Raw genomic sequence first — 67,332 nt, forward strand, 5'->3', positions numbered from 1 at the left:
AAAGGGTAAGGGTCAGAATATGCTCTCTCGGAAAATTAGGATTTCTAGGGTTCCGGAAATTGAGTTTCCAGCATTTTTTAGAAAGTGCAAATCATATTTTTCTCTAGGCATCGTTTGTGAAAAAAAATAATATTTTTAATGCATTTATACATGATATGGTGAACAATACTTACTTACTTGCCTGTTTTGCCCAATGTTAGTGCTCGTCAACAAGTCTAGAAAGCATATTTTGCAAGCAACGTTGTTATTCCTGACATAGACAGTTTTTAGTAAAAGCATGGCAATCTCACATTAACAGTGGTTCACAGCACTGTCGGCTATTGCTATGGAATTTGCATTATCCTTAAAGAGATTAAAGTCTGTTCATTATAAGTTTCACCCCAAATTGAAACTGAAGGTGTTTTTAATGTTATTTGCCCAAAGATTATCTGAAATAACATATTAAAAGTCCTAATAAAGTCCTAATTTTTGGAAAAGCTCCAAAATTGTCTTTCTGTACGCAGAAAATTCAAACAATGTTTTCATCGAAATGTCTCTTTATTGCTAATATTGCCACGTCTCACCAATAAATTTGGATAAATTTGTTTATAAAAAGGGTTTGGATTCAATCTAATATCATTTCCAACAACGTTTAGTTAAATTTTTAAAGAAATAATCTAGTCAGACATCTTTAAAAAAAAAGAAACTTGAGGAAGATACGCGTAATCTACCTGAATAATTTTATTAAGTATTTGGTTTCGAAATTTAGTTTTATTCTTATCCAAAACTACATTTCAATTAATTCATTAACAGTTGTAAATATATAAAGTACAAAGATAATAAGCCGCATGTCAAAGTTCAAAGCTCATTGTCACTGTTGGGCATCTTGCTGATTACGTGTAAGTGCAGATGCTTCTTGCCGTAGCATTCTGCTGTGATAAATGTCCAAAGAATACAATCTATTCACGTATAGTTTAGCCATAATGCTGAGGTACGACTGTGTTCTTTGAATATTGTTTTAGTTCTGATTACCTCTTTTGCATTATCTATCCTCAGTTCAATAGATTCCATTTCTTCCCATGAAATATTTCTGTCCAGTATTTGCTGAAAGAGAAAACGTTCTGATAGAATATTTCTGCCAATTTGAAAAGTAAAATTTAATGAAGATAAAACATGGCATGTAACGTTTGATGCTTCATACAAAATTAACCGAAAATTTCTGTTTCAGATCGATTCTCATCCCCCGATCAGAAAATTTCTGAATCAAATTTAAGTTGCCAAGAAACGTCGTTATTTAAGAAGCCAAGGAACCTTTTCAATAAAAGTTTTAGAAGCGAACCAGTGTTGCTTAATTTAAAACGACATTGGCGACAATATCTACCGTCTCTTTATATGGTATGTTGCCCACCTCCTTGCTGAAGCTTCCTAAGACTTGCTAATTACTGTCATCAGGGGCGGATCCAGCTTCGTATATGAACTTAGGCACAATGCCGCAACGTTAGCGCGACTTTTCTAGGGGGGTCCAGGAACATGTCCCCCCGGGAAAATTTTAAAATTGGATTGCGAAAAACGCTATTTCCTGCGTTTTTGTAGTTGGTCTTCTAAAATATCTATTACTGGAATGAGCTAACATTCTTGCTCATAAATTATCGATTTTTGACTGTTTTGCTCAATATCAGAGCTCATCAGCATGCCTAGGAAACTCGCAGAAAAATATGCTTTGAGGGCTTCCGACATGGACGGCCTGGTTCATTACAAACCTAGCCTAAAAAAATTCTTTACGCTTCATTAATATGGAATTTCATTTTATAATGGTCTAGTCATACCTATTTGGCTGATTATTATGCAAACGATTCTATGTCAATTGATCAAATGAAGTTGTCAATAAAAAAAAGCAAAAAAATGTTTGTAGATTTGGTCGTCCAGGTAAGTAAAGTCCTGAGAACGATTGTTTGTGTTTATATTGACTGAGGTTAGCGGCAGTCATCTTTACAGTCAAGAGTTTAAAAAAGGCATGAAGAACTTTCACTCCGAACTAGAAAGCTAGTTCAGTTGTTCTTTTGTCTTTTGCAAAAAGATCTATAATCTTTTCTATATCTACATTAATGTCCTGATGAATATACAATAAAGCAAGACCATTTAACCTGTCAGCAACCATAGTACTTCTTGTATAGTTCTTTAATCTTCGCAAAGCAGAGAACGACCTCTCACACTCACAAGAAGTGACTGGAATAGTACCTAAGATCTTTAACAATACTTTTATGTGCTCAAAACCTGGAAAATTTACCGACTTTAAAGTAGAAGAGACAATTTCGGGAAAACAAGTTGTAGAAAACGATTCCCAGTATTTCTGCCAGAGATCAAGTTCACCATCTAAAGCCTTTGGATTTGGAAGATCATCCGAGAACAAAGAAGAAAATGAGTAAAATTTTTCCTTCCAAGAAACGCCACAAGAAAAACACAAAAGTAACTTGGATGGAATTAAAAACAAGCTATAGTATATGCTAGTTGCTGATGAATCAAACCTTTTTTCTAACTCAGAACACAAGTAATCAGCTAAAGGAATGGTTATTGTTTTCTTAAAGTAATCAGATTCAGATTCAGACGGAACATTACTTCTAATTGCCTAACGACCACAAGTTCTAGGTTTTTTCTGTTCAACACCCACTTTTTCTGCCATCGTCAATGCAATACTGTACCAGTTAGCATGATAAACATCGAATTCATTTCTTACAGTTCTCGACAATTTTTTTAATGCCTCAATCAAGTTCAAACCGTCAGCAATATCATTACTAAAAGACTGAAGTAACTGAGTAACTGGAAGAGTAAGATCAAAAATACACCTAGTTATTACGAGTGCTGCAATAAAATCAAAAGATGTCAAAAGATGTAACAGAGGGGAAGCTTTACTAGAGGTCTCACGATTACACTTGCCTTCGACGTTAAAACTCATTTCTTCCAAGGAAAAAACAATAGCAACATACAGTTCTTCAAAAGTAACTAAGCTAGTAATACGCTCGACCCATCTTGTCTTACAAGCACTTTTCAATCTCTTTTTTGCAGAATCTGGACAGTTTTCTCCAATGCATTTCTCCAAAATTAGTTGTCTGCATTAAGAAGAGTTGAAAAAGTTAGCAACTTCCTTTACATGTTCCAAAACATTTCTTACATACTGAACAGCATAAGTCCCACAAATACTAAGATTTAATCTGTGACTGAAACAATGTGTTTAAATGGCTTTATCATTCAAATTCTTAATCCTTGTAGCAAGACCATTAATGCATCCAGCAACAGCATCTGCGCCATCATACCCCTGCCCACGACAGTCCTGAATGTTGAAATTCAACTCTTCGTTTAAACATTTCAAAATCACAGATGCAAGGTCCTTCCCAGACATACCCTCACTACAATGAATGAAACGAAAAAATTCTTCTCTTATGTTGAACTCCTCGTCAACAAAACACAAAACCAAAGACATCTGTTCTTTATTAGAAATATCACATGTTTCGTCTGCAATCAATGCATAAAACTTGCTCTTTTGCACTTCAACTAGAAGCTGTTCAGTGATGAATTGACCACAACACCTAATTAACTCATTCTGAGTAGTTTTAGAGATGTAGGAGGCATTTTTATCATGATGCTTAAGATGGGCTTCCAAAATGGTGTCCCCTGCGCGAACACGGAAGTTTAATAATTCAATAAAATTACCAACATGCTTTTCAGAATATTCACCAACTTCAGGACGATACTGAGAATCATCCCGATGACCTCTAAGTGGTAATTGAAGGTGACCTGCAAGAATGATGGTATCAACTACTTGAACTAATTTTTTCCTATTCTCTGAAATCCTTTTCTTTAAGTTACTATCAATCATGACATTTATTGGCTGGCTTTTACCGGAACTGTGATCCAAGATATCCTTAAGAAGAGCCAAAGTGTGAACATGAAGACCTCATGATGTACTTATATACCTTTTTATTGCACTTTTAGCATCAGGCCAATGTGTTAATGGCTCTGAAAAAAATATTTTAATTCGACTGTTTTTGGAGGGAAACCTATCACCAAACAAAACACATGGTAAGCAAAAAGCACCATTAAGACTTGGAGAATACGAAAGCCAAAGATAATCCTTCAGCCAATCATGTCGAAAGGACCTACTGCGACCATTTGCATCAACAGTTTTAGGAAATTCATAGCATTCATCAGGTACGAATACATTCTTCACAAGTTTTTCAATTTCATGAATTTCCATACCTCTCACCTTTTCTCTATAAAAACCAACATCATATGAATTTCTAGGTAAATCAGCATTTGCAGTTTTATTATCTGGTAATTGCAAGGTAGAAGATGAAATAAAAGAAGAATCATCACAAGAACCCAAAGCGCTACTGTGAGATATACCATACGGATGATCCTTAGTTGTCATGGTTGTCTCAGTGGGACCAGAAGGTGTAAACCTCAACTTTGTTTGTATACTGGGCCTTTTAGCTTGTGACAAGTGACAACTCCCCTTTCTTTTAGTTCCCTTCCCACCAAGTATCAAAGGCACATAATGATTGTGTTTGAATGCAGTTGCTTGAGGAGCTGAACCTTCAAAGCAAAACAAAACTCGCAAATAATTACTAGTGGAAGCACAAGCTCTAGATCGAATACGAGGTTCAATTCTTTGGTTAAATAATAAATTCCACCTCTAAGCACTAGAGCAGGGGTCTCCAAACTACGGCCTGCGGGCCAGATGCGGCCCGTTGGGCCTCTCAATCCGGCCCGCAGAGACACTTAAGAAAAATAATATTATTAAACAAAATAAACTTTGTGCAGAAAGCTCACGTTATGACTCAAGTCAACTTGCAAGAGTGGATTTTTTGTCCCAACGTCAATTTTTGTCCCAACTTCAACAAACAAATGACTTGCTGGGGGAAGAATTTAAAGAAAGAGAACCGAAAGAGAACTATCAAAATTTGAGGCATTTCACTGCAGGACTGCTATCTATGTTTGGCACCACATACCTGTGTAAAGAAACTTTTTCTAGAATAAAGTATATGAAAAACAGTTATAGAACAAACATGTCAGATGAAAATCTGAGGGCTCTTCTAATGCTTGGGACCTCAAACTTAAAGCTAGACTTTTTTACAATTTTGTCATGAAAAAGCCAATTTCACCACTCACATTGAGAAAACTGAACAGAATAATTGTGATTTTGTTATGATATTACTCTTGGTTGAAATTAAACCTTTAAAGTTTAAATTTTGAATAAATATTTCTTAACTAATGAAGCTTGTGTCATGTACTTCGTTATATTAAAATATTCACTCTTTGACCAGTGGTATACTGTTCGTCGGCCCTCAACATGCTGGATGAAAGTTAATGTGGCCCTCTGGCTGTAAAGTTTGGAGACCCCTGCACTAGAGTATATGTCAGGATAATAAGAATAAATGCTACAGGATGTAATTGAAGAGAGTGCCAACAAACAAACAAACCCAGTCCATGCCATATCTTTTGCATTTAACACAGCTTCTGCCCTGACCAGTTCAGCAACAGAAAAACCACTTCCAGCACTATCAATAGCTTCAAAAGAGACTGATATGGCCACCATGCTTGAGATAGAATCAAAATGTTTGTTATGCTGAGTTTCAAAAAGATTTGAAAAACAGGGATGTTTCGCATAATAATCAGCATATAAAAATAATTCTATAGAGGTCATCAGCCTCAAAATAGTCACCACAGAGTTGTCACCAACAAGCAAAATTGACAATGAACTATAGAGGCAGTTGCCATTTGTAGCAGATCTGAAATAATGTTATGTAAATTTCAAATATCATGCTTCAGTTCATTTTTGTATATCTTATCTTAAGTATACTATTGAACACATCAAGAAATAAATCAATAGAAACGTTTTAAATATGATCGAAATTTGAAAATTTGTTTTGTTTTGAATCACATAAATAAAACACAAATGACAAATCCATCGGGCATCACATCAAGTCAATTTATATTTGCTTATATATTCTTGTGTAAGCGTGCATGCATAACATGTCATAAGTTTTCTAACCTTAAAGTTCTACTGAAGTGAAATTTTCATATTTCGTTTTTCGATACAAACGTTTTCTCTGTATTTTACTGATCATTTTGAGCTATCGCCCACTGAATTTAGTCGATGGGAACGCATCGAACTTTGCGTTCAAACATGGCATATTTGCTTGTTTTGATGCGAATTTGACTTTGAGTGCGTGACGTCATTTAAAGGACGGAAGTTCAATTTTAAAGGTCTTAGTATATAAAAATTATATACGAACAAGCATATTTCCACCTGGAATTTTACATATTTTATAACTTCTCTTCGCAAAAATTGCGTATATTTAGTGACAATTTAGCAACACGCATAGGTAAGCAACATTTACAATCGATTAGAGTTTTATAAACTTCTTGAATTAACTTATATTTCTCAATAAACTGGGTGCCGCATCCTTGACGAAGTCTGCGGTTTTAACAAACACGCAATGTTATCCGAAACTAACTGTAACGCACTTATTTCCAATCATCCAATGTATACTACTTTTATAAACTTCTGGATTAGACTTATCATTCTTATCATATGGGTGTCGCATCCTTGACGTAGTCTGTGGTTTTAAAACCCATGCAATATTATCACAACGCACATAATATAAGGAGAATAATTTTTTATTAAGTTAGTCAAACGTAACGATACACGGCAAGTTAAAATATGGCGAGTAGGCAAAATTCTGCAAAAAATCGTCGAGGAGGACAATATTGTGTTGCTGGTTGGCCCAATGGAAAAAGTTGTACAAACAGTCAACACACAGAGGGTGTCTCAGTACATCGTTTCCCCATGAAGGACAAGGAGAGGCTGAATAAATGGACGAAATTTGTTAAGAGACATAGGCCAAAATTCGTTCCTCAGCAGTACTCTGTGCTATGTTCAATGCATTTCGCAGATTCTGCATTCACCGTGAACGCAACAGTTGCAAAATCGCTAAACATGAGACGACAATTGCGCTCTGATGCTGTTCCAACCATAGACTCTGTAAAAGGCATTTCAATCCAAGGTGATAAGAGCAATCGCGACCGCAGAGTTGTAAGTACAAAATTATACAAGTTAAATTACACAAGTTTGTATGCACAACCTGGAAATGCATGTAAATGTGTCTTATTATCTTCAACAGGTGTTGCGTGAAGTAACACGAAGTGTAAAAGTTGTTGAACCCGCTGTTAAACGTACTGATGATGAAGGGAATTCTGACGAGTGTAACACGACAGAAAGCGTTGATAGTGAACCAGTTAGAGAGGATTCACCAGAACTGCTGCCAAAACAAGAGCAAGTTGAAATGTGCAGTAGATGCGACATACTTGCCAAAAAATTACAAAACTACAAAAGAAAATCAGTTGGTTAAAAAAATCAAAAAAAAGGCTGAGCGACAGTTTAATCATGGTACGTATTTACTTCTTGAAATAGGTGGTAAATAAATGTATTGAGAATAAGGTGCTTTGTATAAATTTTTTTTTTTTTTAAATAACAGGTTCTTTACGAAATAGTCAGAACTTGACCCGTTGGTGTAAATACATTTTATACGTTTGTCATCGACCATTGGAAATTTACGCACGGTTACCTATTCTACGTTTTAGGAAAGTGATGATTCCGATACTGAAAGTGACGGTTCTCAATCCAGTAACGAGCCAAATGAATTTTTTAATATCGGCGATATCCAGGATATTATTGGTGATCCTGACATTACAGATATGGATTGGCAATATGAAGATGAACCGTTTTCATCACAAGATGAAGCTGAAGATTCCCAGTCGAAAAACACTGTTAGGTGAGTTACAGCATAAATGTCGTAGAAAACGAAGTTCAACTTGTATGAATATGTGCTTAATTCTGTTTAGCATGGAACCTGGTACCCTGCCATGTGACGAACCCAAATTCATTGTCTTTTATGGCATGCTCATATCACTGTTCAGCATGTTTTGCTTCAATTGCAAAAGTCCAAATCCTCAGGTGGAAATCAAAAAAGAAAGGTTCAATGGCTGTTGTAACTCAATGTTGTTCTATTTGTGGACCAACTAGAAATTTTCAATGGAACAGTCAGCCATATGTATTGGGAAGGCACGCGGCTGGAAATCTCATGACAAGTTTTGCCATTCTGATGTCAGGTGTCAGCATAATAAAGTGTTTTACTATTCAAGCATTTGGGCCTTTGTTCAATCACCAGCAGAGCATATTATTTACATCAAAACAAGTTCCTGGTCCCCTCAGTGTTATTGCACTGGGAGAAGTATCAAAAAGCCCTGATTGAAAATGTGAAAAATATAGAAAATGCTACTTGGTCTGGTGATGGCAGATTTGATTCGATGGGCCACAGTGCTAAGTACTGTTCTTACTCCATGTTTTGTAACAGTATTTCCAAAATAGTTCATTTTGACATCAGACAGGTAGTCATAATATTTTTTCAACTAATAAACATTTTCATGTACATTTAAGATAATCAGTTCATTTTACTTGAACAAGACCTCAAAATAATATTATAGTTTTACATAAACTTCATTACCTTTCGTATAGTCAAATCAGTCTGGTAGTAGCAATGCCATGGAGTTGGATGGAGCTCAAAGATGCTTCAAGTTTCTTCAAGATAGTGGACTACAAATTCCATATTTATTAGCGATCGTCACAAAGGGATTGCAAAGTGGATTCGAACATCTGAGAAGGAAACCCAGCACTTCAATGATTTGTGGCATGTTTGCAAAGGACTTTCCAAAACAATATTAAAGGCTAGTAAAGAAAAAGGCTGTGAGTTGCTGGTGTTTGGGATTAAAGGTATCCACAACCACTTATATTGGTCGGCTATGTCTACTAAAATGGGATATGGAGATATGATTGTGGCAAAATGGAAATCCATTGCTAGGCACATTACAAACAAGCATGAAAACCATCCAGATGAGTTGTTTCCTAAATGTGCTCATGGAGAGCTAGATGAACGTCTATGGCTTCAAGTTGGTATGAGCATGCACACATTTAGGCAGCAAGACAGAATTGAGATTGTTAAAATGTTTAAAATGTTATTTACCACTTTTCAGATGGGATTGTATTCTTTTTAAGGAACTAAATCATATCAGCGACTTTCCTCCATTCTGTTGAAAAAATCTGCTCTCAAAGATGTTAAAAAACTATCTTTAGAAGCACAAACTAGTTGTCTCGAAGGCTTTCATTCAACATTAAATGGTTGGCATCCAAAGATGACCCACTTTTCTTGGCTTGGTACATATTGCAGGTAACTTGTAATCACTGTTCTCTATCTGCCAAGCCTTTTTTACTTGTTCCTAGTCAAGAAAAAAATTACATAGTAAATGGTTTGTTCTGTTTAGGCACGTACTGGCAGTACTTCATTTCAATGAAAACCTTCACAGACAGCCAAAAACAAAAATGGAACACCATATTATTCTGTGACATACCCAAAATTTAAATCAGGGGATGAAGTAGTAAGAACTGTTTCTTCAGCACCATCATATTGTAAGTTTAGCATGTATGCATTGGTACTCTTGACTTACACATCTAACCACTTGTCATTTTTCCAGACTATGTTAATGAAATCAAAATGTCATGGTTCTTAGTTGTGAGGAATCCATGGACAACATATTTAAGAAGTATAAGGAAAAGTCCCAGAAGCCTTAAACAAAACGTTCTCGGATCGAATTTCCAAAACTGAGGCAATCCAACGGCATTTGGATAGGAAACAACTATCTTCAACACCATTGTTTCCCACATGTAAGTTGTTCATGCTACCATGTATAATAGGTATGGCCAGTGCATTCTAAAAGTAAACACAATAAATTGTTATTTAAAGATCAACAGCAACATGTACTGCAAGCAAAAGGTTTAGACAAAGAAAAAAAAGCTGCTTCAACAGGTCCTTCAGATCCAAAAAAAATGCGCTTATGCAAAAATTGTGGACAGCCAATGAAAAGACATCCAAAAAGTCATTGTCTACAAGAATTACTTGACAAATATTCTTAGCAAGCCAACTTTAAAGTTAGTTATAAAATAATATACTATGCTACAAAAAATGTTTCCTACTTCTATCAGTTTCTTTCCTGTGCTGACTTGTAGCCAGCATGTTCTTGGCCTAGGGGATTTCGTAATGGAAATCGTTTTCGGATGTCTGTGTAGACAAATGCAGGTAATGGTCTAGAATTTTCCCAACCAAGGCATCCACACAGCCATCGAATGACCCAACGGTATGCAACTGCTATCAAGTATATATGAGAAATTCAAAATAGTAATTTCTATTTGATTATTTATTTTGACTTCACACAACAAAATTGTGAAGCATCACAGCACAATAATGAACCACATAAAGGTAAAAAGTAGAGATACATGGCAAGATATTAATCATTCGTTACAAAACAAAATTAGAAATCAAAAATGTACTAACTCATTTTCATGTATTCTACGACGCTTGTATGACCTTTCATCTTGGTCTCTTAGAAGTGAGCCAACATTCTTCAAACATTCTTCAAGACTGTAGCATGTGTCATAATCGTGTACTCTTCGTGAAGAGTAACACAGCTAATTTTTTCAATGCTACCATCAAATACCAGTTTATGTAAAGTAGGCCCAACCTATTGACAACAACGGTATTCAATGGCATCTGTCAGCAGTTGAGTACGACACAAGCTACATGCACACCTATAAAAAAGTGGTTTGTTATCATATTTATGCACCACGACATAGGGACAAAATAACATGTTTAATTCATGGTTTAATTTCTTCTAGAGTTCTAGTAACATTTATCGACTTACCACTTATCTAACTGAACGGTTCCTTCGAACCTCGCTTCCAATGTTTGAGGTTCTAAGCCATCTGCGTCTTCTTCGACCGACACAAACTTCTCTCCGACTGCGTTCGCAAGAGGTTCATTTTCGTAAGGATTTACCACTGAATTAGCCACAATTGTATCCTCATCGCCGGAATTTGAAAGTAAATTTTCATTTGCCATATCTGAGTTTTCAGTATCCGAACTGCGTTCGCTTTCACTGCTTGAAGAACTCATATTTTATTGTGTATTTGTGTTAAAAATCTAACTAAATACTAGTAAATCAATGCTCATACTTCGACTTCCGTCCTTTTCATTACGACACATCCGTATAATATTTCAATGATAAAAATTCGCACGCGTAACCCAAATTTGAGCAAAAATTTATTGATGATCCCGTGCTTCAATATGCATAAAAATTATACCAAAGTGATCAGGAAAGATAGAACTATTTGATTATAGAAAAAAATCGATACCCAAAATTTCACTTCAGTAGCACTTTAAGGCAACCAAATTTGTGTTCTTTGTCTTGGCACTCTGCGTTATGTAAAATTCGGCATTGATATTTCGGAAAATATCAACACCGAGACGATCCAACAAATTATCGTTGGTAACAATGCTGTTGACTTTCAGGCAATCCAACATCTCTCCGTAGAGTTGAGCCATAAAAGTTTCATCTTTCCTCGTAAAAGCATCTTCGACTCGATCAGTGAAAGATGCCATGCTTCTCATTAATATTGTTGGTTTTGAAGCTCAAAGATAAAACCTCGCTATCAACAATCTCAATTTGTGCTGAATTTCGCACAACACCACTTGAACATTTCAGCAAAAACGGCGGCTCGTTAGCCAGCACAACGGCAATAAACCAATCAAGAGACAGATTTTAGTCTCCAAATTCAGCACAATTTAAGGCGTGCTGACTCTGTGCGGGTTAGCTATGGGTATTTCTCCCGCAAGTGAATTACAAGTATTTTTAGCCACTTGATCCTTTAATCCAATGCTTAATCCAGGTCCTGGACACAATAACATTGCTCAGTGAATGCACGTTGTTGCACAATTTTCTCATAATACTATCCCTAACCCTGACAATATGTTTATTTTTCTAATGCTTTCGTTGTGAGGACATATAAAATTTAATTAATTTTCGGATAAAGAGTCATGATTATTATTCACACAACGAAACAAAGTACACCATACCGAGACGAGATTCGAACCTGCAAAAGACGAATAGAAAAATGCTCTTGGTTCTTTCGACAAAACGGACTTCACTCCACACGAGCAAATTGTTTTTATTTTTAACTAGGTACATTTAAAATTTGATTAAATTTTTCCGCTGCTGTGAAGAATTTAACTACGTCGCGTGCTGAATGTGACGTAGTTTCAATCCACCCTGACTGTCATTGTCTTTGAGAGAAACATTGTGTTCTAAAACATCGCATGATTACAATAATGCTATCTATACTATGGCAAATTAAAAGCAATGATATTGCAAACATTTTATTATCGTGCTACCTGTACTTGCCAACTGCAGAACAGAGAGAACAAGTGCTAAAGCAAAGGGAAGGGTGTTCAAAGCAGCATTAACAACGAGTTGACCAAGGAATGCATGCGATATTCGATGCGTATGCAAGCTCCAAAATCTCTTTTAACACGGTCTCTGTCATTGAATGACAAATAGAACCAAGGAAGCACCGCTGTGTGTGAAATGCGCCATCGCAAAGTATGACATTACTTATAGGATCTCCGATGGCTTAGTTTGAACAAGAATGAATGCTTTCCTCGAAATAGGTCCCATATTTCCTAGCATGTTCAGCAATGAATTTATTACATGCATGTTTCAATATTTGGGTCCATATCTATCATTAGCAGAAAAACACGGAGGAATTCTTAGGATGATCTTCAACAACAATTTTCGTCTTCTTCATACCTGACCAATTTGTACTGGCATTTGTGTCGAATAATAAAGACATTTTCTAGAGAAGAGTGGTATTCAAGCACATGGCTAAAATCTCTTTAATGTCACTGTTCTTATATTGCAAGTTAAAGGGACATCAAGGCTACAGTGGTGAGACTATCTGAAGATTCCCGGCTGCAGAAATCTCAACTGCATTAATTGATTTCCACCGTGGGAATGGATTAATATAACTTGCTAGTGGTGTAACAGATACTACCATTTCCTATCATGAATAGAGTTCGTGCCATCGAAGGTCCAAAAATTTGATCAGGAATGTCTGCAAAATATATTTATAAACTCTCCATTAAAATATAGGATATTCGTGGTTAGAACAACTGATACATTCTAGCTGAAAGTTTGCACCTCATTGTTTGGTGAACAAAAGCCCACCTGGTATATGCACTCGAGATTCGGAATGCAAAGCTGTGGTGCAATGGACAGCTAGCCCTATTTAAAGTGGTGCCATAATTGCACGTCGACGCACTGCCTGCATTATACTAAGACCAGTTGATAATTATTTTTCGATGCTTTCCAGCAACTATACAGCTTTCAAAAGTCTTAAGTGTATCTGTTAAAAATTCAAAGTGAATTTCTGCATCTTCTTTGATGTGGGGTATAAAACTCATGACTTAAAAACTTTCTTAATATCTTTTTTATGAGCCTGGCTGCAGCCAAGATACTTTCCTTGTTTTCATCTTCTTGGCTCATGTTTCTTACTTGAGACTTGTGAAACTCGTCCAAGATAGAGTTTGCTGTTCTTTTAAGAGTAACGACATTAGGCTCACTACTAATTTCAGTCATACTTAATTCTTTGCGGATGTGCTCAATCAACTTTTCTTTGATAAAAGTATGGCCATATGGAGACCTAGCATCAGAGAGATCGTCAGTAATCTTAGCCTGGAGATCTAAAATAGTAAGCAGCAGTTCTTTATCATTTTCTTCCAAGTATTTTACTACGGTAAGGAACACGTCTTACTTATCTGTGTTTGGGGGCTGTCCAACTGTTTTCCTTTTTTGCTTTCGTTTGTATTATAGCAGTACGCAAATGGAATCTGTTTCCCATTCAAAATATAGAACTGCAACTTCGGTGATACACTGCGTCTGCAGCCGGAAGGTCATGTACAACTAACAACCTAGCTTGCACTGCCTGTCCCAGGTGGCACCTGTGTTTGAAAACACATATATTACCACATCTTTTGCTTCACTGTTGTCACTTCAAACGCATCATAACTTTCTTTCTCTATCGTCGGCTTTAAAAACAACTTCTGTAGCACAATATAAACAGTCTTTTTTGAATGAGAAAGACTCTTCTCCACTTTGAGTAAATGATCCTGTTGGGCTTGTGGTATCGTGAAAATACGATCACTTCTGTGCTGATATGTTTAATTAATTCTATCAATTCCTTTTTTTCCAGTAGTAAACAGCGCAACATAACTTGAAGTATTCTACACGCAATATCTTCTTCAATTTTTACAATGATTAAAAAACAGCATCAAACAGGAATCTTTAAATTATAAAACACTTATATTTACTTTTTTCATGATTTCAGGACAAAAATTTTTCAAACTATTCGCCATAGTCAAATAAAAATACCTTACCTTTTTAAAAAACTTTATGCGAAAGAAATATTTGTCTGTTTTTGTAAGATTTGAAAGATTTCGTTGCATGTAAAAAGAAGAAACTAGCGATGTTTACGTCTGGAATATCAAAATTTTTCTCGAGAATATACGTTTCACGTAAAAATCATGTCAAATGAGGAGAATTGTAAAACGAAGAAAATTTTTGAAGCATTAGACTACTTCTCTTCCATGAAGCAAGAAATCTATCTTTTCTAAGTTTGAAGCCATATTCTGTGATACTACTTTATCACTCAAGGCTCCCCAGTTTGCATTGCAAAAACCACTTAAAAGCAAGAGCTGGGTTGTCTTTTTAGAAACAAAATATTTTAAAGAAAAATAATTCTGATATTGCAGTACAAGCTGAACACGGTCCAGGTGGACTACTCTTGCAGCTGATTAATGTTGAGAAAGTGTAGTAACACTGTATGAAACACCTCGTCTTGTAGATGGCATCACATATATCAAGCTTCTGATTATTTGTCTGTATAGCCTGCAAATCAGAGGCCGAGATTCTTTAGATCTAAGTTTGTTAAAACTAATTTCGCATGGCGACAAACTAGGTTTGCAATTTCTATCTTAAAATTGCTCGATATTGTAATGTTTAAATAAAATAAATCACCGGCTTATGTCAGCGGAAAAGATCTCAAACAAATGTTGGATTGACGTATAGATTTGGGTTTTTTTGACCTGAGAGTTATGTTTACGTTTGTATTTTGTTTAAAGAGTAATAAACAGATTTAGCAGTTATGTTTTTAATATATATTTGCTATGACTTATCTTATTTTTCAAGGGACACGTGTTTATTTTCCTTTCTTCGTAAGTGTTATTGTTATCCATTTAGATAAGAGCCATACATCATATTGGTCAATATTGTAAGGATTTTCATTTCTCAGCTCTGGTGTTATTATTCTTACAGCTTTGACAGTCTTCATTCTCCATTGCGTGGGTGAAGGCAACTCAGATGCCTAATAAAAATTTTTCACCTTTTTCTTCCATCAGCGTGTGAATAAAATACTTTGCATTGTTACCTATCACCCCATAAATTTATTGACATGCCTGACTTATTTTTCAAATATAGTTTTATTTTGTTTTCTGTAGGCGTTATAAATCACTTGAACTGATCCTCTTCACAATATTTTTGTTCAAAGCAGGGCTTATTAGCAACTTTAAGTTTGACAATAAACTTTACTTTACAAAACATTTTCCTCCCAACGTTGAATCTATTTTAAAATTTTTTGTCAAGCCGTCACAAAATAGTCCTGGTAGTAGGTAAGAAATTTCAGTTACATTTTATATAACATTTTACAATTCTTATTTATGTTTTGTGGTCATATCTGTCTTTAATGGAGGATGGTTAAATGGATGACATGGCTAGAAAAAAAAACTTATTCTTCCTCTCATTACCACAAACCATTCTTATTTTTAAGTACCAACTTTCTTGAAAGCCCTTATAGTTGGTCTTCAATGCTAACGCTGATATTGGCCATGACGTGCTAGCGATTTTTTTCAGAATATTTTGTGATAAAAACGCCACAGTAGTATTGGTACTAAATTCTGGCAAATGAAAAGGCAAAATAAAATGTCCATTCAATTTTTATTGATAGAAATACACGACTTTAACCATTTTTATTCAGATTCGAATAGACCTAAGGCCTGGTCACATTAGCTTGGTTAGCGAAACATCTCGATGATCTTGCTGATCAGCAAATTTAGTTTCAATATTTACTTTGGCTTCATTCTAGAAAGCATGGTTCACCAGATCTGGGTTCTAAGAGACAACCAATGGAGTGTAAGGAGTAATGGAGACGAAGTAAACCAATTATACATTGAATTAAAGGCATGTTTTAATGTTTAGTTCATGTTTAGTTATGCGATATAAAAACGCCGACTATAAACGGCATAAACTAAATTATTGATCACTATAAAAAATTTTATATCTCAACACTAAAATTAAACATATTATTTTAGTAAAATAAATGCCCTATTTATAAGAAAGAAAAAAAAGTAAATTTCAAGAACAATTTGTATTATTTAAAAAAAAACAAATATCTTTTCAACTGAAAGATTAACCAGTCGTAAGTTTTAATAACATTTTGAAATGTCTATGAAAATGACCTGATAAATTACTATGCTTTAAAATATGCTATTTGTAAGGTTAAATATTTAGTAAATTTTTGTTTCTTAAACATTATTTAATTGGAGAGAAAATAAAATTTTTTTTAGAATTTTTTATTACAAAATGACTAACTTTTTGCTATAGCATTAAACTATAATTTTAACATATGTTTGTTCTGAGTGTCTTTGGCATGAGTGGTTAGCGCCTTCGTCTGTTTATCGAAAGACTACTGTCCCTAAAGTTAATTCAGACATTTGTCCAACCTTCCAATGTTGGTTAATAGAAACTATTTACGACTGCCTAGTGTTCAGAAATATCTAGCCAAGACTTGAAGCTCACCGATATATGTTACTGACCAACTTCTTCAAGCTCTAAATAATGAGGTTCAGATTGATACTTTTAACCTCATAAAGCCCAACATATTATAATATTGCACTCCTTTGACATTCCTTTGCTGAACTATCATATACTCGCAGAGATGTTATAAAACCAAACTTGAAGAAGGATTTTATGGGCCTTTGCTCTGACAAAGTGCCAGTTACAACAAGACTTTTTGGCGATGAGCTGGAGTCTCAGTGTAAGAATATCAATACATTTCACAAGCTTAGCCATGTAGCTTCACATAGTCGTAGCAGAAAATGTTTTGACAAGCGCAAGATAGCATTTAGGCCTTGCCAGGACAATACAAAGAAATATTTATAGTTAAAGAAGAAATCATGGCCAAATCAGAGGTCATGGTGCCTAAAACATCACAGAAACAATAGCAGTAACACCCAGCCCAGATATCAACTCAAGTCAAATGGTGAGTTTTTATCAGAAACTGATTTTTAATACTAAACATGAATTGCAGAAAAAAGTTAGGTGCTGGGTTACACAATAGAATTCATTGAGGGACCCAGCCTTGTTCCAACCAAGTTAATCATGCATTCAGTGAATCTGAAGAACAAATTATTGATTATTTTAGTTACTAAGCTGTTGGCCAAAAAGGTCATAATTCCATCATCCCATGAGCATTGTGAATTTATTTCCTAAATTTTCGTCTGCTCAAAGAAAGATTGTAGCCACCGTACAAATTTTGAACTTGAAGTGTTTTAACACATTTGTATTTTAAAAACGTTGGACGAACGTGAATGTCTTGTTTTTGGAAATTTCCAAACAAAATTCACCAGTTTTATTGTGTCGTGATTTAATTTATTTACAGCTGTAGAAAAATATCTGCTGAAATTCTCCGCTTGACTTACAAAAGTTCCTTTGTCTGGTATATTTCCATCAATTGATGTTACGGTTTTCCGAAAGAGAAGAATCGTCTTAATTACTTGCCAGAATTTCATGGGGTTATCATGTGGAATATCATAAATTTAAAATGGATACACTATCGTCTGTGACTAAGCTCATGACAACAAATTTTTTTATGGCCTCTGTGGCGCCAAAAGATGCATTTTATTCAGTTTTATTTGCTATATCTAGTCAAAAATGGCACAAATTTTCCCGAAAAGGAATTTTATATCAGTATACAAGCCTTCCAAATGGACTATGCAGTTGTCCTGTGAAATTTATCAAGTTAATGAAATCCGCAATCCCCGCACTACATAAATTAGGTCGTATTTCATCAAGATATATTGATGACTCCTACCTACAAGGCAGATCTTACAATGACTGTGCCTCCGATGTGCAAGATACTGTAAAAATGTTCTCCAGCTTGGGATTGACTCTCCATCCGGAAAAATAGGCATTGGAACCTAGTCAATCACTAGAGCTGCTGGGATTTTACTTGATTATTTGTTTATGCGAATAACCCTTGTCCAAATAATAACAAACAACATTATTCATGCCTTTAGAATACTTTTTGCTAATTCTAATTATATTTCAATTTGCGGGGTAACTCGTGTTATTGTTTTATTAGTATCCAATTTTCCAGGTTTAATGTTTTCACCTTTATACTATATTGGGTTAGAGCATGATAAGACTACTGCCTTAAAACTGGCTTGTGGAAACTTTGATTAGACAATGAAGCTGTCTTCAATCGTAAAATTACTATGGTGGATATCACCATTACCTAGATAATTTAATGTTATAAGACGTGGTATACCTGATGTTGCTAACACAGATGCTTCCCGTTCTATAAAACTCTTAATTTTGGAGCCAATTGGCCTCTCTCAGTACAGAAGTAGCACGTTAGCTGCCTAGAATTGCTAGATGTTTTTTATGTTTTAAAATCTTCTAATTTATATTTAAATGACGTGTATTAATTGATAATACTACAGCAGTTGCATGTATTACACATATGAGCACAAGTCCTTCGAATTCATGCAATGACATCGCCAGACAAATTTGGCAATGGAGTATCCAGAATAACATCTGGTTGTCAGCATCCCATACTCCACGCAAGGACAATACTATTGCAGACCTAGAATTGCGGAGATTCCCTCATGAGACAGAATGGATGCATGAACCATTAATTTTTTAACAAATAACCAAGCTATTTAATATAATCCCTACTGTTGATTTATTTGCATCAAGACTGAATAGACAGGTTTTACAAAGCAGACCCCTGGGCTGTTGTAGTAAATGTATATTTGTTGAATTGGAAAGAATTGGAAAAATTTAGGCATTTTCACCTGTTAATTTGCTTGCTCAATTTCTTCAAAAGATCGAATATCAGCATACTGGCCAAGTCAAGTGTGATACCCAAAAAAATATGAATGCTTGAAAACTATCCGATGCAATTGCTCTTTAGAAAATACTTCTGCGACTTCTTTACCACCGTCACAAAGCACATCCACCATACTAAAAAACTCTGGCTATTGACTTATCACTGGTCAGGCGATCCCTACAGGACGAAAGAGTTGAATATTTAGCAGTCACGTACATTATTATGTCCTGGCGGTCTGAAACCCAAAATCAGTATAATACCTCTCTTCGCCAATGGGAGATCTTCTGCAATTCGCGAACGATTGATCCAGAGCCGCCTTTGGGATGCGCTTTAAAATTTCTCGCCCAGTAGGCGGATCGGGATACAGTGCTTTGTCTGCACTCTTCCTCCGACCAACAGGTGGGGAATATTTAAAAGACAAAAATATTAAAAAGAGGAATTTGTAATGTGCTACCGTTATATTACATCCGCGTGACGCAATATATGGGGGTAGAACATCACCTTTATGTTTATATTATGAAGTGAAGAAAATGAAAAGAGTAAATATCTTCACTTTACGTCATTATACCCATATGCACAGAATTAATATGAATCTCCTCTTAATCATCCTGAAATACATTTAGAAGAAAAATGTTTAAATATTGATGTTATCAGTATGTTTGGAATAATTATATGTTGTAAATTACTCCCTAGTGCACTTCTATTTCATGTTTTATCCTTACGCATTAATAATAAATTGATATTTACATTGTGTTACACTTGTGCTATAGAGAAAAATCAAAAATACAATCATAATGATGACAAGAGAGAACTAAGGGTATATGGATTAGTGTTAGGATAAATAAAGCTACTCAATATACACTGGCTATAGAATAATTAAAATATGTAAAATTCATGACTATAAAAATAAAGATAAAATTTTCTACAATTTTAAAATAGCTTTATTAAAATAAAAACAAGAAAATACTTGTATTCATGCAGGATGTTTTAGTGAGGATAAAACTGTTAATGAATATGTGCTAAATGATTTTATTTTATATTATTACAAACATAAAGGATTTCAATTAGATAGAATTAATATTGAAAAATGCATACGTGTTCATGAAATTGTTAAAATGCTTTTAATTTCATTATGGGGAAAGTTTGCACAAAGTGATAATGCAGTTATAGTATCATTTATTAATAACTCATAGGATACTCATACTAAATTTAGCAATAAACATACTAATGAATTATCTTCTTTAAATATTATCTCTTCGGATATATTAAGAACAACATACACAAAAAAATGAAACTTGTTCGTCATTATTACCTAATCGTAATTTTGTTATTGCTTCGTTTGTAAGAAGTTATAAACGATTCCAATTTTTGAATAAATTACATAAATTAAACAAGAAAGTTTTATATTATGATACCAATTCAATAATTTACATTATGTTTAAAGGAAATAATGATATTAACATGAGTACCTATTTAGGTGACCTTACTAATGAATTAGATAATGACGAATATATTATATCATTTTGTTCTACGAGGCCGAAAAGATTTTCTTATAAAACAAATAAAAAAATGAAATAGTGCATGCGAAAGGATTGTTTTAAAGGGTTATGGAAAAAGGAAAATAACATTTGATTCGATAAATTAGTGTGTAAAAGATAATGAAAAAATAATTGAAGTAATTTATATAGAAAAAAATTCGCGTGATAACCAACAAAATGCATTTTTAAACGAAGAAATGAAAAAATTCACATTCACTTTTGATAAATCTATTATATTAGATAATTTTTTTACAATTCTTTATGGTTATTTTTTAGATTGAAAACATGATATATAAACCAGTTGTAAAATTTCCACATCCTTTTATGATGACTATTTGTGGACCATCACAATTTGGAAAAACACATTTTATGAAAGAATTATTAAAATTTAATGATGAAATCTTTGATTCTCCTTTCACAAAACTTTTTTATTACTATTCATCTAGTTTTGAAGGATTGTTTGAAGAAATAAAGTCTATTATTATTGAACAAAAAAATACAAAATTACGAATTTATCAAATGTAAATTGCACATACCCTCAGTAACTGACATAACACAAAATTAGGAAATCAAACATTAACAATACTGGACGATTTGATGATTAATGCAACGGATAATAAAGACATTAGCTTAACAAATTGACATACTCTCCACTGTGTGACTTCATAGCCCAGTTGGTTAGAGCACTGCACCTGAAACACAAAAGTCTTGGGTTTGCATCTCGATAAGTCACCTGAATTTTTCAGGTTTATGAGACACTTGCTTAAATTGTCCAGCAAAGTGCGAAGATCATATCTTCATTCAATTTAAAAAACCGCACTGCATATAACAATCTTTATTATTACATTCCTTTCACGAGAAAACATTAGCCCAACAAATTGACCTGCTCCCATTGTGAAACTTCATAGCTCAGTTGGTTAGAGCACAGCACCGGCACCGCATACGTCTTGAGTTCGCAACCCATTGAGTCACCTGAATTTTTAAATTTTATGAGCAAAGTGCAAAGATCATATCTTCATTCAACTTCAAACACCGAAGTGCATATAACAACCTTTCATATTACATTCCTTTCATGGGAAACCATTAGGCCAACAAATTGACAATTAGCTTTCCACTGTATAACTTTACAGCTCAGTTGGTTAGAGCACTGCACAGAAACCGCAGAAATCTTGGGGTCGAATCCTCTTGAGTCACCTGAATTTTTCAGTTTCATGAGATAATTGCTTAAATTGTCCAGCAAAGTGCGAAGATAAAAACTTCATTCAATTTCAAACACTGCACTGCAAATAAAAACCTTTCATATTACATTCCTTTCATGGGAAAACATTAGCCCAATAAATTGACCTGCTCTCCACTGTGTCAATTCATAGCTTAGTTGGTTAGAGCACTGCACCGCAACCGTATATGTCTTGGGTTTGAATCCCCTTAAGTCACCTGAATTTTTCAGTTTCATGAGACAATTACATAAGTTGTTCCGCGAAGATCATGTCTTTATTCAATTTCAAACCCCGCTCTGCATATAACAAACTTTCATATTACATTCCTTTCACGGGAAAACATGAGCCCAACAAACTGACCAGCTCTCTAATGTGTGACTTCATAGCACAGTTGGTTAGATCACTGTACCTGCACCGCAGAGGTCTTGGGTTTGAATCCCATTGCGTTACATGGATTTTTCAGTTTTATGAGACAGTTGATTAAATTGTCCAGCAAAGCGCGAAGATCATACCTTCATTCAATTTTAAACACCGCACTGCATATAACAATCTTTTATATTACATTCCTTTCACGGGAAAGCAATAGCCCACCAAATTGACCTGTTTCCACTGTGTGACTTCATAGCTCAGTTGATTAGAGCACTAAACCGCAACCGTGGAGGTCTTGGGTTCGAATCCCCTTGAGTCACCTGAATTTTTCAGGTTCAAGAGCAAAGAGCGAAGATCATACCTTCATTCAATTTCAAACACCGCACTGCATATAACAATCATCCATATTACATTCCTTTCACAAGAAAACATTAGCCAAACAAATTGACCTGCTTTCCACTATGTAAATTAATAGCTCAGTTAGTTAGAGCACTGTACCGGCACCGCTGAGGTCTTGGTTTGAATCCCGTTGAGTCACCTGAATTTTTCAAGTTTATGAGGAAAGTGCAAAGATCATATCTTCATTCAATTTTAAACACCGTCTATCGTCATGTTATAGTTCCACAAACAGTCTAAATTTTTAATTTATGTAATTAAAGGTGACGGATGGGGGCTAAAACTTGTAAAATAAACACCTTAAAAAATTGTTTTACTCTAGCTGACACTTAAGCAACATTACAAGGGCTATGTCTTTAAACTATTTAGCAATATTACAATAAGTATTTGCTAAGTATCAGCTATTGCTATACTTTTTTTGAAACACTCTTTTTGCGAAACTATTCACTCCCTGTCACTCTTACTTAGCACAAAACTATAACTTTAGCAATTGAAGAGAAAAATGAGAAATAAATGTTTGTTAAGCTAAATAAACTTGCTGCCGCTATCGTGTTGTGTAACGCGTAGTAGCTCAAAGACTCTTGTAAGTAAACGCATTCAAGTGAGACCGTTAGCACGCACCTACAACCATCTCAAGACTCATGATAAAAATGCCTCCTACATTTAAAAAAAGCTCAGAATGAGTTAATTAGGTGTTGTGGTCAATTCATCACTGAGCAGCTTCTAGTTGACATAAAAAAGCGCACGTTTTATGCATTGATTGCAGACGAAACATGTGATATTTCTAATAAAGAACAGATGTCTTTGGTTTTGCGTTTTGTTTACGAGGAGCTCAACATATATCTGGGAAGAACCTTGCATCTGTGATTTTGAAATGTTTAAACGAAGAGTTGAATTTGGACATTCAGGACTGTCGTTAGCAGGGTTATGATGGTGCAAAAGCTGTTGCTGGATTCATTAATGGTCTAGAGGCAAGGATTAAGAATTTGAATGAGAAAGCCATTTACACCTATTGTTTCAGTCACAAATTAAATCATAGTATATGTGGAACTTGTGCTTTTCAATATGTAAGAAGTATTTTGCAACATGTGAAGGAAGTTGCTAACTTTTTCAACCCTTTCCAGGGCAGACAACTAATTTTAGATAAATGCATTGGAATGCACTGTCCAGATTCTGCAAAACAGAGGTTGAAAAGACAAGATGGGTTGAACGTATTACTAGCTTAGATACTTTTGAAGAACTGTATTTTGGTATTATTTCTCCTTGGAAGAAATGAGTTTTAACGTTGAAGGCAAGTAAAATCGTTAGACCTCAAGTAAAGCTTCCCCTCTGTTACATCTTTTGACATCTTTTGATTTATTGCAACACTCGTAAGAGCTACATGTATTTTTGATCTTACTCTTCCAGTTATTTAGTAACTTCAGTCTTCAAGTAATTATATTTCTGACGGCTCGAAATTGATTGAGGCATTAAAAAAATTGTTGAGAACTGTAAGAAATGAAGTCGGTGTTTATCATGCTAACTGGTACAGTATTGCATTGACGATGGCCGAAAAGGTGGGTGTTGAAGATAAAAACCTAGACCTTGTGGTCATCAGACAAGTAGAAGTAATGTTCCATCAGAATCTGCGTCTGATTACCTCAATAAAACAATTACCATTCCTTTAGAACTTAGATGATCACTTCAGCTCTAAATAGGAAAAAAGGTTTGATTCATCTGCAACTAGCATTTATTATGGCATGTTTTTAATTCCAGCTAAACTACTTTTGTGTCTTTCTTGTGGTGTTTCTTGGGTCGAAAAAATTTATTCATTTTCTTTGTTCTTGGATGGTCTTCCAAATCCAATGGCTTTAGGTTGAGAACTTGAACTCAGGCATAAATACTGAGAATCGTCTTCTATAACGTGTCTTTCTTAAAATGTCTGTTCTACTTTAAAGTAGGTAAATTTTCCAGGTTTTGAGAACATAAAAGTATTGTTAAGGATCTTAGGTACTATTCCAGTCACTTCTTGTGATTACTAGAGGTCGTTCTCTGCTTTGTGAAGATTAAAGAACTATACAAGAGGTACTATGGTAGCTGAAAGGTTAAATGGGCTTGCTTTATTGCACATTCATCAGGACATTAATCCAGATATAGAAAAGATTATGGATTTTTTCGCAAACGACAAAGGAAGAATTAAACTAGCTTTCTAGTTTAGAGTAAAAGTTTTTGATGCCTTTTTTAACTCTTGACTGTAAAGATGACTGCCGCTAGCCTCAGTCAATATAAACACATACAATCCTTTTCAGGACTTTACTTACCTGGACGATCTTCACCTACGAACATCTTTTTGCTTTTTCTGTTGACAACTTCATTTGATAAATCGACATAAAATCGTTTGCTTGATAATCAACATATAGGACTACACCAATATAAAATTAAATTCCATATAAAAGTTGATGAAGCGTAAAGAATTTTTTTAGGCTAAGTTTGTAATATAACAGACCGTCCATGTCGGGAGCCCTCAAAACATTTTTTTCTATGAGTTTCCTAGGCATGCTAAAGAGCTCTGATATTGAGCGAAACGGTCAAAAATCGATGATTTATGAGCAAGAATATTTGCTCATTCTAGTAATCAATACTTTAGAAAACCACCTGCAAAAACGTGAGAAATAGCGTTTTATTATAAAATTTAAAAATTTTACAAAGGAAACATGCTCTTGGACCTCCCTAGAAAAGTCGCGTTAACGGTGCTATATTTTGCCTAACTTCATATACGAAGCTGGTACCGCTCCTGCTACGAGCCCTGAACTTCCCTTATTGAATCGTGACACTATTTTTATAACGGGATCCAACCCATATCATTTAGGTTTTGCACCCATTATGCGATTAATTTGCGTCTTAGTAAGCATATCCATGTCAGTGCGGTCAAGTGCTTTCTTCGTAAGTCGTATAGTCACTTCGTTTCCATCTCTGACTGCCTTTGCCAGGCTATTTTTCTGAGCCGTTCAAAGTGTAACACCATGAACTTTGTAGTTATTAAGTCCACCATCTTTAGCACCTGCACCACCTTTCCTAATTACACCACTACCAGCAAGGCTTTTTGCGTGCTGCCGGTGATAGAACATGATATAGCTGCTAGGCCTAGAGACGGTAGCACTTTTGGTATGAGTTTAGTGACCGTAGGTACGAGCTTCCTAACAACATTTCCAATACAGCTACCTCCTTCAATAATTCTTGACGCAGGAAGATAAATACCAGAGCCTTTAAATCCCTGAGTGATTACTCCCTCCATGGCGGGTCTGAGCTCAGACGTTTCATATGTTTCACAAATATTATTTTGCAATTTTAGATTTGCCATGAATACTGCAGAGTGATGAGAGATGATTGTGCCGTTAAAGACATGAAGTCTTCATTCTCTACTTATCGAAAAGCAATCTTAAAGTACTGCAAAGGATTAAGTCGAAAAAGTCCATTCATCAAGAATACTTTAAGGTGCCTAGAAAAAGCGGTATCAGAGGGAATAGAGGACTCATCCAGTAGACAAAAATAATCAAGTAATAAAGCCAATTTTTTCTTTTATTTTCGAATTTTATGTTGGGCAATTGTTCCTTTAATACGTATCCGTTTCCCACCTGGCAGGTCTCTCACTTTTAGTTACAGAGTGTTTTAAATTAAAAGGTGTAGCGATGACACTGTCATCCCTATATGCTTTTCGCTTGGTAAATCTATTATCAAAATATTTAAGGAAAATATAATATTTTATAAGTGCTAAGTTGTGTTAACTTTTAAACAGACTTTGAAAAAACAAGTCCAGTGATGATGTTAGTCCATTTGCTAACCAAAAAAACGTCTGAAAACAGCCTGATGGAAATGCTGTCGGTAAGCAATTATAATGACTTTTTATTGAACTGCATTCAACGCTTGTGTCGATGTTCTTCTTTAATTTACTAAGAACGTTTTCCATACAGTGCATTCATCGAGGCAACTTTTAAACACTAAAGCATTTTCTTCTTTGTGTATGTTTTAGGACGATGATGATTCGCCGAACAAAATAACCCGCACCACTTATCCACGAGTTTTGGTTATTGGTTGAAATATACTGAAGCCTGACCGGCTACTATTGTGCGTCCAAGGACGACAACTCATTGACGCAACTTCATTTTCTTTCGACACAGTCCTTTTTACGCTCTATGCAACATACTATGTATTTTCGATAGATTATCCACAAGATCATAAGGATGTACTTCTTTTATTGATTTCGTTTTTGTTGGGTTGCAACACTCTGCTACAAATAGAATTAGCATGAAAAAATTTATTAAAGCTCTTGCCAGTTTAAAGTAAGCATTAAGTGGACGTTTAAACCATTACACTGGACATTTAGACCATTTTTTCTGTTACGGTGTACGCATGTTTTATGTTGGCGTAGCTAGCTCAATTATTGAGGGGAGTACTCAAGGGCGGCGGAGTATTAAAAATTGGGGGCACTATTATTCATTTGTGCCCGTTCTACTTTACAATGAAATTAATCAGTCTTAGGAATCATAACATATGAACACATGAATCCCCCCCTCCCAAATATGAATGTTCTGCCAATGGTAGAGTATTTATGTTTGCCAATACTCTGTCAATGGTTGAGTAGTTGTATTTGCATTTTGAACCTCGTTACTTTTCCTTAAATCTAATCTTTTTTATTGATAATAACGCGCATGTTTAATATTAGCCACCCTTTACTCCATTCTCGAGATAGCTACGCTCATTCTTTTTCTATTGAAATAAAGAGATTGTTTTTTTGATCTAATTAAATTATTCTTGTTAAGGATTCAGAGTTTGTTTTAACCCCATTGAAGCATTACCACATGTATTTGTGCCCTAAAAACTGCATCACTCTGTGTAATTTCGTTGTACTCCAAATTTATGGGGCAACTGCATGTTCATCTAAATCACCCTTGATAAATTTCACCCCTTAATAGAATTTACCCCTAACTAAATATTACTACCGTAAGTTTTACCCTTAAATAATTAATACCTCTATAAAATGTTACCTTTCAAAACCGAGGCATTCTGCGGCACTCATTCAACTCCCAACTTTAAAGGTAATTTTTACCCCCCAAAATTGACAGTGAGAGCTTCAACAATTATTGCGTTATCAATGTCCGACATTTTTGTGCACATGCAAAATAATTTGCGTATACAAACAGTCAAAAAAGGATTTTGTTTTTTAATCTTTAATATCAACATATCACATCACATCAGACTAATTATCAGACTAACAGTCTAAACGATTATGTCCATTCTACCGATTATCACATTAAGTCCAATAATTCGCTACTGCTTTTAAAGTATCATTTACTATACGATTGATATCTTTCTTTGATAGTGGCTTCCACTTCCTCACCCGCGTCAACGCGTCCCAGGGAGGTGTACTCCTTTCCCCGACGTTCCAAATCCAAGGATTTTCCCTATGACAGGCGCTACGATGGGAGCAGCTATACCTGAAGTGAAGAACCAAAGAATAAAACGCTTTTTGCGTGCACCATGGCTGTAATCGGACTCTTAGGCAATTATAGATCCAACCCAGATCCTGTGGGTTTGCACCCATTATGCGCTTAATTTGCTTCTTAGTAAGCATAAACATGTCAGGGCCGTCAAGTGCTTTTTTGGTAAATCGTAAAGTCACTCCGGTTCCGTCTCTGACTGCCTTTGCCAGGTGATTTTTCTGAGGCGCTGAAAGTGTAACGACGTGAACTGTGTAGTTATTACGTCCACCACATTTAGCAGCTGCACCACCTTTCCTAACTACACCACTACCAGCAACTGCTTTTTGCGTATTGCTGGTGATAGCACCTAATATAGCTGCTAGGCCTAGAGACGGTAACACTTTTGGTATGAGTTTAGTGACCGTAGGTATGAGTTTTCCAACAAGATTTCCAATAAAGCAACCGCCTTCTACACTTCTTGACCCAGGAAGATAAATACCAGTGCCTTTAAATTCCTGAATGATTATTCGCTCCATGGCGGGTCTGAGAGCTTCAATAAATATTGCGTTATCAATGTCCGACATTTTTGTTCACATGCAAAACAACTTGCGTAAATAAACAGTCCAAAAAATTTTTTGTTTGTTAATCTTTAATATCAATATATCACATCACATCAGACTAATCATCAGACTAACAGTCTAAACGATTATGTCCATTCTACCGATTATCACATTAAGTCCAATAAATCGTTCACTAAGCACCAAACAAAACATGTTATTCTTATTGCTGCCACCAGCATTACTCGCGTTGCGAAAAGCTTGCTCCAAAGTCCAACGAATTCTAGTGTTTGCTCTTTTTTTCTAAAAACATCGGCATGATCACTTACATGGAAATGGTAAAAAGGAAATAGGCTTGCAATGTCTCCTAATCTTACTTGAAAGCCTGTGTATGGATCGCTGTACTTCATTGCAGCGTCCTAAAACATCATGTAGACTCTATTGTAATTGCTATTAGCAAATGTGTAATTAACATCAAGCGGTTTTTCCGGATACTTTTGAGTGTTATTGATCTCAACATAAATTTGACTTAAATTAGCATGGTCAAAGACATATGTAGTTTGTTCCTGATTGTTGAAGCGTTCAGCGTCTTGGATAGCCACAAAGATGTGAGTTGGTAGCTCTTCACTACTGTTTGTTGTTACAAGCCACGATGCAATGATCTGATTAGGGCCAAATCGTTTTTGGTAGATACAACCTTGCTCAAAATACAGCATACGAGTGTATCCAGCGACCGACTTGCTTTCCATCATAGTCTGCACTTCGATTGAAGGCCTTATGTAAGGAACCCAAAGTGAAAGATGATTTATCTTAAATTGTCTATCACCAACTTCATTTGCTCTATGAAGTGTGTTTTCAGCAGTGTCGTGAGTAAGGTTCAAAGTAAACTTTACACCTAAGAAAGCCTAGTCAATGTCTTTGAAGAAGCCCAAGATGTCGGGGAGGGGAAGCATCATGTTGACGGCTTTAGCACCGGCGCAAAGATGGCGGCGAGCAGCAAACCCAATGTTAGGGTTTTTTGTTGCGTTAAGATCTAAGTTAAAGTGTGGCTGAAAGAGGGCACCAGTCGCACCAGTAACATTAGGCACACCAGCAGCTGGAAGCAGCTAAGCGTTGGTTCGGTTCACAAAACCTTTAGGGTTAGGTGAACCATCCCCATTGTCGCGGTACCAGAAAGCGCTTGTAGCAGTGCTCCTGGACGAATCTTCCGATGCAGTCACAAGCTGCATGATAGTGTTGGCAATTGGAGCAGACTGATTTACGCCTTCAACCTTTTTCTTCAACATTTTTCTCCAACGATATCATCAATCTGCTCAAACTCTGCCTCTCCACTGAATTCTCCTTCCAAAATTCGTATTAACGACAAATTTTAGGAACACCAATGGGTTCTCCTTTATCCACCTTCCTTGCAGAAGCCGTTATGCAACACCTTGAAAAGCAGTCAGTCATCAACAACACACACATCAGACTATGGAGAAGATTTGTCGACAACGTCTTTGCTATCGTCAAAAAAGACAAAACAGAACACATTCTACACAATAAACAATACCACACAGAACATAACCTTCACCATGGACAAAGAACAGAACAAACACCTTACTTTCCTAGATATTCCCCTTACCAAATCACAAGACGGCACATTAAAAACACAATTAGTCCGCAGAAAAAATACACACACAGACGAAATACTCAACTTTAATAGCAATCACCCAACACAACACAAAATTAGTTGCATACGAACTCTCTTTAACTGGATTAAAACACACTGCAATAAAGAAGAAGCCAGGAAGAATGAACGCAACTACCTATACTCTACATTCATAAACAACAATTACCCACGAAACTTTATCAACAAATTATTAAACAAAATACACAACAAACCACAAACTAAAAAACCTAACGAAGTTACAGATGAACCAGTAAAAATAGTAACATTACCACATATAAACGGAACATCAGAAATGACATCAAGACTACTCCGACCATTCAAAATAAACATCGCACATAAACCAACACAAACTCAAATCATACTTCACTAAACATAAAGACCGAACAACGACATTTGACACAACCAACGCGGTCTACTTGATACCATGTAAAGATTGCCCCAAGCACTACATATGACAAACATCCAAGAAAATTGAAACATGACTCACTGAACACAAGAATGCAATCAAACGACGCGACCCTAATCACTACTAGCAGAACATACCTACGATACCAACAACACATTTGTACGGTGGCCCGTATCTGCAATTCACAAATTAATTTGTCAATGCACAAACATTCTCTTAAATTCAAAAACAATGTATTTGATACAAAAATAATGTTCTGAATGCACAACAAATTTGCCACGATGCAAATCAAACTAAAAGTTATAAACAAATTGAATATTGCAATGCAAAATAAAACTGACCAAATGCACAAAACCTGTTATCGCAATGCAAAATCAAAGTTCAATAACAAAGCCTACTGGTCATATCTACAGGAGACTAGGAACAAGAAATTTTAACCGGGGGGCAATATTGTAAGAAGAGACACTGTTTACCACATGGTGTTTGCCACTGGTAATTCGCTCGTAATTAACACATTTGAAGTATAGTTATAAGACAAAATAAGTGAACTGTCGTTGAACGAAATGTTTTGCGCTGGTTGTGGATACAGTTTGAAGGCTTCCTTTATATTCTGTCCGAGTTGTGGTAGAAAGAGGAACAATACTAGTGATACAATGATTCGTAATTTGCAAGTTAATACTTCGGTTAACAATGACTCGGCTTCTTCGTGTCCCAGTTCTACAACTTCGCCTTCTGGTGGTTCGTTTGCTTCTCTGCCAAGTTTGTCAACATTCATGAAGGTAAAGGAAACCGAGAGACGTTCGCACTTCGAGCCGAAATTAAAAAAATCCCGTTTATCTAAAAACGTTAAGGACGACGTTTTAATTAATATCGGGCTGATGGAGTACGAGAGAGAGGAGCCCAAAAGAGTTTTTGGAAAGACGTTTCCAGTGAAAGTTGGAAAAGCAATGAATTATGATTAGGTGCGGCAGGCTGCTTTGAAGAAATGGGAAGATTATGACCGTAAGTTTTCTCGTGATCGTGGATATGTTTTGGTATATCCAGATGGTAAATTGGCCAATACTATTCCAGGCAGTTCAGAAACGTTTACGATGTGTAAACATAAAGAAGATCTATGCAAAGCATATTCTCGAATTACTTTGTATCTTTGCCCAGTGGGTCCATTGAAGGAAAGTAGTGGCAGTGAGCTTCCAATATCGGAATATTTTCAAAGTGAATACGAGGTAGAGGACGAATATTTGGTATATGATGAAAATAATGAAGGCTTACAGCCTTCAGATGTCCAACTAGGTGCTGTTCAAATTGAAGATGACCATGACGTAATTCAGTCATTTTCTGTGGAAGATTTTATGTAAGTAGTATTGTATCGATTAAGCTAAAGTTTTTATTTTACATGTATCAATGTGCTTTTTATTCAGGCCAATGGGTTTTGATGAGAACAAAGCTGTTAAGGAGGCCATAAGAAAAAGCTTATATCAGCATGAATGTTCAGACAGTGGTCAGCATGTTGAAAATTCTAATGAAGAAAAACAAAACTTAGATCACAAAACTCTCATGCACCACATAATAGAACATGCCAAGGCTGAAGTTACAGGAGAGCTTCGGCAAATTGTAATCAGTAGGCTGAATATTTGGGGTACAACAGAACCATATTTCAGGCGAAAAGGCTTTTGAAACGAAAAGGCACACTGAATGTCACATTTGCTGCTATTCAAACTGAAGAGGAAGAGGATGCGATTGATAATGGTGGTCCTCGGAGAGAGCTTTTTCACCTACTTATCAAATCAATCATCAAAGACAGCAAATGTTTTTTAGGTAAGGCTATTGTAGGTCAATGTGAAAATCATGTGACATCTAAAGATGCTATTTATTTTCTTTTTTATAACAGGTATGTCGGTTGGCAATGTTATCAGATGTAATGTTTTGGCTTTTCAAATTAGAAACTTTGAAATTGTTGGACGCATGTTTGCCACAATGATTCTTCAAGGTGGTGAAGTGCCTCGTGCTCTTTCAAGTACAGTTTGCAAATATATTGAAGGTGGAAAAATAGAACCAAAGTTGGAAGAAGTGGTTGAAATAACTGTAAGGAATTCTCTTAAAAAGGTAAGTTGTATCATATTTAAATATCATAGTTCTAAGTATTCATTTCAGTACTGCAAACTTTTTATATGTTTGTGGTCTTTTATCTTGACTTCTTTCTTGCAAATCTTTGTCTTTTCAAGCTAATTTTCCCAACACTGCTGAAATGTTTTCAAACTTTTTTACCTGATGTTTACCATGTTTTACGGAAAATTGTTAAGCCAGCATTTCCTAAATATTTAAATAGAGAATTTGCTATGGGAAAAATTTTTATGCCTGTTTTATGTATTTTCAGTTGCAAGAAGCAGACACCCAACAAGATGCAAACAATGCCTTTGCAGAATGTTCAGACTGGCGTGTTGAAATTGATGGTCTACCATCATCTCTTAAACTAGAGAATAAAGACCTTTTTTTGAAAGAAGTCATAGAATACTTTGTTGTGATCAAATGCAAGCCGATGCTTGATCAGCTGCTTGATCGGTTGAAATATTACAATGTCAGTGCTGAGTAATGAGTTGTTTATCATCTAAGATAAAAGTCACCAATATCTTTGTGGTAAAAAATTTTTGTGTAGGTGTTGGAACTACTTAGAGCACATAAAGGCATGGCACAACACATTTTCATGTATGACCCAGATGATAAACTGGATGTGAAAAAGCTGCTTAAAATTTTAAAACCAAATTTAGCACCAATTGGAAATATAAGGAGGCAATCAGAGGAAATAGTGATGGCAAAATTTATTTAATTTCTAAAGGCCGCAGAAGGTTAAAACATGTTTTCCCTTATTTTAATACTGCCATAATTCTCATGCTTCAGTAATATACATATATATATTCTGTGTTCCCTAATCTATTTGGACACATGAACCACTGCCATTATCTAATAAGTTAATTACTTGTTGACTCCATGATGTGTTTTTGTATGACACTGAAGGTTTTAGTCAAGAAATAATTGTTTCTTTTTTTTAATTAGGAGGTACATTATTGCAAGAATTGGCTGATGAAGAAATTGAGCTGACTGAAGAGGAAAAAAAGTATATTCCATCGGTAACACCAAGCCACATGTTAATGTTTACAACTGGTGCTGCAAATGTCCCTTCAACTGGCTTTGAACCAAAACCTTCAATTTTTTTTGTTCATGATGACTAGAAAAGGATTCCAAGTGCACAGACATGCTCTAACAGGCTTAATATTTATGTAAATGAGCACACACAAAAGGGCAAGCTCTTGCATTATCTCTTGATTGCATTGATGAATGGAGCCATTTTTTCAAAACTATAATAAAATTGGTGCAACTGAAATATTACTTTAATATTACTTTATGGTATGTGATTAGTAAAACATTCAACATTGATTAAGCAAGTAATTGTGTTAACATTATGGGCACTGTCATGCTTGTTGTCTATATTACGCTTTTTACAGTTATTGAAAAATTTGTTGACTGAATAAACCTTGAGCATTTTTATGTATTTTTAACTGCAAACTTACACAAGCTATGATATCTAGCTAATGCCTGCCTCCAATTTTCTGGTTTCAATAATCCTAATTGTTCTCCAATAGTTTGGAAGTATTCCTGAATAATACTGTCTTCTTCATATTCATTACAATATTGAATCATTTCTTGAAGTTGTTCATCAGAAACTGGCTTGAGGTGATCAAATGCCTGTGTACACTCGGGCAGAAAAAATAGTTCATCTGGCCATCCTTCAACTGTGTCAAATCTTGACTTTCGTATGTAGTGAGAGTTCCAGTGTCGCATAACAGAGTTGAAATCTTCTTGCAAAAGATCAGAGAAACTGTACCACAAGCATTCCTTTTCCATCTCAGAAGATGTGTCCAAGACACCAGTCACAACAAGATCTTTAAAAAAATTCATCCACCAGTTACTTCTGTGCTTTCTTAACAATGACTACCAGGACTCAATGCGCTGATTTGCTGGTGATGAGCCATATCTATGTGCCTTAACACCAGCCAATTCATCTTCACACATACTTCTTAAATATGCCTGCATTGCAGACATGATAACGTTTTCAGTGCCATTATCTGTTCGTAATAGAGTTGGGCAACCCTGATACTTAGTAACAGTGTCTAAGAAATGCTTTCCTGTTACTGCAGGATCATTATTTGTTCTGCATACTTTCAACCACAGTATCTTACGACTATATCTGTCGATACATCCATGCACCGGAAAGCCGTATGGTTTGAGCTTAACATAGCCATCCACATGCCAAACATAGTTTGGCCCTGGAGAATGATAAATTCGTCGACGAAGAGTGCCAGACTTCCTTAAGTTTACCCCTTCTGGGTCCAGTTCTTTCACCAAAAGTCTGACCGTCTCGCGAGGAACCTGCATCCCTTCTAGCTTCAAGGTATGAGTAATGGAACGATAACCACTGGAATTTCCAGGTCCATCAAGTTCCTGCCGAATACGCTGGCGAACACTGTTCAAATCAAACTCAATGTTTTCTCTTCGTAAACCAAGCGCTCGAAGTCTTGTGTGTAAAGTTCGTAAAGACATATCAATATCATGATATCGCCTTAAGAGAAGCAGGATTTTTTCATATGCAAAACCTTGCGTAAAATAGTTCTTAATTACATCGTCTTCGCCTTTAGGAGCTTGTTCGTTTTCCTGCATTTTAGTTTGTGGTAGTTGGTATTTAGTTTTATATTAAAAGGCGATAAACAAAAATCCTTTTATTGTCACCCCCCGGTTAAAATTTCTTGTTCCTAGTCTCCTGAAGATATGACCGGTAGGCTTTGTTATTGAACTTTGATTTTGCATTGCGATAACTGGTTTTGTGCATTTGGTCAGTTTTATTTTGTATTGCAATATTCAATTTGTTTATAACTTTTAGTTTGATTTGCATCGTGGCAAATTTGTTGTGCCTTCAGAACATTATTTTTCTATCAAATACATTGTTTTTGAATTTAAGAGAATGTTTGTGCATCGACAAATTAATTTGTGAATTGCAGATACGGGCCACCGTACATTTGACTGGACAAAAACAAAACTTCTTGTACGCCCACAGACAAAACACGCACGAGACTTCAAAGAGGCATGGTACAACAAAGACAACAACACAATAAACAGACATATTGACATCCCCATCATCTATTCACAACTAAAGACAAAAGCAAAACAAACTAATAACACAACGACTAAAACCATCCAATAATATCAACTTACTTACTAACCAACCAATACGACGCTCCAGACGCTTACAAAATCTATGTAAATATATATTCTTACATTCTGACGAAGGCTCGAAGCACCGAGTTGAAAGCTTAATAAAAATTTAGAACAAATCCAGAGAATCCTCATCATTATCATAATATGCCTGGGTTACCAATTTTCAAATATATTAAATCGACATATGGGATTGATACTCTCAGAATAACGAGAAAGTGGGAATTATTCGCACGCAAAGAAATATCGACGTTGGAGCAACTACACTTCTTACACAACTGCAAACAACAGCGAATCCTACCGAACAGTATCAACTACCAACCACCAATAAAAACGAATTATGCCCAACAAATAGCACAATCAAACGGCCGACGTATGCTGAACATCCTCATATCTGACGCTCACAACCGCTTACGAATCTACAGACGTAAATTAAACCAACATCGAGAAACTATCACGAATCACATCACACAAACAGATGCCAAATCCATTGACGAAACTATCAAAGAAACAACAAACGCGTATCGAACAAAACGACACAACGAACTACAACGAAAACTACAAAAATCGAGATCATTTAAGGAAATTAACACCGACACGCATTCATGGGTCAAGAACATATCAAGCAAACCACTCACCGTACAGCAGACTAAAATTTTAAGCAAAGGCTTAAATTACAACATCAAAGACGCTGACAAACTAGACTTCGTTGCCGATCTAGAATCATCACTGAAATTCACCAACTTAAATGATGAAATCAAAGAAGACATTCGCCACAAAGTAACGACAAACCTCTGCCTCAAAAGACCAGTCACACTTAACAACGAAGAACAAAAAGCTATCAGAAACTTACGAAACGACGAAGACATAGTCATACTACCAGCCGACAAAGGATGCAAAACTGTAATCATCTTTGCTATCGTCAAAAAAGACAAACATCTTTGCTATCGTCAAAAAAGACAAAACAGAACACATTCTACACACAATAAACAACACCACACAGAACATAGCCTTCACCATGGACAAAGAACAGAACAAACAACTTACCTTCCTAGATATTCTACTTACCAGATCACTAAAGACAACTAAAGACAGAACCAAAACAATAAACTATTAACACAACGACTAAAACCATCCAATAATATTAGTACAGCTGTTAATAACAAAATTCTTCACTTGAATGATACAAGTGTGAAATTTTCTCACATTCTTACTATGCCTAGAAATACAAAAATTTGATATAGGGCCAGCCCATATTTTACATTTAAAACGAGTTCTGCGAATGTCGTGTTTGATTACGTCGTCGATAGTAAAAAAAATAAGGTTCACAGAAATCTGCAATTTCCCTGTATATTCTTATACAACAGCTAAAGACGATGGAAAAACTATATTACAACTTTTGTTTTTGAGCAATACATTCTGAAATATTCTACGTTAAAAGTGTTTTAAAATTGCTGACTCAGCAGTTTTGTTTAGTGTTATTGCTCTTTCTTAAATATATTGAAAAAGCGCCTAACCAAGAATAGTAATATTAAAATAATTTTAACACCCTCGTGATATTGACAATCACCCCCACAATTACACAAACAAGTACAAACTAAATGTGCTTTGACGCATTTACAACGACTAAAACATGAACTTTTGCATCCGCAATGAATAAGTTCATAACAGGCATCTTTAAATTGAGGGAGATTTGTCCACTTTGGTAACCAAGAATTTTCATCACGTTACCAGCCCCAACCGAATGGAGTTGGTATAACCTGCTCTTTCAAGCAGCGGTGCCCCCAGAAAAATCCACCTTGCAACAATGCACGCTTGGTGTGCTGAAGCAACGCTTCTTGGGTTGGTGGAATGTTATCCAGTGTTCTGGACTTTTTGGCAAACAACTCTTGTCTAGCTTCATTGACTCTGGTGAGATTGCTTGTACCATCATATAAGAGGACAACATATCACTCAATCACCTGAAAAACATTATATGAATCATAATAGAGACCTTATTTGATAAATAATACATGACTTTGGCGGTTTCTGAATTACCTGCAAGGACGAACAATAAATCCTTTCTGGCAACAAATTTAGGTCTTGCTACGCTAATGTTAGTTCTGGAAGTACATTCCATACATCCCATGCAGTTTTCTTTCCTCGACCTCCAAAAAAGGATACAGTATCACACCCCGTAAAAGCGTGAAACAACGGTAGAACAGATGCCTTTTCAGGTCCGATAGCCGATGCAATTGTATGCGCGGGAATATAATGCAAGTGCTTTTCTGTGCCATAAACAATCCATAATTCTTCTGCTTTGACGTTTTTGACAATTGAAATGGCCAGTATCAATACGTCAGTATCATTTGTTCTTACAACAATCCTCTGGTGGCCGCAGTCACTTGCATCTAACACGTGCACCATCAATCGTGTGTCAGCCTCTTCGTGATTACAAGGTTCCAACATTCATCCTTCGGTTCTTTTAGGGAAGCACAAGACCTTTTTTCAAATGTACTGTAAATTTCTCTTCCTTCTTGAATCTGCTGGGAAATAACTTTCTGCGCTAAGAAATTGAAAAAATCCATTCTGTTGGCATCTACGCGCAGGAAGCCCTTGCAGTCAGTAGGGATACGTGCTGTGGATGAAACCTTGCGGCTTTGACCAAAGCCTGTCTTCTCCCGTGCTTTTTTTTCAGCGAATCCTTTTTGTATACATCCCACCCTAAATCAGTTCTTTTAGCTGATTGAAATTGCTTTAACACATAAGGAATGAAAGCAAACTGTGCGTACTCTTCCAACGTTTCCCAAGTTCCAGGTGAAATTATTTGAACAACAACAGCCCCGTCTAAAATAATAACATCGGGAGTTGGTGACTGAATTTTGGTAATGGGCTCGATAAACTTTGTCAAGTCTGCTTTATTACAAGCACGCAAACTTCCTGGTTGTGAGCGAGATGGTGGCCATGGTTGGTTCTCATATTTAAAGAAATCATCGAGATCACCACTTCGATTTTTACTGGCTATATACAATTTTGAAAAAAAGGCACAGTCTAGTTTCAGAGTTTGTATATTTACTTTATCTTTTGACAAAACTCTTTTTCTTCCTGTTTTAAACGTTGGCAGATAACTTTTTTCAACGTTTCAGTAATACTCTTGCTTCTCTCAACAAATCTTTCTTTAACAAATGCTTGATATTGTTCTTCTCCAAGGGTTACAACATTCTTCATCGTGTCAACAACGGAACTGTTCATCACGTCATTTGTGTGGATGGCAAATAGGTCTTTGCTCTCTTTTACAAAAGGATTCCCCATCGCTTGAAAATTACAGACGACATTTGAGATATCTTTATAAAATTATCTTTGAATGGATGGGCTTTGCTCATGGTGTAGCTGACTGTCTACATGTGTACTCGTCTAGAATTCCCCAGTTATTCTTGGAATTTATGGACCTGCAATCATCCATCTCCTTAAAGCTGGAAGGTTTTCGGTTAGTCCCACAGCACCACCTTCTCCATTTACCACTGCATTAACTTGCTCGTGAGCACGATCTAATGCTTTAGCTGAAAACTATTTCGTCATTTTATGCACTACAAACGAGCCCTTGGAGAACTGGTTAAAGACGTCAGGATGTTTGAATGGAAGCTCCGACATATCACGGATATGGATAGAAAGCCATCTTGCATAATCAACATTGTCCAAAGCAAACATCCACGGGACAAGTTGCTTAATTGACTGGAAGTATAAGGAGAAATTAGCTTCTCTAAATGATCGCACTAGTTGTAAACAGAGTAATTCTACTTCCAAAACTCTGGTCCAATACAGAAACTGTGAATGATCCTTTGACATATCTTCTTTCCAAATGTGGAATTCTTTAGCTTCTCCATTGTCAACTTTCATGACATACTCCTTATAGGCATCTTGTTGTAGGTAGCAAAGACTGGCTGCTGTAACTTGATGTGCGCGTCTTGTTCTTGCCACATGATTGCAAGCGATGAATGACTGTACAACACCTTTGTTAGATATACCTGCGTTAGTCAAAATTTCGGTCCAGCCACTCTCATCAAGCTGCAGGGAAGCTTGCTCTTCTGGCTTTAGCTGGACCTCCTTTTTCGATTTCACATGTTTGTTCTTCGTCTGTCTTCTCCGCACTTAAACTTCTTTTCAGGGCACGTTGCAATTTTGTATTGTTGAAAAGATTCCTACATGATTTATGCCATGATGCATGGCGTTCTTTCAGCGTTTCTTCTATTCCATTACCTCCATCGAGACACTTTACGTCAAAATTCACCGGTAACATATCAATTTTAATAAATTCTTGCAGATTTTTCGCAAATGACGAGTACCCAACTCCTGCATCCTTTTTTTTTGAGTTTGATGGACATTGTAGACCATCTGCAGTGTCTTTTTGACAAATTATGCATAGTTTCCAGTCCATGAGATACATAATATTCTACCAGGGAAGCAGTTATTGGCACTACATGTGCATGCTTTGTTGTGTTTACATCTTGATAAAAAATGAATCTTCTAGATTAAATTAAGCACGCTAATTATGCGCACGTTGTGTGTGATATTGCATTCTTTTTAGCTTAGCAATAAAATTGTCGTAACTATGCTAGGTTCACTTTAACATTTCTTTGTTTTGAGTATGTTTTGTAAGTTCTTTATTTGTTTAGTTTCTTCTTCTTTTTTGTTGCAACGCGTGAGAACTTGAAACGCAATGGAAGAGTGAGAACTGCTAATGACGTAAAGGAAAGCTCGACTTCTGTAATTACAGATAGTATAAATAACATGTAAATAATTAACTCTAATAGATAGCGTAAAAATAGACCAGTGATGTACTTGTGTAGCTTGTTAGCTTGTAAACTAAAAGGTTCAAAACGAAGAGTGTTACTGAACCAGCTGAGGAGCGGAATCCTCGATACACGTCATTACAATCTTAAAGCAAAGTTTTACAACAAGAACAAGTAAGGACATGATAATAGATTACTTTATGGTTTGTCAGCTCGTACGATTTTTATGCACGAGTTGAGAATCAATTAGTCACATTTTTAGTTTTTTGGCTATCCTAATTTGCGAATAACTTGAGAAAGAAGTTTCATATAGATGGTGGTTCTTAGTTACATACTTAATGAATTCTGTTACTGGTGAAATAAGCTCATGCTTATTGCAGAATTTTCTAATGAAATTCTTTGATTGTCTAGTTTGCAAAGAAGCATTTATATTTTTTAACGTAATAATTTTTTGTTGTTTAGACTAAGTTAGCATATCCTATTCTTAAAATAACTTCAAGGCTTCATGTTAGTACTCTATTTGTTCATACACCATGTAGTGGTGTAGTTGGAGTAGTTGGTTAACCAAGGTTATTTACTTGCTTTGCTAGCTTTTTTATTGTTATTTTTCTAGAAATGGATTGGGAATAAAAAGCAGTCCAGAAAAAGGAAAGCCAGCTCTCATCAAGATGAGGAGTTAAGACTGTGCCCTTCAAAGCGTAGAACTACAGCATATAATCTTTTTTGCTCACATATGCTGAACTCAGGTTCTGATCTATAAACTGTGTGTTCTTTATGGCCTGCCTAATAATAATCATCTTTATCCCACCAAAAGTGCTAAGACAAAACCTGTGCAGTCGTCATTTAAACCCAAAAGGGTACTTTGTTTCTTTCTGTTGTTAAATGCCCTTTGTAAGTATGCATTTTGTAATTTTAGAGGAATGCAAGCAGCTAAGCTCTAATTCTGAGAGGTTGAAGTTAGCTGTAGTCCACTGGAACTTGTTAGGGGTAGAGGAACGTGTGATTTGGGCAGAAAGAGCAAAGGCTGTTCAAAGCATAGACATTCATGACTTGACAGTTAAGCAGCGCACAAACTAAGTAAAAAAAGGGAAAAAGCAGCTTTTGTCACAGGTACAGCTGTTATTACCCACTGTACATACAGTATGTACAGTATTATGATATAAGAGAATGATTTTTACTTCAATTGTTTGTGCGTAGATTTAGTTGAACATTTTTATAAACATAACGTGATGGTTTGTAAATTTCAATCCATTCTAAAGGAAAGACAATTTACCTAAAGAAAACGTCTACTACAAAAAAATTTGTAAAAGTTGTTATGAATTGTTAGAAGTAGCAAATAAATGCTGAAATTTAGCCAAGTCTACTGGGTTACAGATCCACAAAGTTAGCATTTTGTAACGTTTGCAATTTTACTGTGGAAAATATTAGCATTGATAGACCGTGTCATGGATGTGAAGGGGAGTATTTTGTAAGAAATTTTGCAATCCCCATAGCTTTAGATAGATTAGGGTGTACGAGGGGCTCTAATTTCCCCACAAAATAGTAGTATACGTATCATAAAATAAGGCCAAAGCTATTATGATAAGTGTTTAATTAAACACATTGTAGATGTGTTGATTTTATACTTTTGTTTACTTAGAGAAAAATTTGATTTGCTGAAAACTTATGCTGTGTAAATTCAATTAAATTTCTCTTTGCTAGCTTACTTACTTAGAAAGTCTTGGTTGTGAAGCAGTTGTTTTATTCTTGGAGCCTGGTGATTCTTGTCTTCAACAGTTTGGAACAGAAAAGGAATCAACTTTTGAATAAAAATGAAAAAATTGGTGTCAATTTCGTTGAGTATTTGGGTAAGTGCTGTACCCACACAGTTATTTTCAGAAACTTGTGGGTCTTGGAATACCAGTGCATTATTTCTCAAGCATTAGTGCTGTTCCAAGAATGTTTATTCAGTTGTGCCCTTCGGATTTCTTTTGAAAGTAAATTGCTTTCAAAAGTAATCACTTGGGCTCAGCTGGATATATGAATAATCCTCTCCCTTCTTTCCATACATTTTACACGGGCTTTATTTCTTTATCAATGTTTTTTTTTATTAAATAGATTCTCCAAAACAGGTTGTCAGAAAGTACCGGGTGTGTGATGTGATAAAACTATTCAACCAGAATTACAGTAAGTGCAAATTGCATTTGAAATGATTTTCCATTTTCTGAGCTTGTGTCATGGTTGATATTTTTTAGTCCATTTTATACACAATTCCTTTTTTGACAATCAAGTTATTTTAAGTCAGCATGAATGTTTTACACCATTGTGAAACATTTCCAAACTTATTAAATCAAATCATGGGAAAGAATGCTGTTTCGTAAAAAATGAACAATGTGCATTACAGTTTACATATTTGGGAAATATCATTTATTGTGTCTGTCCTCATAGTTTTGTACGTATTAAAATCTCTCCCCCCATAAATATGCGCGGGACTTTTTGTTATTGTCATTGATTGTTGCTAGCTACATTTATGTATTACCCATCATTGCAATTTACTTTGAAGGTGAAGCTTGTGGGAAAACGTGCCGAGTACCTTATTTAAAGGAGGATTTACTGTTACTGGTTTGCCAGAAGGTATTACATTTAAAAACCCAGTCAGTATGGTATTAAACAGATTTCCAACATTATGAAAAATGTGCAGAATATTCATTTCAAAATAATCGAATCACCGCAAGTAGAAAATGTTTTGACAGAGAATCGTAAATATCAAGAGAGAGAATGTTACCGATCTGTGTTGAAGAAAGTTGTTTTTGAAGAAGCCAAAGTATCAATGTGCTTGATACGTAACAAGCTGATTGAAGAATGCGATTTGGTGGTAACTGATATAAATTTGACAAAGTCAGACCTCGATTTGTTGACTGGGAAACTTAAAAATTTTTTCAAACCTGATGCCTTTGCGACTCTTATTGCCAACTGTAAAAGCAGTCGAACACACGAAGGATACATTCTTCCGGTTTATACTGACTCTGATGAACCGTATTGTCTCTTCTATTATCCTGGTGCAGCTGAAGGCATTGAATCATTGTCTACTGAAGATTAGATTTGGGGATATTGGTTAGACAAGACAAGCTCAGAACTAACTTATAAACTCATTAAAACCAAGAAAAATAACATTATTGGATTAAACATAATCTGTTACCAGGACAAAGAATTAGGAACTTTAAGGTTGAAAACCAAAATGTTTACATCCCAAATAAACATACCTTTCGATTTTCAAACGTCTGTTCTGGAATGCCTTGCTAAACAGGATTTCCTGTAGTGTGTTAAACTTTTTTTTGTATAGCATGTTCATGTTGTTACCAATAATTGTATGCACCTAAAATATTTGTATTCTTATATTACGCACAAGTGTAGTTTGAATGTTAAGAAATAACTATCGGGGGAAACAAGTAAAAAAATTTCCAAATGTTCTTGGTTACGTTTTGTTGTTTTTCTCATGCTATTTCAACACCACGTCTATTGTCTCCACTATATATTGCCTTTGCTCATTGCATTTATGCCAACTTGTGATTTTGCATGACATTCAGATACCAGACCAAAATACTTAAAAGTTTTGAGGCTCACAAAAGTCTCAAAAATCTCTAATTTTAAATCAATTAATTAAGCCCATTTTCGTTCTTTGCCAATTTTATTTGTGGATTGTTTAATAAAGCTTCGTAGCTACCCCAATGATAAGTAAAGTCATGTGGCATTTGTCAGAAAATGTAAAGCACATTGCAGGTTAAAGGATTAACTAAAAATATAGACATTGTCAATTGTTAACCCATTACCCTTATACTAGTGTATACCATTTACAAAAAATTTTAGAGATTTGGTAACAGTTTTACAAAGTTATTCTAATGGAAAAGCAATCATTTCAAATAAAGTATGCAGTTTTAATCGCTTTAGTAATCTATATTTTTTTTCAAAATCCGTTTATTCTCCATACAACGATGGAATGTGCTGTAAAGATGAGTTGCAAATGAATTTGCAAACATGTGAAAGATTGGTAAATGTGTTGAATAAGATTGCAAATAAAGATGAAAAGGAAATTTCATTTGAAGTTTTGTTTTCATCTACTGAGAAACGCGTTATCTTTGAACGTGATTCAGATAATAAGTTAAGTTAGAAAACACAAATAGCATACCAAGTTGTGGATGAAAGTGGAACTGTTTATGTTAATGATGATGATGATGAGGATGATTGTTTCAAACACACTGATCTAAATGAAATTGCAATGATTGATTGGACGGATGAAATTTACAAAATATATTTAAGAAAAGATGACGATTTAAAAACTATATCACAAAAATTGCGACAATTTGTTGGATTTTGTCGTGATTTATTAAAAAGTCAAGAAGAAAAGAAAAAATCAAAGGAAAGGAAGCTAAAGTAGAAAAAGTAAAAAAGAAATGCCAAAAACTGTACCAAGTAAAAAATGACAAAAAGATATTGAAAATGGTAATGACATTAAAGCTATTTATGTATTGAAAGAGTTTTCTAATAAATTGGATATTCCAACATATGATTGCTTGCTTATCATAATGAATTTATGAATGAAATTTTAGAGGAAAAAATTGGAAAGAAATATGATTTTATAGAATTTTATAAAAAATATGGAAATGATAAAATTGAAAGAACATATAATGATATATTTTTTTTTCAAAGCTTGATTTTCATCATCCTCCAACGTTTGTGAATGATGATGAGGAGGAGAACGAAGAAGAAAACTAATAATTTAATAATTTAATTAACAATGACTTTATAAAAAGAGCTGCAAGATTATTAAAAGGTGAACATTTAGAAGATAATAAACAAAATATACATAATTTGTATCAAAAAATATAATCGTTTAAATATAAATGTAGGAAAAAAAATTATTTATGGACTATTAATTTAGCTGAAACAAATGATTTAGCAAGATATAATGATAATTTGTGTTATTTGTTATGCAAAGTTGATTTTTATTCAAGATATGGTTTTGTTCAGTTATTGCAAAATAAATCTAGTAAAAATGTTATGGAAAAATTTGAAGATATTGTATTGAAAGAAAATGAATTTCCTAAAGAAATAATATCACACGAGGGAACTGAATTTCAAGGGATTCGAAAAGAATTGTCAAAAAATATAATTTTACAAATTATAATATTTATAATTATAAAATTAAAGCTACTCATGCTGATAGATTTATACAAACAATAAAACAGATGATTGGAAAACTATTGACTTGTTTCAAACAAGAAACGGAAAAAACATTTACTTATGAAAATACTTACATTTAATTGTGGAAAGATATAACGAGAATCCTTATCGTGGATTACTTTCTGACAATCTTTCACCATATGATGTTTATTTAGATGGAAAAAAAATTACATCAAAAGATTATCTAATATTATGAACAAAAAAAGAGATAAAAATTTAAGTATATTAAAGAAAAATGATAAAGTGCAAATTTCAAGAATTAAAATAATCTTTTGAAAAAAAGTTTAAGACAGTGGGTTAATGAGACTTTTATATAAATAAAGTTTTGTTGACGGATCTTGTTACTTAAAAGCTTTGTGATAACAACGATGAAGAAATTCAAGGAAATTTTATTGTGATGAATTATAAAAGGTTTCAAAATGAAAAATATTACATTAATTAGTATAGTTAATAATAAAAATTGTTAAAAAAAAACTATATTAATCATTTTGCTACAACATTACCTGGTCAAATTGATGCATTAAATAATAAAAAATACATAACAGTGTTAAACGTTTTTTATCCAAAAACAGCAAAAACATTAATGAAGATGAATTCTGGTGTGATTTAGAATTAAAATTTTCGAAATATTTTATTCAAACGGATGTTACTACTAAAAATATTGATATAAGTTTATATCCAATTTTAAAGTTTAATTTACCAACAATTAAAATACCATTGGGAATACATAACAATAAAAAAATTATATCGCTTTTGAATGATTATTTAAATGATTATAAAATTTTTTTAAGAATAGAAATAGTAAAAAAACATGATTTTAACAAATGGATATACTTGTTACTACGTTCAAGGGAAAGAATCTTTTTCTAATCAGGGTAAAAATATGATGTTAAAAAATATATATGGATAAAACCTATACTAAGCAAAATACAATATACTGATTATGCTTCAGGAAATGATACAATTGAAATTAAATTAAATTTTTCAAAAAAATTAAGTTTTATGTTGGGGTTAGACAAAGAAGTAATAAAATATACATTTGACTCTGGATTTGATTCTAAGAAACGTGAATTTGTAAAAAAATTATTTCATTGTCCATATCTTCCTGATGAGACAGTTGGAATCAATAAAATGTTTATATATTGTGACAAAATTGATAGAGAAATTGTTGGTGATTAAAAGGGAATTGTTATGTATTGTTCCTTTACATTATGCAAATGAAAGTGGAGACAATTTATTTGTGTACAATCCTCCAATTATAAAAAACAATTAATTTCTTCATTTATTAAAATTTAACTATAAAAGTATTGCATCATCAAGGCAATTATACCATTTGATTCTATAAATATAACGTTGGAATGTCAAATTGATTAAAAATGGAAATTAAATTACGACCTATTAAATTACTGCAACATAGTGATACTTTATCTCGAAATTTTTATTCCACAGATGGATATATTATATCCATTTAATTTAACAGGAATTAATAAAAATAATATTTTATATTGAATAAAGAGTTTAAAACCAAAAAACCTCAAAAAAGGAGTAGTATTAAATTAAATATTTATTCAGCACTTCCATATAATTTACTCATTTTAGAAGTGGAAATGTACAAAAATCCCAGAACTTGGTGAAGTAACTAATGTGCAAAATTGTTTACCAAACAGTATAAGAAATTCCGATAGCAAACCAAATAATATTTCATCTTTTTTATTATTACATAAAAAACTTTTTTTAATTTAAATGGTGGATTATCTAAACTAGATGATAGGGCTAATTTTAATTTACAATCAATACATATAATGAAATATAAAAAAGCTCCTTTGATTCTATTTTCAAAATATATAATATTTGAATTGGAGTATGATGATTCAGATAATAACTAATTACTAACAAAGAACTAGATATACTTCTGGACTTAAAATTTGAAGAAACTAATGAATTTCAATGAAAGTAAAAATAATTTGTATAAATACTATGGAGATGTATTAGAGGGTAATAGAATGAAATATTGTAATCCATATTATAATTATATAAAATATAAATTTAATTCTATCACTGAAAAAGGAATTTTTTAACTGATACTGCACTTAATTCTATTATAAAAACAATTATCAAAATATGTTGTAAAAGAGAAATATAAACTTCCTATATATATATATAAAGTGTATAACAAAGTGACCTCCGGCTATCACCCTAGTAAAATGGTGAATGCTGCACTTGGGACACAGGATGTACGGTTACACATTGTATGGATTGTTTTGTAGAGTCCCCAGAGCGCTCAAACCTATAAAGGTGAGCTTTGCATAAAGCTAAAGCGTTCACTATTAATAACTTATAATTATATATATAAATACACGTGTGTATATGGAATTATTCTAACTCGGTGTCCGATTGAAAATCTGAAAATTGAAGCAGTGATTCGCAGTCAGTCTTGCTATCAACTGAACTGGTTTCAATCTCTAATGTATCCTCAATTATGTTTGTTGGACGCAAAATAGATAATGCATGCTCTGCTTCTATCTTGAAGAATGGTAATTTACTCTTACTAGCTTCTGTTAAATAGTCATTTAACATATGTTTCAGTGAATACAGTGCATTATTTATGTTAATTAAATCTTTCTTAAAATTTGCTACAGTTCCTCTCAAGATTTTGCTCTGAACTTCCCCATTTACATTGATATAGGACTCCAGTTCTTGTTTCTTGTCCAAGTAATAGTGTACTAGTTTTTCTGTTTCCATTTCTAACATCTCTTGTTCCTCTTTGCATCTTTCAAAAAAGTTATGCAACTCAATAGCAGAACGTTTAGCAGTGAACGGTACTGTATCTTTATTTGTTTGAAAGTTAAAATCACAATAAAGTTGCGACCTTGGATCTTTTGCTTCGTCAAATTCAATTTTTCTAGGTAGTCCTTCAATCCAATCTTCCAAAGACTTTAGTGATGCATTATACTTGGCTATTGTAGTTTTAATGGAATTTGTTCTCTGCGTTATTTGTTTGGAAAGTTTAACGGCTATCGCTTGGCCATCTGAAACGCAAGATAACGCTCGGTTCAATAAATACAAGTTAAAGTCATAAAGCATTCATAATTTTACTTAAGCAGTATACCACCAATACAGTTTCTATAAAAACTACTATTCAATGGGGTTTTTTTCATAATTCCAATTCGAAATATTAAAAGTATTAAATGGCACTCACTTAAAAGGACTGGGCAAGTACGCACGCACAAAAGTGAAAGACGTTTGAAATGCTTAGCAGTATATTTAAATGTTACATTAAGGAAGAATACCTGCATATTTAATCTTTAAGGATACAAGGAACATCCTTTCAACTGCTAAAGAAATTGCTGACTCAATAACAGAGTGTTACGAACGTCCCGACTAATAATAAAATGGCCGCTTTTGGCTCAATTGCTCGTAACAAAAGGAGTAAAACCTTGTGGAGAAGTTGTTGTCAATTCTTAAGATATTTATTTAATATACTAATAATTTGATATAATCGTTATAATATATATGTTTAAATGTTCAAACTTATCTAAGACAACTGCTTTCAGACTTTCAGTGACTCTTTCGTTGATGGATAGGTTATATATCTGGATTCTTTGGTTATCTTCGTAAATAGTTCGTTTTCTTTTACACGAGGCTTTCTTCCGATGTGGACTTCTACTAAGCACCAACATCACTACAGCTTTCGATTCTCGGCTTATATGTGATTGCACAATGACGTACGATTAACCGCTTTTGCGTAAAACTGTGGTCAGTTGATTACCCATGTCCTGTACGTTGTCTGTGGTCAGTAGGTTGACCACGTCCTATACGTAAGCTTTTCCTGTTATTGTGGTTTACACATGCATGTATGAGTAAGGCATTTTACAAAGAGCACTAATAATATATTTAAGTATATAACAATAATAACTATAATTTACATGATTATGTATTATCATGTAACAAGACTCATTCCGTTTCAGCTCCAGCGACAAAGCTGCCGTATTAAATTCTCTCTCCCCAGGTTTCCATCTCTTCGCCACTTTCTTTCTTCTCTCAATGTTTTCAACCTGTTTCGTTACTCTAAAAAAATACATCAAAACAAATTTAAACGATAATATTATAACGAAACGACTATTGGTTTAAGGAGATTGAAATTCTTCTCAACACTTATTCACGAGGTTTTATCAGCGATAAAAAAATGCACAATCCATATAGTTAAAGGCTTGCCTTACTTTTAGTCTTTTTACAATATCCGCAAAGTGACCATGATCAACTTCCTGAATACAAGCAATCTGCATTCTATAACGAAAAAATGTTATCTGATAGTAATGATTAATTACTTCAGTATTACATACACAAAGCCATACACTACAAAATAAACAGTGACGACATTACGCATTTATCTCAGCAACCTATTGAGCAAAACTACAGAATCGCATTTGTAAAAATATTTATTCATGCACTTGATAAACTTTATATATCAAAATTGTGTACCTACAGTACCTCAGTTGGTAAAGTTGCAATAAACTTTCCACGTATTTTTGTTGCCATGTTAACGGAAGTGCCCGTTTTGCTACAAGAAATAATCAAGTCATCCAACAAAAATTATGAGCCAACAAGTTGATGGAAAGGCACATTACATACAATTCTTCTCGTTAATTAGTTGTTCTTCTTCCTTCATCCATGTGTCTAATAAATCAGAGTCATACAGAACATCTAGCTTGGAAAATAAGTCTTGTATTTGTGATTGCGTGTTGGTAATAAGTTCAGGACATCTTTTAAGTTTAGCAGCTAATGAAGATCCTAAAAAAAATCAACAACTTCCAGCACTAAATAAATAATATACAAAAAAAAGAAGGGGAGGGGGGAGGGGTTACTAGTTTACAAAACGTTGACTGATCAAACAGTTGTGTGTACATTACTAAAGTGATTATATCAGGGTCTGGGACAGGATTTCTTTAAATAGTTAAATCAATTTTAAGAGCCCTTGCAAAAGATTAAAACACACGTGCATTGAAGATATAGCATTTTCTATACCGGTTTCAAGTAAACAAAAAACGTTTACACAGTACAAGTTTTGGGACGCTATTTTCTTCTAAAAGTCTATAATATTGTACGGTGTTGATACTTTTTGAAGCGATCGTGTTGTCCTATATATGTCAATTCCAGCTTTCAATCACCTACTTGTTGGCCAAAAAACCCCATCAAGATAAAATTTTTCTCTATCAAATACACGTATTGCAAATGTTCTCAAAATCAACTTGACTATTAAAAGAAGTTATTTCCCTGAGCTTAACACGTGTACTTTCAGTAAACACACCAACCAAACTGTTCAAGTCGACGAGAAGAATAGTGCAGTAAAGCATCTGTCAGAATATCAAGACGGTCATGCCGGAAAATCCCCGAAGAAATGACCATAGTCTTTCCACTCCTTCCCCATCAGTTAATCCATATCCTTTTTTCCTTCTTGGGTTAAATTGTATCTACACGACAACAAATAAGTTGCTATTAGCTGCTTATAACTATTACTATTAAGACCGAACATTATTTTTCGTACCCAATAAATATTGTTCACGTGGATGCAATGATAGCAAAAACATTTTGAGTACGTACAGAACAGTCTCTTTTAAATCTATCATAAGATGTATTGTTATCATCAGAGAAATAAAATTAATAAAATGTACAAACCTGACACAAGGACTTATGACCATAGCAGTGGAAGACAGGAATAGAATAATCGGCTCTCTTCACAAAATCATGCTTTCCATTTTTCTGGAAAAGAACAGAAGATGTCAATACAATTTTACTTGGTTTTACTAAGGTTTAATGAACTCTACTGCACAAAGTCATTATAAGCAAACAAAATAAACTATTAATGCTTTAAAAAACCAACCATTAGGTGTGCCTTCAAAGTACATGCAATGTCATACATGATTTTTATTGTTGTGTTTTCGTTGGAGTTAGAGAGCTGGTGTTTGACGCTAAAAACTGAATAACCAATCCTAAAAAAAGAAGCATATACTGCAGCTAGGACATTACATGATTTTGGTAAAACCTCTTAATATTGCAGACACAGCAACATTCAACAGAAGTTTCACGAAGGTCATTAGCGTGTTCAATTGAAATTTGAAATATAGTTTCAAAAGGCGAAGTGCAATGGGCTAGTAGCCCAGGGCTAACTGCTACAATCGAATTAACATAACACGTTTGTATCATTTTGGGGAATGACTAAAGCTATACAACAGAAAGAGCCTGCCACTTGCAAAGATTTTAAATGGTACACAAAAGATCACTTCATTGCATGATGAAAGTATGTCATGACTGTTACCAGACTTTCTACTTTTTATTAACAGACAACTCTAATGGGGTTAGACAATCTTGCATGCTATAAATCATTGCAATATTTGAAACAAAGATGGGGTGGGGAGGATGGGGTGGGGCTAGTATGTTCACATGAAAGCAGGTTTGTAATAAATGATGCTTAGATAGCCAGACTATAAGCTGTAGGTCATTGTGGTACGGTCATGGTAAGTGGATGACGATTGCCTTAAACATTAAAGAAAATATGTTAATGACTTCAAAAATTACCTTTCTCCATGTTTGATATTCATAAATCCTTTTGGGTAATCATGCCGGCAGACACAACCAAAAACACCTTTCTCATCGAATAATTTGTTTCTACCTTTTGATCGAATCATGTCATTTACTTCACCTGCCTTAAACTCATGACAATCCTTAACAATAAAAGGCTTCGTAATATTCATAAGTACATAAAATAGCAAACTCGAGTGAAGACAATTTCTGAAATTCAACCACATTTCTAAATACTTACAGTTTTAGCTTGTTCAGCACTTGAAGTGTAGTTATCAACAAATGAATCAACTTCTTCTTGATTGTGGAACAAAATGGAATTATGCCTTGACAAGAACTGAGCCTTCCCTGAAGTCTTTTTTCTGACAAGACCAAAATAAGCATCCATTGATTCAATCAGAGTACCAGCTTCATCAGGCTATCAATGGATGAAATGAATAACAATGATGCTTTTAGAATGAAGACATTAACAACTTCCCTACAACTGTTTTTAAATATTGTGTTTAATGGCTAAATGTGTACAACTCCGCAGAACAAATGTCTATTAAATTTTTAGAATAAGAAAGCTAGCTTTGAACGAATTGCAAGAGATGCACAATTATAAATTTCGTACTTTGGGACAAAGAGGGCACAAATATCTCCCTGGGACATGTTGGTTTACAAGCGGGTAACCATTTCTCAACAAATGCCGATGATACCTGCAAAATAAAGAAAGCACTAAAAATTCAAACATACACTATTACCAGAGCAATCATGAGACTTCAAGATCACATCCCTCAGTCTTTCTACGGTACGTTTTGCATCTAAGTTTACACAATAATTATAGTTTATGAAACTAATTTATATTACAAACCGAAACTCATCAAATGAGTTGCTGTTCAGTGTTGAATACATGTTCTTAATCTATAATGAAATAAAACAATTACAACAATATGAAATAATTGCATGCACAACAAGAGCAGGAGCAGGGTGAAATATTTAATCTTTTGTAATGTGCCTTTCTATGAAAGATTAAGGTTACAGTTCAAGAAAACCAAGTTTTTCTATGTTTCAGGCAGGTAACTAGTAATTGTTACAAACTTTTAACAAGCTGTTGCACTGCTTCGGGGTATCTATATCATGGGCAGCTGTGGAAACAGGATTTTGTTTTGGGGGGGGGGAGGGATGGGGAAACACTCCCAAAATGTCCCTTAAACATAAAATGCACTGTTTGATATCACACACCTTTTCAAGTTCTATAAATAAAGACCAATGTGGGAGAAATATTGGGAGGGGGGTAGTACCCCCTTGTTGGCAACACAGAATGAAGGTACACATGTATTTCTTTTTACACATTTGAAAGGAATACTTACCCACAATGGTAAAGAAGAGCACTTTGTCCATATTTTTAGAGCATCACAGAATTTTCGAAGTGAAACATGACATTCAAGAAGTAAGGTTTCAGCCAACTCCATCATCTAAAAATGAAAAGCTAAAGAGGGACGAGTAGCACTGCCAGGCCAAAGTTTCAATCTTATTAACGTTATTCAATCTTTTTTACACTCAAAAAACAGAATTTGTTTCTGATGTTGCCGGCCTATTTGAAAGAATACACTGCAAGTTCTGGTTATCATCATCATCAGCATCATAATGAAACATACAACGATCACAAAGAAAGAGGATAGGTGGTAATTAAACATGAACTTTGCAATAAAATTTAGAATTTACCATGAAGGTAGTATTTAAAGAAGAAATATTGATTTAAAAAAATGAGCATGCAAAGACCTTATGTATCAACAAAATGCTAAGGTTGATAAATTATCAATCATTAAGTGACTATATCTAAGCTAGTAAACAAACCATGAATGTTTTTTTATGCAGTGCGGTGTTTGAAATTAAATGAAGATATGATCTTCGCACTTTGCTGGACAATTTAAGCAATTGTCACAGGAACCTGAAAAATTCAGGTGACTCAACGGGATTCGAACCCATGACCTCTGCGGTGCCGGTGCAGTGCTCTGACCAACTGAGCTATGAAGTCACACAGTGGTTAGCAGGTCAATATTGTTGGGCTGATGTTTTCTCGTGAAAGGAATGTCGTATGAATGTTTTTTTTTGTCATTTAATTTCAAACACCGCACTGCATAAAAAAATATTCATACGACATTCCTTTCACGAGAAAACATCAGCCCAACAATATTGACCTGCTCACCACCGTGTGACTTCATAGCTCAGTTGGTCAGAGCACTGCACCGGCACCGCAGAGGTCATGGGTTCGAATCCGGTTGAGTCACCTGAATTTTTCAGGCTCCTGAGACAATCGCTTAAATTGTCCAGCAAAGTGCGAAGATCATATCTTCATTTAATTTCAAACACCGCACTGCATAAAAAAACATTCATACGACATTCCTTTCACGAGAAAACATCAGCCCAACAATATTGACCTGCTCACCACTGTGTGACTTCATAGCTCAGTTGGTCAGAGCACTGCACCGGCACCGCAGAGGTCATGGGTTCGAATCCCGTTGAGTCACCTGAATTTTTCAGGTTCCTGAGACAATTGCTTAAATTGTCCAGCAAAGTGCGAAGATCATATCTTCATTTAATTTAAACAAACCATATTGGTCAATGCAAATGACATTTCTTGCTTGAGCACTATGGCAAGATTTCTGATGCCTTGCTGCAAGAATACCATGATTGGGAAAGTAAGGTAATGTATACCCATCCTAAAAACATAATGCAAGCTATATTTCAATAGCAGTTCATACAAATGTATGAAACAATGACCATGATGACATGAATTGAAATCAACGTTTGATCACCAAACTTATACACCACAAAACGTCATCATAACTGAACTTATCTTTATTCTATCCATCCATACCTTAAACCGTTCAAGCACATGGAAGTAGTTGCTTGTTTCGTGAGTACTGTCAGCACAACCTTTGCAAAAATATTTTTCGTGTGCGCATTCGTTACAACGAAATTCTACCCCAATCACGCCACATTCAGAGCCTTTTTCAGTACTATAATACATGGGGGTACGAGAGCAAGAAAAGTGCTCTCATATCCCCCATGTATTATACTACCTTTATACCGTGGGTAAAAACTATCTTTAACAAACAATTGTTTTCAAAGGGGGTAAAAATCTCGAGGTTACAATCTGTTGTTTAAAAATATGGAATCTATATGTTTTAAAAACTTTCTTTAGAAATAAATGTTAAGAAAGCATCGTTTCGGAGGAAATTCGGCAGTGCAGAGCACTTTGTGCTCAAGCAGGGGAGGAATTTCCGAGAATTCAGGCGACGATGGTGGGAAATTTTTCACGAAGTGAAAAATTGGAGTCGCCCCCCGTGGTGTCCGAAGGACGACAGACATAAAATATGCTCTTTACAAAATATGGAATCTATATGTTTTTGAAATATATAGGTGCTTTTAAATTTTAAAAACCGTCTTTAAGAATTAATTGTTAATAAAGCATTGGTTCGGAGGGAATTCGGCAGCGCAGAGCATAATGCAAGATCATGAAATGATCTTGCTCAGATGCTCGAGCAGGGGGATGGAATTCCCGAGAATCCTTAGACCCCGGTGGGTAAAATTTTTCACGAAGTGAAAAATTCGGGGTCTAAAGTGGCATTCGATGAATATTCGAAGAATATTCGAGAATAACAGAGGCTTAATATATGCTCTTTAATAATCAAGTGTTAATAATCAAGTGTTATTAAAATATCAGTAGCAGCTCGCTTTATAGTATCTTGGTATATTGGATCAACTAGTGGCTTTTAACAATGGTCTTAAAACTCGGCGCGTGTTAGAAATATTCTTTAATAATCAAGTGTTAATTATAAAGTGTTATTAAAATATCAATAGCGGCGCGCTTTATAATTTACGTGGTATATTTGGTAAACTAGTGGCTTTTAACAATGGTCTTAAAACTCGGCGCGTGGTAGAAATATTCTTTAATAATTAATTGTTAATAAAGCATCTTTTTAAATCGTTGTCTCGGGGCGAAGAATTTCAGGCAACTAAGCCTGAAATTTTGAGCGCAACAATGTCATAGATGCTCTTTACAAAATATGGAATCTATATGCTTTTTAATTTGTCTGTCAAGCGCGTGTCACATGTACATGTTTAACAATGGTTGCTTAATGGAGTAGGAACATTTCATCAGCGCATGTATAATAATACAATGTTTTATATAATTTTTGTTAAAAGTGTTTTTTACTAATTGTTTCAGGATTTTGAATTTTTTTGTATATCGCTTTTGTATTAATTACTTATTACAAACAGTTATGTGATATGTAGTCAAACATGAGGAGCAGGTATGTATGATTTTACTCTAACAGAGGCCTACGCTACATGCTTACTACACATTATAACTGTTTGTTAACATTTAGTTATTTGAGTTGATAAGATAATGACCATAACCATAACTTGTACATCCATTAGCTAATATGTACCGTTTATCATCAAAACAGCTAAGTGATACTTTATTAATTTCATAACTACTAAGTTGATGGTTTACACTTCTAATAGTTTTCATTGTATGATGTATTTGTTTCTTTTCAAATAGTGTTTTTTTGTAATCTTCATGTTGTATTTCGTTCTTAATAATATTTTTCTTAATTCCTTTAGCTTTTTTATCTCCTTTATTATCATATGTTATATAACTATACATTTTAGACCGAAGACCTACAAACTCAGTTATTATTTTTCCAGCGGCTTCGTCTTTCATTTTACCAATAACCTTTTTGTTAGTCTTATCATGATATTGTGAATTTTCTGTGTAATCACTAAAATCAAATTTATCTTTATCAACCCAAAAATCTTGATAGACATCTTCAGTTTCGATTTCATATGTTAGGCTATCTGTGTCTGTGAAAAGAAGTTTAGCTTTATCACCATATTTATTCTTGATATAATTGTAATGAAAATCGTACATTAATACTTTAGATAAATGTAAGATACACATACCCACATATGCCGGCCTGTTAAGGGTTAGTGTTTCTTTGATCTTATGCACAGCTACTAAATTTTCATTAAAGATCTTTGAACTTACATAAGTAGGTTTTGAAGTTAATTTTAATAATTTATTTTTATTAGTTACTAGTCTAACATCTACTCTTTTTCGTATGTTTTCCATTGTCTTACCGAATACCGAATTATTCATGAGTTTAAAAAAGTCTTTTTCAAAGTTATTCTTTGCTATAGTTCGTTTTTTAGTATTAAAGTCTATATATTTTTTCAACCATGGAGATTGATTAAATTCAAGTACTCTATGTACTTTTTTTAATTTTAACCCAAGATCTAAGTATAGTTGAAGATTTCTATAATGTAAAACGTATTTGTATTTATTTTGCAATGTAGGTATTAATTTAAAACTAAACCTGTTGATATATTGTAATTAGAAGCAATTGTCTTACAATATTTTGACAGCATGTCGCTAGTTACCTTAACTTTTCTGGTGCAACAGGCTAATCATTATGTAAATTATGTAGTTTTTCAGGGTATTCTTAATCAACTTCTAAAATTAAACCTTTTTTACTATCCGCTTGATATTCAGCAAGGTTTATGTTGTTAATCTGTTTCTCAGTTAACCATTTGAAACCACCAGTTGGAAGGCTCTGGCTCATAGTCCATCCATATAAATTGTTTGCGTCAAGATACATTATATATTTTGAGGGTTTATTCTTATCAAATGTTTTCATATACTTATTATTAGCCTTACCATATCGATTAGAAATATAAGAAACACCTCCTCTCATACCCTTTTCAATGAATTGAAACATGTCAATATCAGTCATTAGTTCTAATTTAATAACTGTCATCTTCAACATAGCATCCCACGACAACCCTGGTGATGTGAAATAGTGGCATGGATCGAGTTTATAGTATTTTAAGCATGTTTTCCTAAAGTTTTCAAATACATCACTTAATAACAAAATGTCTGATTTTAAATACAAATCGTGGTAATAACCCATGTTTTTGAGATTGAATGTATCCCACACCTTTTGTGCATGATGGTATTGTTCATCTGACATATTCTCATCAGTAAGAATACTATAAAAGTCTTTTTTTGAAGGTAACCCCTCATCAAACTTTTTAAAGCTATCCATATAATCATATGGGTATATACCTTTTTGAGTCATTAAATTAAATTTTTCACCTTGAAACTGCTTATAGGTATATTTAAATGAATCTTTAGGTAAATTACAAACAAATTTTTCCAGATTAGAGCTCATAAATTGAAAACTATCAATAAAAGTAAGATAGTTACCTAACATAAAAGCCATATACTTTTCCATGTTATTAGGTATAGCATTTATATTCATCTGAATATCTTCTCCTTTTTTGTTTTTGTATGTATGCTTATTAATAATAGCTCTGATTTCTTGCATAATAAAGTGAGAGTCGTAATTACGTAGATTGTGAAATATTACTGGGATCTTTAATTTATCAGAGTCTATTCTAAGTTTTAAATTACAATATTGATGTGCTGACCCTCTATATTTTCCAGTGATATGACAATGATCTCGAACTCGAATATCTTTGTTAGTATATTTTTTGTGAATGTTTTATGCAGTGCGGTGTTTTGAAATTAAATGAGATATGATCTTTGCACTTAGCTGGACAATTTAAGCAATCGTCTCAGGACCTGAAAAAATCAGGTGACTCAACGGGATTCGAACCCATGACCTCTGCGGTGCCGGTGCAGTGCTCTGACCACTGAGCTATGAAGTCACACAGTGGTGAGCAGGTCAATATTGTTGGGCTCATGTTTTCTCGTGAAATGAATGTCATGTGAATGTTTTATGCAGTGCGGTGTTTTGAAATTAAATGAGATATGATCTTCGCACTTAGCTGGACAATTTAAGCAATCGTCTCAGGACCTGAAAAAATCAGGTGACTCAACGGGATTCGAACCCATGACCTCTGCGGTGCCGGTGCAGTGCTCTGACCACTGAGCTATGAAGTCACACAGTGGTGAGCAGGTCAATATTGTTGGGCTGATGTTTTCTCGTGAAATGAATGTCATGTGAATGTTTTATGCAGTGCAGTGTTTTGAAATTAAATGAGATATGATCTGCGCACTTAGCTGGACAATTTAAACAATCGTCTCAGGACCTGAAAAAATCAGGTGACTCAACGGGATTCGAACCCATGACCTCTGCGGTGCCGGTGCAGTGCTCTGACCACTGAGCTATGAAGTCACACAGTGATGAGCAGGTCAATATTATTGGGCTCATGTTTTCTCGTGAAATGAATGCCATGTGAATGTTTTATGCAGTGCAGTGTTTTGAAAATAAATGAGATATGATCTGCGCACTTAGCTGGACAATTTAAACAATCGTCTTAGGGCCTGAAAAAATAAGGTGACTCAACGGGATTCGAACCCATGACCTCTGTGGTGCCGGTGCAGTGCTCTGACCACTGAGCTATGAAGTCACACAGTGATGAGCAGGTCAATATTGTTGGGCTCATGTTTTCTCGTGAAATGAATGCCATGTGAATGTTTTATGCAGTGCGGTGTTTTGAAATTAAATGAGATATGATCTTAGCACTTAGCTGGACAATTTAAGCAATCGTCTCAGGACCTGAAAGAATCAGGTGACTCAACGGGATTCGAACCCATGACCTCTACGGTGCTGGTGCAGTGCTCTGACCACTGAGCTATGAAGTCACACAGTGGTGAGCAGGTCAATATTGTTGGGCTCATGTTTTCTCGTGAAATGAATGTCATGTGAATGTTTTATGCAGTGCGGTGTTTTGAAATTAAATGAGATATGATCTTCGCACTTAGCTGGACAATTTAAGCAATCGTCTCAGGACCTGAAAAATCAGGTGACTCAACAGGATTCGAACCCATGACCTCTGCGGTGCCGGTGCAGTGCTCTGACCACTGAGCTATGAAGTCACACAGTGGTGAGCAGGTCAATATTGTTGGGCTCATGTTTTCTCGTGAAATGAATGTCATGTGAATGTTTTATGCAGTGCAGTGTTTTGAAAATAAATGAGATATGATCTGCGCACTTAGCTGGACAATTTAAACAATCGTCTTAGGGCCTGAAAAAATAAGGTGACTCAACGGGATTCGAACCCATGACCTCTGCGGTGCCGGTGCAGTGCTCTGACCACTGAGCTATGAAGTCACACAGTGGTGAGCGAGTCACCTGATTTTTTCAGGTCCTGAGACGATTGCTTAAATTGTCCAGCTAAGTGCGAAGATCATATCTCATTTAATTTCAAAACACCGCACTGCATAAAACATTCACATGACATTCATTTCACGAGAAAACATCAGCCCAACAATATTGACCTGCTCACCACTGTGTGACTTCATAGCTCAGTGGTCAGAGCACTGCACCGGCACCGCAGAGGTCATGGGTTCGAATCCCGTTGAGTCACCTGATTTTTTCAGGTCCTGAGACGATTGCTTAAATTGTCCAGCTAAGTGCGAAGATCATATCTCATTTAGTATATTTTTTGTTACAGATATCACAATCATCAGCTTTTTTAAAGTCTTCTTCATCATCAGATGTCAATTTTAATGGTTTATTAAAGTGGTTTTTCATAATATTTTTACAATATTTAACTTCTTTTAACATAGCTTCCATAAAATTGTAAACAGCGTTTTCACCTCTATATAGTTGAATTTTTTTCGTGGATTTATCATCATAACAACAAACAATTTTGTATCCATAACCACAGTCTGTATGCTTTTGATAGGCTTCTGTACATGATTTATCGTTGTCTTGATGACAACCAGATATCTTTTCTGTAATAGCCTCAAAGTCAGCATATATAACAAATGGTACTGGTTGTTGCTTATGATAGTTGTTGAATTTAAGTATGTTGTTATTTTTATCAGGCATTCTTATTGATTGTATACTATTTATTAATATACAGTTTTCTATATGGTTATTTAATATTTTTTTAGAACTAAAACATTGAAGGCAGCGCATACAAAAGTGTTTTCTTTCTTTATGCTTTGTTTGATTGTACATAAATTTATTAAAATCTTTTATTAATACAAAATGTTTGTTTTCATTATCAGTTATCAATAGTAGTTCCATATGGTCTTCAAATTGTTCTTTTGATATGAATAATGGATATGGTTGTTTATCTTCATAACCAAAAACGTTAATGTTAATTTTGTTTAGCTTTTCGATTTTATTATATTGTTTAATAGTCACTGGAAATTCAATCCCAGTGTAGTCTAATTTGTTAATATATTCCTTATCAGATTTTTTAACTCTCTGTGGGTATTTATTTTGTGGGTTGATATGTCTAATATGGCACCAACTAAAACATTCATTATCATGGTTTTTAATATTTATCAAACCTTTTTTACTATTTTTAAGTTTTTGTGGTAAATTAATGTATGAAGACCCTTTGAGTGGTTCATATTTAACAATATTTAAATAATGGTTATCTACAGAGTGGATAAACCATCCAGAACCTTCTTTAGTGAATATATCAATCTTATTTAATATATTTTGTTCTGAAATTTGTAGTGATTCAGTAATATTTTCATTATTTGTAATTGTTAAAGCAGGATTGTTGAAATAAGCTGTTTGTGTTAAAAAACCAGCTGTACCACCTGGTTTAATATCAAATTTTTTAAATGTTACCTTAAGCGTTTCAACAAATTTTAATCCTTTCATTGTTGTTAATAATTCTTTAATATAATATGTAAGATACTTTCTTGTGCTTCGCATTTGTATTAATGGTACTTTATTGTTAATAATACTTATTTCATATGATTTAGTGTATCCTTTTATAGCATTGTTTGTTTCTCTTATTTTAACTCTAGGTGTTGGTACTGGTTTTTTATTTTTATCTGATAGCATCTGTGTATTGTTCTCATACTCTTTAACCATCTCTTTTACACTCTTTCTTGGTTTGGGGACTGGTGTAAGTAATGTGATTAATTCGTTTTTTCTAAGTTTATAATAACCTTTAACCTTTTTTTCTTTAGCAATAACTTTTAACTGAGGTACAGTCATTTGTTTGATATTGGATTGTGATAGTACTTTTTGTACTGGTTTGGGAACTAAAGTATTATTAACTTCAACCCTAGGCTTTTGATTTAGTATTATATTAATTAAATCATTTCTAGTCATCTTTTGGAGCGCATCTCTATTCATCTTCTGCATATTATATAATATAGGTTTGTCTTTAAGTACCTTTCGATTTAAATAATCTCTATTCATATATATACTATATATTTTATTTTTTTTTAAAACGCACTAATTTTAATTATAGAAATAAACCTATATTTAAAACTTTTTATAAAAACTATATTATTTTTTATGTTTTTGAATTTCTTAAATGTTTTCTAGTTCTAAGATGTAAAGTTTTATATGCTAAACTATATGTTTTATTACATGAATCACAATGCCATGGTTTTGACAACATATATGAAGTTCTATGTTGTCTAATTTGTTATTTAGTATAAATTCTTGGCCTCCCTCTTATTAGGTTATCTGAACACATATATACTAATACTATATAGTTTATTTTTTAAATAGTTATTTAATGCGTTTAAGATAGATTCTAATAATACAAATAAATTGTACTATTTAAATTGTAGAAAAATAATTTAATAAACATTTGGTTATTTAACATTTTTTAGTTTTATTTTTTTTTAATTATTCTTTTAATTCAGATTTTTTATGTAATAAATTTGGTAACATATTTGGCATTAAACCTTATTCATAATAAGGATTGAACCCCTTCATATGTAACCATATACACTGATTTAATTGTGCACGAATAACAGGATCATCTAAAGTTTCTTGTACAGTAGTATCATAATAATACAATAGTTCTTTTTTATGATTATCAGTTTTAAATCTTAATAACCTTAAATTTTTATTATGCTCAACTAATTTTAGACCATATTCAATTGCTTCAGATATTAAAGTATGTTTAAATGTTTCAAAATCTTTACATTTTTCATATCCTGTAGAATCAGGTGGATAATGTAATAATTTTGTCGGTAAAGCATCAACTAGTATATATAAATCAAATTTACATAATAAATAATGGTCTAAAAGTCAAAACCCAACCAGGCCCGAAATGACATAATGATATTTTATTATTACTCATTTCAATGTTATTAATATCATCTTTGTCTTTAAGTCTTTTAAGTTTTTCTATTTAATATATATAATTTATATATATTTCTTTTAAGTATATTTAAACGCACCATAAATTTTTTGCAAATGTTTTATTTCTTGAACTGAACCCAGTTGTTATAATAAGTACAGTTGATGTCTTTATCCCAATTAAGGATTTTGTATACTTTATCAAATAATCTATCATCAAAAATCCTCTTTGTCTTACTATTTTTCATATCTCTAATAGGGTGTTTTAATGGTATACCTCTCCTACTAGCTTAACGTATTATATAATAGTTATACATACTAACATTTTTTTTATTAATTAAATTATGTTTAATCATAGTACTAACAACCTTTATAAAATCATTTGTCAATTTCTCAACATATTCAAAAGTTACACACAATCTAATTTTATTATAAAACCATTTTTTCCTTGAATGAACTGATCATTGACACTTCCATTCATTAACTATTTTATATCCAATAACAGTACCGCAGTGTATACAAACATTCATTTTATTGTTATCTGAAATAATTTCTTGATTTTCACAACATAAGTATGCCTTAGCAGAACTATTAATATAATTATCACATACCTTTTTATTACAAAAGCAACAATTTACGTAACCAAAAAACTCTTCCAACTCTTTATGAATAATTTTATTACAATACATATAATATAATATAATATTATATCTTTAAGTAATTTTATATAATAAATATCCAGATATAATACCAATCACAACCATTGTACCAGATTGATAATTTTTCATATTAGATGGTTTGTAAAAGTCATTTAATTGTGGTTCTCTATGAAATGTTAATCCGCTGTAATTTATTGTTTTTACTTTTTTAAGCGCATCTAAAGCTTTGTTTGTAAGTTCTATATCATCATCAGCATACTGAATTTCTTGTCTTAGCTGCTGTATTTTATCTCTTTGTTTGATTTCATTTTCATAGAACACCTCTCTAGCCTTAGATAGGTCCTCTAGTGCTTTGTTGTGCCTTTTAATTTCCTTTTCATAACCGTTTTTATCAAGTTTATGAAATATCCAGCCTGCCAGGGAAAAACCTAGGCCGTTAACAACCGCTTCAAAAGCTGTTCCAACCCCACTAGTAATAACACTTGTCATATATATTTATACAGATTTAACTGGATTTTCAGGAATCCATTTTTTGTCTTGAGCATATTTAACTAGCATTGTTGATGCTGTAATAGCAATAGCTAGTTTTGCAAAATCTTGATACTGTTTGTGTCTGTTAATTTTGACCTAGTAGTTTTTAGACACCATAGAAAGACCTACAGCAGTTGTTGTCACAAGCACTGCATCAAAAGCTTCATTCATAAATTGTTTCTTAGTAGTATTACTCATATATATTAGGAAATATTTTATTCAAATGAGTCTAAATTATATTGTTTATTTTTTGTATCAAAACATGTTTTTCACTAGTTGTTTCTTCTCTGCTTTATCGTTTGTTAATTTTTCTGCCTTTTATCATTTTCCTTGTATAATAGAGACTAGCAATAGCAGTTAATAATTCAATAGTTCCAAATAAGAATCCGTAATTAATATTCCAGCTATTATCTTAAATTTTTTATTTTCTAATTCAATCCTATCTCGCATTTTCTTTAGAAGCTTTCGATATAGAAGCCAAGCGTTTCCCAGCTTCAACTCTAAGAGGGTCTTTCTCTTTCTTAACTGTAGTTATCTTTAGGTTTTCTTCAGACATGTTATATAATACTGTAGGTTTTATTCACAGATAACTCACAGATAATCTTATAGATAACTCATAGATAATCTTATAGATAACTCACAGATCTTTATATTTTGTTATATTTACTCACCATACTATCTATAGTACAAAAGTCAATTATAATATCATCGATAACTTTATGTCTGATAGAAATATCACTCATCATAAGGTAATCCTCTTAAAAGATCTTAAATCCATGTATTTTTCATATATGATGTATGCAAATTTACACATTTCTAAGTTATTATTAATCTTACTCTTAACCATATAACCTTGAATTAGCACCTAAACCACTCAGGCTGGCTATAACTATCGGGTTTACGGTTATACTATTTACAATACCAGTCGAGACTAGAAAAATACTTCCCATGTTTAATGATAGTCTAATTTTATTTAATTTATTATACTTCCATTTATAACAGGTATACATTTTGTGATAGTACAAATACAACTTTTTCAGCTTTTCAAATTCCTCTTGACTCAACTCACTGAAATATGATTAAAATCTAGAACTTTTTGCATATTATATAAAACATATTTAACTATGAATGATGATAGTGTTGATATAATTGAGTAAAGTAATCATATCTGTTTGATGGGGATTATTTACTATCAATTTTGTATGTTTATGTACTAATGGTTTTTTATGAACTTCATCTAGAGTATCTAGGTGTTGTGAGGGTGCATTATCTTGATGTATTTTTTTAGTTCTTCCTTTTAACTCCATAATAATTTATTTTAGAATTAATACCGAATTTCATAGTTTTATTAGCTAATGTTAAAATATTATTATACCCATCAATCTTTTTATCTAATATGATCATACGGTGGGTATTAAAATCATACCAGGACTGATTGCCATTAAAAAACAACATTCGTGTCTTTTATACTCTTTCTCATGTTAGATATCATACAGTCGTATCATTCTGTACTATAGTATCCTCTAATAATTTCCTAAAACGTTTTGTGTTTGCATGCTCTTAGCTCCATGATTAACTATTGACCATCTTAGTATTTGCTTGGCATTCAAGAATTGTATAAACAAACTTTCAATGCTCTTGCAAAAGAACTTTCCCGATTTTGTAATCCCTTCAGAATTATATGCAATGAAGCTCTTATAATCAGTAGTTGAATATTGAAAATTAAATAATACCCATCATTGTCTTTATCGAATTTTAAAATACCTTTATAAGGTATATGCTTTCAATTCCGAAGTCATATTTGTCTAATAACGATGGATGCTTCATAAATTTTTGATAGATAATATAAAATGATATTTAACAAGGCTTTGTATAATTCTACTTTTATCAAAATTTAAATGATTAAGCGTAATACCGCATAAAAAACTGGCAACATATGCCCATTAAATCATAAAGCGTAGTACGTTTTTATAATTTAAATGATTTTTAATATTGTATCTTATACCAGTCATTGTTCTTACTTTAATTTCACTTGTCCACGTAGCTGTTAGGTGGTAAACTACTCATAAAATAATCATTCTCTGTGACATACAATCTGAAGTTACAGATATCGACATTTTTCTGGCCTTTGTGGTTTTACAATAAACTTTGAGGACCACCGATGTAACATACATAGAAAGAACTCTAAATGACCTTCATCCCCATTAGCAGCCATGAGGATTTGGAAACAAAGGCGTTTTAGTTGTTTCTAAATATATTTTGGCCATGATATATACATGTTTTAAATCATCATCGCCTTAATTTTATAGCAGCATTTCTATTTGCTTGTTTGACATATAATATAAGCTTATGTTATATATGAAAGTTCATTATTTTTATAGACGGAGATAGTACAAAATTGACTTTACAAGAAAGTATAGTAACATCTAACTATTCATATTTATATATCAAAAAGCTTATG

At 34.0% G+C, this 67,332-nt stretch overlaps 7 protein-coding genes and 4 long non-coding RNA genes across 11 annotated transcripts in view; 5 read left to right on the forward strand and 6 right to left on the reverse strand.

The window, feature by feature from the left end:
• LOC124457439 (THAP domain-containing protein 5-like) overlaps nt 1–7,665 on the forward strand; it is a 26,421-nt gene extending 18,756 nt beyond the window's left edge. Inside the window, exons 3-5 of the mRNA XM_047007700.1 lie at nt 6,670–7,072; nt 7,161–7,426; nt 7,621–7,665. Coding sequence (XP_046863656.1) covers nt 6,701–7,072; nt 7,161–7,388 — 600 coding nt within the window. The 5' untranslated portion in view covers nt 6,670–6,700 and the 3' untranslated portion in view covers nt 7,389–7,426; nt 7,621–7,665. The remainder of the gene's footprint in view (nt 1–6,669; nt 7,073–7,160; nt 7,427–7,620) is intronic.
• On the reverse strand, nt 519–6,237 carry LOC124457442. The gene is made up of 2 exons (XR_006952586.1): nt 6,029–6,237; nt 519–1,083 (listed from the first exon to the last, which is right to left on the reverse strand). It is a non-coding gene; the product is annotated as an uncharacterized LOC124457442 (long non-coding RNA).
• A 987-nt stretch (nt 7,666–8,652) lies between the features above and the next one.
• On the forward strand, nt 8,653–9,757 carry LOC124457441 (the record flags this gene model as incomplete). Its single annotated transcript, XM_047007703.1, is given in 4 exon segments — nt 8,653–8,989; nt 9,092–9,263; nt 9,358–9,410; nt 9,413–9,757. Coding segments are annotated over 4 exon segments (753 nt in total), but the record flags the coding sequence as incomplete, so codon positions are not given.
• Nucleotides 9,758–10,589: 832 nt separating this feature from the next.
• LOC124457440 lies at nt 10,590–11,050 on the reverse strand. The gene is made up of 2 exons (XM_047007701.1): nt 10,792–11,050; nt 10,590–10,678 (listed from the first exon to the last, which is right to left on the reverse strand). The coding sequence occupies exons 1-2, from the start codon at nt 11,040–11,042 to the stop codon at nt 10,612–10,614; spliced, it is 318 nt and encodes a 105-aa protein (XP_046863657.1). The 5' UTR covers nt 11,043–11,050; the 3' UTR covers nt 10,590–10,611.
• A 20,696-nt stretch (nt 11,051–31,746) lies between these two features.
• On the forward strand, nt 31,747–32,616 carry LOC124458406. Its single transcript, XM_047008424.1, has 2 exons — nt 31,747–32,109; nt 32,177–32,616. Exons 1-2 carry the CDS (start codon nt 31,850–31,852, stop codon nt 32,430–32,432), a joined length of 516 nt encoding a protein of 171 aa, XP_046864380.1. The 5' UTR covers nt 31,747–31,849; the 3' UTR covers nt 32,433–32,616.
• Nucleotides 32,617–32,697: 81 nt separating this feature from the next.
• On the forward strand, nt 32,698–33,596 carry LOC124458360. The gene is made up of 3 exons (XM_047008389.1): nt 32,698–32,861; nt 33,133–33,333; nt 33,412–33,596. The coding sequence occupies exons 1-3, from the start codon at nt 32,721–32,723 to the stop codon at nt 33,580–33,582; spliced, it is 513 nt and encodes a 170-aa protein (XP_046864345.1). The 5' UTR covers nt 32,698–32,720; the 3' UTR covers nt 33,583–33,596.
• An 8,996-nt stretch (nt 33,597–42,592) lies between these two features.
• On the forward strand, nt 42,593–43,360 carry LOC124458076. The gene is made up of 3 exons (XR_006952991.1): nt 42,593–42,639; nt 42,890–42,958; nt 43,335–43,360. It is a non-coding gene; the product is annotated as an uncharacterized LOC124458076 (long non-coding RNA).
• A 5,025-nt stretch (nt 43,361–48,385) lies between these two features.
• Nucleotides 48,386–49,358, reverse strand: LOC124457065. The gene is made up of 2 exons (XM_047007356.1): nt 49,303–49,358; nt 48,386–49,041 (listed from the first exon to the last, which is right to left on the reverse strand). The coding sequence occupies exons 1-2, from the start codon at nt 49,334–49,336 to the stop codon at nt 48,386–48,388; spliced, it is 690 nt and encodes a 229-aa protein (XP_046863312.1). The 5' UTR covers nt 49,337–49,358.
• A 102-nt stretch (nt 49,359–49,460) lies between these two features.
• Nucleotides 49,461–50,074, reverse strand: LOC124458082. Its single transcript, XR_006952995.1, has 2 exons — nt 49,939–50,074; nt 49,461–49,841 (listed from the first exon to the last, which is right to left on the reverse strand). It is a non-coding gene; the product is annotated as an uncharacterized LOC124458082 (long non-coding RNA).
• Nucleotides 50,075–50,240: 166 nt separating this feature from the next.
• Nucleotides 50,241–54,052, reverse strand: LOC124458081. Its single transcript, XM_047008180.1, has 11 exons — nt 53,944–54,052; nt 53,445–53,494; nt 53,205–53,289; nt 52,833–53,009; nt 52,589–52,734; nt 51,894–52,002; nt 51,689–51,772; nt 51,416–51,483; nt 50,645–50,803; nt 50,504–50,573; nt 50,241–50,299 (listed from the first exon to the last, which is right to left on the reverse strand). The coding sequence occupies exons 1-9, from the start codon at nt 54,046–54,048 to the stop codon at nt 50,785–50,787; spliced, it is 843 nt and encodes a 280-aa protein (XP_046864136.1). The 5' UTR covers nt 54,049–54,052; the 3' UTR covers nt 50,241–50,299; nt 50,504–50,573; nt 50,645–50,784.
• A 72-nt stretch (nt 54,053–54,124) lies between these two features.
• Nucleotides 54,125–55,515, reverse strand: LOC124458083. The gene is made up of 3 exons (XR_006952996.1): nt 55,455–55,515; nt 55,188–55,296; nt 54,125–54,167 (listed from the first exon to the last, which is right to left on the reverse strand). It is a non-coding gene; the product is annotated as an uncharacterized LOC124458083 (long non-coding RNA).
• Between the last annotated feature and the right edge of the window lie 11,817 nt (nt 55,516–67,332).

Source organism: Xenia sp. Carnegie-2017, unplaced genomic scaffold (assembly GCF_021976095.1).
Source record: "Xenia sp. Carnegie-2017 unplaced genomic scaffold, XeniaSp_v1 HiC_scaffold_6, whole genome shotgun sequence".
Taxonomy (NCBI): Eukaryota; Metazoa; Cnidaria; class Anthozoa; order Malacalcyonacea; family Xeniidae; genus Xenia; species Xenia sp. Carnegie-2017.

Excerpts from the sequence above, each read along its gene's own strand:
- LOC124458081 (XM_047008180.1), bottom strand. The coding sequence starts at position 54,048 with ATGATGGAGTTGGCTGAAACCTTACTTCTTGAATGTCATGTTTCACTT. Across the intron at positions 53,010-53,204 it reads TGTGCCCTCTTTGTCCCAAA|CCTGATGAAGCTGGTACTCT; the intron begins GTACGAAATTTA and ends ATCCATTGATAG. Across the intron at positions 51,773-51,893 it reads CTTTGAAGGCACACCTAATG|AAAAATGGAAAGCATGATTT; the intron begins GTTGGTTTTTTA and ends GTTCTTTTCCAG.
- LOC124458360 (XM_047008389.1), top strand. The coding sequence starts at position 32,721 with ATGTTTGCCACAATGATTCTTCAAGGTGGTGAAGTGCCTCGTGCTCTT. Across the intron at positions 32,862-33,132 it reads TAAGGAATTCTCTTAAAAAG|TTGCAAGAAGCAGACACCCA; the intron begins GTAAGTTGTATC and ends ATGTATTTTCAG. Across the intron at positions 33,334-33,411 it reads ATCGGTTGAAATATTACAAT|GTGTTGGAACTACTTAGAGC; the intron begins GTCAGTGCTGAG and ends ATTTTTGTGTAG.
- LOC124457440 (XM_047007701.1), bottom strand. The coding sequence starts at position 11,042 with ATGAGTTCTTCAAGCAGTGAAAGCGAACGCAGTTCGGATACTGAAAAC. Across the intron at positions 10,679-10,791 it reads ACCGTTCAGTTAGATAAGTG|GTGTGCATGTAGCTTGTGTC; the intron begins GTAAGTCGATAA and ends ACTTTTTTATAG.
- LOC124458406 (XM_047008424.1), top strand. The coding sequence starts at position 31,850 with ATGTGTAAACATAAAGAAGATCTATGCAAAGCATATTCTCGAATTACT. Across the intron at positions 32,110-32,176 it reads TTTTCTGTGGAAGATTTTAT|GCCAATGGGTTTTGATGAGA; the intron begins GTAAGTAGTATT and ends CTTTTTATTCAG.
- LOC124457065 (XM_047007356.1), bottom strand. The coding sequence starts at position 49,336 with ATGTTCCTTGTATCCTTAAAGATTAAATATGCAG. Across the intron at positions 49,042-49,302 it reads CTTAAAGATTAAATATGCAG|ATGGCCAAGCGATAGCCGTT; the intron begins GTATTCTTCCTT and ends CTTGCGTTTCAG.